The sequence below is a fragment of the Vulpes lagopus genome, chromosome 2 (assembly GCF_018345385.1).
Source record: "Vulpes lagopus strain Blue_001 chromosome 2, ASM1834538v1, whole genome shotgun sequence".
Lineage (NCBI taxonomy): Eukaryota > Metazoa > Chordata > Mammalia > Carnivora > Canidae > Vulpes > Vulpes lagopus.
Window position 1 is genome coordinate 130,372,939 of NC_054825.1, and position 72,089 is coordinate 130,445,027.

Below are 72,089 nucleotides of genomic sequence, written 5' to 3' on the forward strand. Positions count from 1 at the left end.
TCTCCTACAGGCTTTTCTCAGGTCATATGTAAGCAGAGAGCATTCTTGTTTGGAGGAGTGTCTCAAAAAAATGCATGAACCACAATTGCAAAAATGCACACAATCACAATAGACAGAGAAATCGCTAGAATGAGAGATAGTCACCTAATATGGAGTCCCAAAAGCAGAACCTCTCTGTGTTTTTGAAAACTGAACTTTGGGGAACTGGAAGCAGAAACTGGCGATTCCGATAGTATTCAGAACTCTGATGCTGCTCAGATGAGGGCCACACACCAGGTAGAGAAGGGCAAGGGAATGCACGACATAGAATACAGGACCAGAACACAGGACAGAGTCATGGCTGGACACGTTGTTGTCCTCTTCTGGAGGACAGTCACCGTCCCTGAGATAGCATCCCCAGGAGTCACACAAGTATATAGTAAGCTGCTCCTCACTAGGTTTGAACTTGACTCCCTTTTAGTGGATCACTGTGGAGCTTTCTAGGGAGCTCTGATGTGATCCACACGAGCTGAGGGAATGTGTACAGGTGGCAAGCAGCCATACCCCTGGTGCTTTATGAACATGTTAATAAAGACAGTTAAGATTACTCTTGAGTATTTTATTCTTTGAGATATCACTGTAAATGGGATTGTTTTCTTAATTTATTTTTCAGACAGTTGGTTGTTAACGTATTAAAAGGCAACTGAGGGGAACCCCTGGGTGACTCAGCAGTTTAGCATCTGCCTTCAGCCCAGGGCATGATCCTGGAGACCTGGGATCGAGTTCCACGTCAGGCTCCCTGCATGGAGCCTGCTTCTCCCTCTGCCTGTGTCTCTGTCTCATTCTCTCTCTCTGTGTCTTTCCTGAATAAATAAATAAAATCTCAAAATATATTTATAAAAAAATAAATAAAAGGCAACTGATTTTATTTGTTGACTTTGTATTCCATAATTTTGTTAAATTCATTCATTAGTTCTAACAGGTTTTAGGTGGAGTCAGGAGTATTTTCTATATATGAGATTGTGTCATCTGCAAATGGAAACTATTTTACTTCTTCCTTTCTGATTTGAATGCCTTTTCTTTCTTTTCTTGCTTGGTTGCTCTGGCTAGGACTTCTTACACTTGTTGAATAGGAGTGGTGAGAGTGCTTTAGGTAGTATGAACATTTTAAGAGTATTAATTCTTCCAATCTATGAACATGGAAAGTACTATGATCCGAATATTTGTGTCTGCCCCAAATTTGTATGTTAAAATTCTAACCTCCAAGGTAATGGCATTAGGAGATAGGGTCTTGGGAAGTGATTGAGTCATGATGCAGACACAGTTCTCGTGAATGAGATTAATGCCTTTATAAAAGAGGCCCCAGAGAGCTAGATCACCCATCCCACAGTGAGGACACAGTGAGAAGCCAGCAGTATACAACCCAAAAGAGAGTCTTCACCAGAACTCAACTATGCTAGCAACTTGATCTTGGACTTCTAGCCTCCAGAACTATGAGAAATAAATTTCTGTTGTTTATCACCTGCCTGTCTGCAGTATTTTGTGATAGCAATCCAAATGGATGAAAGCACATTGTCTTTCCATTTATTAGTGTCTGCTTTAATTTCTTTTGTTTTATAGTTTTCAGTGCACATGTCTTTCACCTTCTTTACTTATTCCTCAATAGAAAAAGAGAGAGAAGACTCAAATACATAAAATTAGAAACAAAAAGGGAGACATTAACCTGACGTCCCAAGATACAAAGGATCATAAGATAATACTATGAACATCTACATGCCAACAAATTGGATCACATAGAAGAAATTGATAAATTTCTAAAAACATACAAGCTACCAAGACTGATAGTCATTGGCAACTTTAAAACAGGAAAGTGATGCGAACAGTACCAAGAAACCTGTTTTAAAAGATAGATGAGGCAGGGCACCTGAGTGACTCCGTCAATTAAGCATCTGACTCTTGGTTTCAGCTCAAGTCATGACTTTAGGATTCTGAGATTGAGCCCCACATCAGGCTCCACAATCAGCACAGAGTCTGCTTGTCCCTCTCCCTCTGCTCCTCCCCCCATTCACTCTCCATCTCTCTTTCTCTCTTGCTCGCTCTCAAAAAATAAATAAATAAAATATTTTTTTAAATGAATGCTTCTATACAACAAAGGAAACCATTAATAGACAAAAAGGGCAACCTACATACTGGGGGAAAATGTAAACCACCTATCTGATAAGGGGTTAATATCTAAAACCTAGAGAACAGTATGCTAAATGAAGTAAGCAAGTCACAGAAGAACAAATATTGCATGATTACACTCACATGAGGTATCTAAAATAGTCAAACTCATAAGAGCAGAGAATAGAACGGCAATTGCCAGGTGTGGAGGGGAGAAATTGAGGAATAGCTGGTCAGTAGGAATAAAGCTGCAGTTATGCAAGAGGAACAAATTCTAAAAATCTCCTGTACACTATAGCACCCTTAGTTAACAATACTGTAGTATGCACTTTAAAATATATTAAGAAGACAGATATCATGTTAAATGTTTTTACCACAAAAAAAAAAGGAAATTTTTGGAATTGGTGAGATACTTGGGTGTGTACCTATGTCCAAACCGATCAAAATGTATACAGTAAATATATGCAAAATTTGGGGATATCAATTATAATCAACTTATTATATATCAATAAAGTTTTTTTTAAAAAGACAGACCTATGACTTCCCAGGACCTCCTTCTGGGTTGACTATTCTAGAGAAAACCCAAGCTATGTGGACAGGCCACATGCAGGACCCCAGTCTACAGCACCAGCAGAGCTCATCTTTAGAGCCAGTCCAGGCCATTGCCCCGCCCAGTGCCTGACATGCCAGCAAAAAACCTTCAGAGAATTCTAGCCCCCAATCACAAATCTTCCCATCAAAATCAAGAGATAAGCCAGACTCATGGTCCTGATTGAATTCCTAACCACAGGATTCATCAGTGCAATGAAATCTTTCTTGTCTTTTTATGTAATTAAAGCATTATTTTATGCTACTAACTTAAAAAAAAAAAAAGCTAGCTTTATTGAGACGTGAAGTAAAATTTATATACCAAAAGACCCAGCTATTATAAATGTACCATTCAATGAGTTTTAGGTGTCACCACAGTCAATTTGAGGACAAACCCAACATCCCAACATTTCTGTTTTCATCTTTTCTAGTCAATATTAACTCTTATTGAGTAGATAATCCTTCCAGCTGGGAACTCATGAATATTACAATAAAATGTAATTATCTTCACTATCTATGCAATTGTCCTAGGCTCCTTGATGTTTCATAATCCAATCCACCTTGTTCTGTAACTGAATCAAGGTGGCCTCCAACCTAGTAACAATTCCCACCAATGACATCTTCTTCAGGGACCAAGAACTAAAAAAAGTATAAGAAATTCTGAAGGAGGGGTCACGTGGCTGGCTAAGTGGTTGAGCATCTGCCTTTGGCTCAGGTCATGATCCTGGGGTCCTGGGATCAAGTCCTGCATCAGGCTCCTTGCAGGGAGCCTGCTTCTCCCTCTGCCTGCATCTCTGCCTCTTTGTGTGTGTATGTCTCATGAATAAATAAATAAAATCTTAAAAAAAAAAAAAAAAAAGAAATTCTCAAGGAGGTGACACTAAAGCATCTGAGAGAGACCAATAAAAATATTGCCTAAAGTCAAAACAGTTTGGAAATGAGGGTTACATTAAGCAAAGAAAACAGCCTCTATCAACAATATTCTTTCTTTCTTGTTAAATAGCTCTGAATTACCAAGAGAAGACATGTCTTCTAGAGCTTTTGGAAAGAGCTCCAAGTACTGGGACAGGTACTTGTGTATGCTGTAGCCCGCACGTACATCTGGTGGTGAGGACAGATGAGATGTTCTCTGTTGCTGTTTCCTATCTTGGCTTCTAGTTTCCTTGCACACTTTTCAGCGTTCACCTCTCTTTCCCCCACTCCTTTTCTTTCTTTTTTTTTTTAAGATTTTATTTATTTATTCATGAGAGACACACAGAGAGAGAGAGAGAGATACACAAGCAGGCTTCATGCAGGGAGCCCGATATGAGACCCCATCCTGGGACTCCGAGATCATTCCCTGAGCTGAAGGCAGATGTTCAACCACTGAACCACCCACGTGCCCTCCCCCACTCCTTTTCTCACAGATTTTGTCTCCATGTTGTTTATTACCACATTCCTATAAATAAGGAACATTTCAATAGTGGCTCATTTGCCTAATCAATCCTTCCTCTCAGTCTTCTTGATATTTAGTTTGGCAAAGAATAAAAATATAAATTTCTTGAGATTCTAAAGAACTTTAAGTCTAGAATTCCCTGAAAATATGGAAGCAGAGTAGATTCCCACTGGAAACTGTGACTTTCATTTCTTTGTACAACCCTGAAACAGAGACACAAAGCAGCAGATCCATACGGCGGCCCCAGAGGATTCCTGGGGAAGATTTGTCATATTTCCTACTGAAAGGTGGCCCATGGGGTAGAAGCAAACTTGTCTGCTAACCATATTCTGTGGCTTTTTGTGCCTTGTGGACATGTGTGGAACTCTTCAATACTGTTCTAGAAATAAATTACCACCTTGACTTCATACTGTGAACCATAAATGAATCTTAGTCTATCAATTCATATAAACAGGGAATACTATATTTCAATTTCTTTCAAAGCTGACTAAATTAGCCTAAAGGGCGGTTCAATTTAGTCATTACTGGAGTGCCATCCTCCTCCGTTGGGGCACAATGTCCAAGGGGTTCATGTGATCTGGGGAGTAGGGAAAGAAAGTGTTCAAGTTGTCCATGGCTACATAACAAACTATCCTAAAAGATGGTAGTGTAAGACACAAAGAATTATATGTTCATTTATATGAAATTTATTTAATATTCCTTTATATGAAATGGAATTTCCATTTATATGAAATCTCTAGAAAAGGAGGAACTACGGAGTCAGAAAACAGATCTGAAGTTTTCTGGCGTTGGAGTTAGGAGTGAACATTGACTAGAAAAGATGAAAAAAGAAGTGTTTGGTTGTTGGGCTTATCCTAAAATTGACTGTGGTGACACCTAAAACTCATTGGATGGTACACTTTCAATAGGTGAATCTTTTAGCATATAAATTATATATCATATCTCAATAAAGTTAGCTTTTTTAAGTTAGTGGCATAAAATAATAATAATATAAAAAACCAAGAATGATTTCATTGCACTGGTGAATCCTGTGGTTAAGAATTCAGTCAGGACTGTGAGTGTGGCTTGCCTCTGCTCCAGACTGGCCGTGGATTCTTATGGGAAGACTTGAGTGGTTGGGGGCTCGAATCCTCTGAGGGCTTTTTTGTTGGCATGTTGGGCACTTGGGCTGGGCAGTGGGCTGGGCTGACTATAAAGATGAGCCCCGTCGGTGTGCCTACATGTGGCCTGTCTGTGTAACCTAGGTTTATTACATTAGAGCCACGGGATTCTGAGGTAGAGCCTCCTCCCCCAAAGACATCTCTGGAGAACTAGCTTTCCAGAAGCTGCAAGGTTTCTTTAGGTTCCGTATAAATCTCTAGGCCAGCCCAGATTCAAGGAGAGATGAATAAATCCCCTCTCTTTGACTCAAGTGGTGTCAGGGCCATATTGGAGAAAGGTATGTGGGATGGGTCATACTGCCCAGACCATCTTCAGAAAGTAGAATCTGCTGCAGAACCCTATTCTTCAGGACGCTCTGATCCCTTGGTCCTGCTGGTCTCACCATCCAGCCCTGGGGCCTCCTGGCAAGAGGTAGCAGAGATCAATTACAGAGAGAAATTCTAAAGTGGGGATCTTTGCCCTGCCTAACACGGCTACCAAGCCTTTTGCTTTCAGAGATCCCCGACCCTGAGATCGTGACCTGGGCTGAAAGCAAGAGTCAGACGCTCAATAGACTGAGCCCCCTGTGCGCCCCTGCTCTTGCTGCTCTGAACTCCTTGTCCCTCTTGCCCCCATGCCATGAGACACCCCAGGAAATATCTTCAGTGAACCTTATTTTTTTATAAAACACAAAAAGAGGTTGCTCGCAAGCAACAGTGTTTACCTAGATTCTGGAAACTGGTTCTAAAGCTGTAAGGGAGCCCGCGCCCACCATTTTCTTTAACTTGGGAAGGGTAAAAAACAGAACAAAACACATGTCAACTTTTCAATAAATCATCGTGACACAATTGCCAAATGTATACATGCACGTAAGGGTGTGTGCACACACATGAGAGGGGCAGAGGGAGGAAGGTGGGGGGCAGGGGCGGAATCTGTCAAAGCCTCTGAAATAACTTGCATACATTTTTCAAATAACAGAAACAAAGTCCTGCTTAAGGGCAGAATGTAATAAATAAGGAAGAGAGAAAAAGCTGGTTCCAGACAGAGACGAAAAATACAATTTTTGTCTTTTTTTGGGGGGGGGGATACTTAACGCCACATCTCACATTTGTGGGGGATAGGAACCTAATTTTTTTGTTCCATAAACACTTATCACAGAAGTCATTAGTGGCAGCCTAGAGACCATTTTTAAACAAAGTCGGTGGCTGATCTTTATATATATCAAGGAATTCTTTAAGTGGCAAGAAGAAAATCTGCTGTCTCCTTGGCAAAGTTCAAGGGGAGATGGTGAAACAAAATATTGAACACTTACTCTGTGGCAACAGTATGGTGGGAAGAGCTTTCCATTTGTTATGCAGTTGGATCTTCCCCATCACGTGAGGAATGTCTGATTTCATTCTAGTTTAGGAAGCTGGCACTAAAGTAGTTAAATAACCCGCAAGTCTGTCCATAACCAGCAGGCCTGAGCCACTGCAGACCCAGGTGTGGGCTTCGCCGGGGCTTCTCAAAACTCCAGGAGTGCATGCCAAGGCTCAGGGACGCCATGGCGCCTCGGCCTGATGATAAATTGAGACGCACTGGGTGGCGACATTCTGACATTTCCCCCCAGCTCTCTGGGACAAGCTGAGAATGTAGCTCATTTAGGAATTCTTCCCATTAACTCTGGCCTCTGCCACCCCAGCAAGTCCTTTGTTGAATGCCCTGCTAAGTCCTCCCTCCCCTCTGCTCCATGCTTATTCCTAAGATAGCACCAACCCTTCTAGTCTATCAACATTTTGAGTGTCCGGCTCTCACAATAGACTATAAGCTTTCTGAGGGGATAGACTGTGTTCCCTCTCTGCATTTATCCCAGTGCTTGGCACATAGTAAATGTTCCCATGCTTGTTGAGTCCCCCGTTTGGTTACTAAAGATCATTCAGCCACAATTAGCACCTGATCACCTTTCATGGATCTCACTAATTGGTATTGAATTCACAAAGCATAAAGAGCTTTCTTAATGAGAAAAGATGGATAGGGATGACTAAAATATAAAACTTCCATATGGCAAGAGACACATAAACAACATTTTCTTTTTAAAGATTTTTATTTATTTATTCATGAGATACACAGAGAGAGGGAGAGAGAGGCAGAGACACAGGCAGAGGGAGAAGCAGGCTACATACAGGGAGCCTGACGTGGGACTTGATCCCTAGACTCCAGGATCACGCCCTGGGCCGAAGGCAGACACTAAACCGCTGAGCCACCCGGAAATCCCCCATAAACAACATTTATAAGGGAAGTGGTCAACTAAGAGAAAATATCTGCAAGGAAAAAAAGTTTAAATCCTTAATACATAAAGAATTCCTATAAATTAATATTAAAAATGTATAGCACAATATGAGAAGGGAAATTATAAGTGGACAATTCACAGAAGAACAAATGCAAATGGATAAAATACAAAAAGATGTTTTTACATGACTAATAGCTAAAGAAATACAAAGTATAATGGCTGTCAACATAGCAAAAATGTTAAAGGTGGAGTTTACACAGTTGGAATACTAGAGAAAAGAAACAGCACAAGTGTCAGTGTAAATCACTATGACCTTCTGAACAATATTTGCCAATATTCTTCAAAACTTCAAATGGACATCTCATTAAATTCCATGATTCCACTTTTAGGAGCACTTACTAAGGAAATATGACTAGCTGGCATGTGTGCCTCAAGCTGTGCATACAAATACATTTCCTGCAATGTTATTTGTAATGGCAAAATTATAGCAAAGAACTAAATATTAATCACAGCCAGAAGATAAAAAAAAATTGTATAATACTCTAAACTATGAATCTACTCTATTTCATGAGATCATTCTAGATGTGCTAATCTATCTATGCCATTTAGTTGAAAAAAGTATATTGCCAAACAACACAATAGTCAATTGAATTTTTTGAAGATAAAAACGAGTATTTGTTTCTAGAGACTATCATAAGCACTCCAAAAAGTTCTAATTATCCCCTCAAGCCGTTAACAGTATTTATTCCTCGGACTGGAAATGGAGTGAGCAAGAAAAAGCTTTTCCTTCTAACTCTGTATTTGTCTGGACATTCAGTTAAATGTGTTACAAATTTGTGGAGTTCCCAGGTGGCTCAGTTGTTTAAGGGTCAGACTCTTGACTTCAGCTCAGGTAGTGGGTTCAAGCCCTGTGTCGGGCTCTACACTCAGCGTGGAGGCTGTTTGAGATTTTTCTCTCTCCCCCTTCCTTTCTCCCTCCCCCAGGTCACACAGGCATGCCCGTTCAATCTCCCTCTCCCTCTCTAAAATAAATGTTAAAATATTTAAATCAATCAATCAAATCAAATCAAATAAATGTGTTACAAATTTGTTATACTCAGTTTCTTTAAAAAAAAAAAAAGATTTTATTTATTTACTCATGAGAGACACACAGAGAGAGGCAGAGACACAGGCAGAGGGAGAAGTGGGCTCCATGCAGGGAGCCCGATGTGGGGACTTGATCCTGGAACTCCAGGATCACGCCCTGGGCCAAAGACAGGCACTAAACCGCTGAGCCACCCAGGGGTCCCTACTCATTAGTTTCTATTGCTTTTGTAATATGAAAGAAAAGCAAAGAAGTTTCTTTCTTTTTTTAAATCCTGTCATAGGGATCCCTGGGTGGTGCAGCGGTTTGGCGCCTTCCTTTGGCCCAGGGCGCGATCCTGGAGACCCGGGATCGAATCCCATGTCGGGCTCCCGGTGCATGGAGCCTGCTTCTCCTCCCTCTGCCTGTGTCTCTGCCTCTCTCTCTCTCTGTGACTATCATAAATAAAATAAAATTCTTTAAAAAAAAAAAATAAATAAATCCTGTCATATCTTTTCTTGGCTACATTGCTATTCTTTGTAGAGTTGGCCAGAATGTAAAGAAAGAATGAGAGAAAGAAAGACTGAAGCTGGGCTGAGGGAACCCTAGTTTGAGAATGATGCATGTCAACAACCCCCTCACTGACAGTCTCTTCTCCCCACTGAGACTAATGCAGGAAAGGGATCTTCGATCATTGCCATTTTATTGAGAGTGTCAGTGTTTGCTTACAAAATTCAATGATGTGGTCTCTTCCCTTGAGGAGCTTACAAAGTCTAGTGAGGAGAACAACAATGAACATATAAAAACAGATAACCCACAATGAGGGATAGTTTATGGAATAATGGCTGGCCTGAGAGGATGCATAAATGAGTCATCCAGGACAAGTCAAGGAAGTCTACAAAGGGGGATGTTTGTGAACTGAAACTTAGCCATTGAACAGAAATCTCTTTTTTCAGTTAATTACACGTGTAATTTTTAATGAAATCTTATATAATGAAAAATAAAATTTTTGTTTGCATAAAACCAGGAAAGAATTTGAGACAAAGGCAAATACACTAATTAAATAGGAAGTAAGAATGACAGATGATTTCTAAGCTCTCTTCCAGCTTCAAAAACATCTGTTTTGATCACTTAGAGTATTGATGGAGCCCCTGCAATGTGTTCAGCTCTGGACTAAGTGTGGAGCCATGAGGGAGGATACAACCATGTGCCGTGGTTTCAGCCCTTAACTTTATAACCATGGTAAGGAAACTGAACTAATGAACAGTTATGTGTACCCAATAGTATCCACCCTAGTAGGCCATTCAAAATAGCAATCTATTGACATTATGGAACTAGGTGCCAAAGTATATGGTGCAGACTCTGAAGATGATACAACCAAAAAACAAGACACTCTTCAGATTTGTAAACTGACATACAGGAAATAAGAATTTCACCATGTTTGGTAACACTTTCAGTGGATTATTCTTTAAAGTAGTAAAGTTATATGAGCTCTAAATTCCGGAAAAAATATACATAAATTAGCAAAATATGTGAGGATAGTTGACCCCTGAACAACATGGGTTTGAACTGCATGGATCCACTTATACCCAGTTTGTTTTTCAGTAAATAAGGTACAGTAGTGTAAATGTATTCTCTCTTCCTTATGACTTTCTTAATAACATTTTCTTTTCTCTGACCTACTTTATTGTAAGAATGTAGTGTATACAAATATATATCAAATATGTGTTCACTGGCTGTTTATGTTATCGGTGGGGCTATTAGCAGTTAAGTTCCTGCAGATTCAAAAGTTATACACAGATTTTTGACTGCACAAGGGGGGTTCATGCCCCTAGCCCCTAAATTGTTCAAGGGTCAATTGTATTTAATTATTTTTTTAAGGATCCTTTTATTTATTTGAGAGAGAGAGAGCAAGTAGGGAAAGGGGCAGAAGGAGAGGGAGAAAGAATCTCAGGCAGACTCCCAGCTGAGCAGCTGAGCGAGGAGCCCGAGACAGAGCTCAATCTCATGACCCTGAGATCATGACCTGAGCCAAAAGACACTCAACCAACTGAGCCATCTAGGCACCCCAACTCTATTTCATTATTACAGGCACTACAAAAATAGGTCAAAAAGGCCTCAGTGCCCACTGGAGAAGTCAGAAAAAGTATGACAAAGGAGGGTTTGAGTTGAGCCTAATAGGACACATGGATTTAGATCACAGAAGAGATTGGAAGATCAGAGGTAGGAAGAACACCATGAGGAGTTACAGGATTGTCCTTCATTCTGAATGACTTAATAATGATCCTACACTGTTCTTTATCACCTTTGCTACCTGTCTGTAAAATGCCTGGGCACAATCAAGTTCACTTTTAAAAATCATTGTGATGGCAGAGGAAGAAACAAACATTTGATACTTTACGAAGGCAGAAGTGTGTGGGGAGCCCATTAGGGGCACCAAGTGTTTCTAGACACTCTACATTCAAAGGTTCAGAACTTTTGCTTCTTGCCTCATTTGATCTGAGTTGTATACTATTGGTTTCTAGAAAGAGAAAAGTACTGGAAGAAGATGGCACTCCCAAAAGTCAGGGAGATTCTCAGTGGTGAGCTTACTATGCTCAGGGAAGTGTTGTATTGGAGATGAGAAGTGGAGAATGAGCAGTGGGGACATGAGCTGGGGGAGGTGGAGGGAAGGAAACAAAACCAGCTCTTTCTAAGTTTACGGCCAATTAACATTTGCCATACTTGAGACTCCAGTGTTTCGCAAGGGCTTCTCAATATTAAAGGCAGCTCTTTGAACAATACAGGCCTTTTTTTTCTGCAGTTCACAGCTGTCAGAGATCATTTAACTCCCTATATATTTCCAAAAAGTGAAGCCTTTAATGGGCAGCATAAACAGTGGGGCTGGAGCACACTGAAGCTTGACTCGGATGCAAGGTGTTAGGGCATCATTCGCATCTGTCAGGATGTGGAAAGGAGGCCTAAGTAAACAATTCTGAGCATTTAGAAAAAGAACAGAAGAAGAAAAAGAAGGAGAGAGGGGGTGGAGTGGGAGGAGGAAAGATGAGGAGCACAGCTAGAGAGAAATGAAAGGTAAGAAGACAAGTAATACAAGGACAAGAGAAAGAGAAGCTGAGAATGCATCGATTAAAACTTCCATTTCCTTCTTAAAATAATCCCTTCCCATTCAAATGCAAACGTAATCACAAAGGAACGTGTTAAGTCTCCTGTGGCAGACCTAAACAAATTTCCAAGTTACTAGGAATTCAACCAGAGCTGATTATCTTAACACAGTTTATATTTAATTTCCAATTTGTTTTCCCCTTTTACAACAGATCCAAGTATCACATGAAACATGCACTGATTTTTTTTCTGTTGCTTTGAGTAGTTTCAATGGCCTTACTGTTCTCAAGACCAATAAAACCAGTGTACGATGTTCCTCCCTTTGGGCTGGGATTCTGTATTAGAAAAAGAAGCCCAATCCAGTTATTAAGAAGAGACTATCGGGGGCGCCTGGGTGGCTCAGTTGGTTAAGCCTCTGACTCTTGATTTCAGCTCAGGCCATGATCTCAGAGTTGTGAGATGGAGCCCAGCATTGGGCTTTGCGCTTAGCAGGGAGTCTGCCCAAAAATATCTCCTTCTCCATCAGCCCCTCCACCTCTCCCTATCTCTCTCTATATGTAAAGTAATAAATAAATAGATCTTGTTAAAAAAAAAAAAAAAGAGAGAGAGAGAGAGAGAGAGAACGAGACTATGGAATTAAGAAAAAGGTTTACATTCTGATTGGCTAAGTGTCACCTGCAAGATTAAATATTGTTGAGCTTAGAAGTATTCGGGAAAATAAGAGAATCTTAAGAAATCTTCCTTTCAAATGAATTGAAGAAAGTAGTAAAACAGTCCTTATGATGTGATGGTAAGTGAAATCCCAAATGCATCCAGGAATCTTAAAATCTGAAACCTTTAAAATCTGAATTCCCGGGAAAGTGTCATTTATCTTAACTGATACCTATATTTGTAATAAAAGTATAAAAAGCTTAGCAAAATAAAAAGTTCCAAGGAAAACACTCTCACCTTCACCATCCAGAAATAAGCAATGCTAAAAAGTCTACAAGTATTGAGGTGCCTGGGTGGCTCAGTCAGATGAGCGTCTGACTCTTTAGATTTCAGATCAGGTTGTGATCTCAGGGTCATGAGATCGAACCCCAAGTCGGACTCAGGTGCTGGGCATGGAGCCTGCTTGAGATTCCCTCTCTCTCTGTCCCTCTGCCCCTCCCTCCCCTAAAAAAGTCTGCAAGTATTATTATAACAGGATGAAAAACATACAGATAAAAGAGTGAATAGTGTATGTTAATTCTATCTCAATAAATTTGGAAAACAAAAAAGAAAAGGAAAAAATAAAAATTGGATAAATAAACATATAGATAGGTATAAAGACAAATAATGATTTCATTAAAATGAAATCATGTAATGTGTTATTTTAACACATTTAATCTTGTTTGACACACACTTAACAAAGAAATAAGAAACTGAAGTAAAGGAAATATCAGAATTTTAGGTAGATATTTCTTTGCCATCTAAGATTAAGAAAGGAAATGGGAAGTCATTAGCAGCCTGGAGTCATCATTTATTGTTGACAATTTAAAATACATAATTTAGGAGCACCTGCATAGCACAGTGTGTTAAGCCTCTATCTCTTGATTTTGGCTCAGGTCATGATCTCAGGGTCATGAGATCAAGCCCAGCATTCAGCTACATGCTCAGTAGGGAGTCTGCTTTTCTCTTTCTCTCCTCCCTGCCCCTCCCCTCCAAAAATAAATAAAATCTGGGTGTCTTGGTGGCTCAGTCAGTTAAGCATCTGCCTTCAGCTCAGGTCACGATCCCAGGGTCCTGGGATGGAGCCCCACGTCGGGCTCCCTGTTCAGCAAGGAGTCTAATTCTCCCTCTACTCCTCTCCCCTGCTTGTGATCTCTCTCTCTCAAATAAATAAATAAAATATTTAATAAAATAAAATAAATAAAATAAACAGTTTGAATTGATTTCCCCCTCTAGAAAAGATGAAGTCATCTTTCACTTCCTCCTGCCTCCCCTATACCTTCCACATCATCAGGATCTGAAGCATTTATATAAACCATAAGTATCCCCATGTTTTTTCTTGGATCCGTATTCAAATGGATCCGATGCTTACCACTGGTCTTTCTACCAGCACCTCTCCATTCTTGAATTATTTGCTCTGAATCATCTCTTGTCCCATGTTATTTTTTCAATGAAGAAAAATATGTTTTTAAATACATCAGAAGTTTTTCAGCTTAATGCAAATCACAGAAATTGAGTACATGTAATTGTACACTTGGTGAGTTAGGGAAAACATAATCTGCTTAGGCACCTCAGACTTGAAAACACAGCAGGTCACTGGAAATTCAATTTGTGGAGGACGTGATATGCCTCCAAAGGGAAACCATGCAGAAAGCTCTGGGGCTGACAGAAGAGGCCTAGGAAGATGGGATTAAGGTTCCAAATGGGGGGAGGGGACTGTCAGCTACATCCAATCTCTTTGCAAGTGCCCAATTAGGCAGCAAATGCCTCTCCAAGTAAGAAGGATCTGAGAGTCTGCCTTGGTGCGGTAATTATTTAGAGGCAAGGAGGAGCACTTCTCAGCAGTGATTTGTCCCCTCTTCGTGCCATCTCCACTTGGGTATGTAAATTTCACCTAAACTCAGCTATCAAACATTGAACACACCATCTTCCCCTACATATTGGACTTCCTCATGTCTTCCCCAGTTGGGTGGGGCTCCCCACCCCCCACTTCCACCAATTCCACCAATTGTCCACCAAAGTCAGACACATTCTCCCCCTTCCTTCTGCTTCTTATATCCAATTCACTCCAGTCCTCCCCACTGTCACCACCCTACCCAGCATTATTTCATAGGAAGATAAGTTAAGGCTCTTCCACTTTCCATCCTCCAAAATATAGAAATGTACCTCTAATACAACATTCATATGATGAAATAGTCGAATGAAAATTTTTTTTGAAAGATTTTATTATTTGTCTGAGGGAGAGAGAGAAAGAGAGAGAAAGAAAGAAAGCATGCATGGGAGTGGGGAAGGAGGGGGCAGAGGGAGAGGGAGAAGCAGACTCCCTGCTGAGCAGGGAGCCAGAGATGGTCTTCGACCCCAGGACGCTGGGACTTGAGCTAAAGGCAGATGCTTAACCGACTGAACACTCAGGCACTCCTGAAATTTTTTAATTACTGTGAATACTTTACTCTGAAAAGGTAGATTTTTCAGTTTTCCATAAAAATGAAATCTTGTCAGCAGGAAACAGATTTAGAGTCTACACTGGGGGTCAAACTGCTTTGAAAGGGGACAGATAATAACTATTTTTGGCTTTGCAGGTCATACAGTTTCTATAGCAGGACTTGATCTTGCCATTGATAGCACAAAAGCAGCCATCGATGACATATATACAAATGGATGCAACTGTGTCCTGATAAAACTGTATTTATAAGAACAGAGTATGCATTTAAAGAAGAGTTAACACCCAATCTTCTCAAAGTCTTCCAAAAAAAAGAATAGGAGGCAACACCTTATAACTCATCCTCTGAGGCTAGTAAGGGTCTAATACCCAGAGTATATAAAGAACTCTTTCAACTCAATAACAAAAAGACAACTAAGTTTAAAAAATGGATAAAGGACTTAAATAGACCTTTCTCAAAAGAATATGTCCAAATGACCAATGAGCACATGAAAACATGCTCAACACCATTAGCCATTAGGGAAATGAAGATCAAAACCTCAATGACACCACCTCACACTCATGAGTATGGTTATAATATTTAAAAGGTGGAAGAGGGGAGAATGACTGCCAGTGAGGACATCTCTGGTAGGAATATTAAATGGTTCGTTCTCTGTGGAAACTGTCTAGAGGTTCCTCAAAAGCTTAAACATAGATTTACCATGACCCAGTAATTGCACTCCTAGGTATATATCCAAAAGAATTGGAAAGGGGAACTCAAACAAAGACAGGCACACACAAGTTCATAGCAGCACTATTCATGATAGCCAAAAAGTTGAAACAACTCAAATATCCATGACCAAAAGAATGGATAAGCAAATGGGGGCATACGCATACAATGAAATATAATTCAGTCAATGGAAAGGAATGAAGTAGCGATTCATGCTACAACATGGATGAACCTCAAAATCTTCATGCTACATGAAAGAAGCCATGCCCAAGACATCATATATCCTGTGATTCTACTAATATAAAATATTCAGAATACATAAATTCATAGGGACAGAAAGAGCATTGGTGATCACCAGGAGCTGGGAAAGAGGGGAACACTCACTGCTTAACAAGTAGGGAGTTTCCTTGTGATGAAAATGTTCTGGAACCAGATAGAGGTGGTGGCTGCATAACACTGAGACTATGTGAAAACCCACTGAACTGTTCACTTTAAAATGATCAATTTGATGTTAGAGGATTTTTTTTTTACCTCAATTAAAATAAAAATAAAAGGAGTAGGTGGATTTAGCCCATGCACCAGTTTGTTGAGCCCTGGCCTGGACTATGGGTGAGGAGTTCAGAGCTTGCTCTTAACACTGTCTTTCCAGGTGGCAATGAGACGATTCATTCTAACTGGATCCATAACAAAAGCACCTTGTCTTTCCACATTCAGTGGAATTATAATTTCAGGTGACTGCAGAGAGCTGATGGAGCCCATGATCACACACACACACACACACACACACACACACACAGAGAGAGAGAGAGAGAGAGAGAGTTCTGGAATCTTCATTTAGATGGGACATAAAAAATGAAACACACAGAGAGCTCAGTCCACAGACCGAGGTCTTAAGGAAGTGATTGTTTACATGAAAACAGAAGAAAATGTACATTTCAAGAATGCCATAGGCCTTTCTGGAAAGGGGACATAGAAACATTCTAGAACATCCATCAGCTGGGAAGAGCTGTGACTTGCCTTTCATCACCCCCAGGGGATTCTCACTATGCAGACTACATAGGCTGCAGTGGATGACCTGCTGGGAGCTTGGGGGCAGGGATGAGCCTCAGGCTACACTGGCCGTTCCCCACCTTCCTACCAAGGGATAGCCCCCACACCAGGTGCCCGAGGTGGAAACCCGGCAGACATTCCACATGCTCCCTCTCCTCCATTTCCCACACCCCCTGGGTCACCAGGTTCTGGAACCTTGAGTCTCCCCTGATATCAGCCCATCCTGCCACACCCCTTGCGACTATTGGAGGCAAGGACAATTATCTGTCACCCAGACTTGCAGCAGCCACCACCCTGGTCCTCCCTGCTCCCACTGTCTAGCTTCAGCATATTTCCTGAGATACAAATTCGAGATCTGCAATGCCATGGTCAAGAATTCAGGCTCCGGGCCGAATGCCTGGGCTCGAGTCCTCAGGGCACTCCCTACTGGCCTCTGACCATGGACAAGTTACTTCTTCTAAGTTGTGTTCCCCCAAGTTCCTAGATTGAAGACGTAACCCCAAGTACCATAGAATGGAGCTAGATTTGGAGATACAGCCTTTAAAGAGGAAATAACATTAAAAGGAGGTCATTAGGGCAGGCCCCCATCTCACCTGAACGGTGTCCTTGGAAGAAGAGGAAGTGTAGACGCAGGTGCTGAGAGAAGCCCATGTGAAGACACCAAGAGATGACAACCATCTACACACGGAGGAGAGAGGCTTCAGAAGACACCAACCCTGCTGACACCTTGATATGGGGTTTCTAGCCTCCAGGACGGTGAGAAAATTCATTCCCATTGTATAAGTCACCTGTCTGTGGCACTTGGTTAAGTCAGGTAGCAAACTACACACTTCTTTAAAGCCATGTTTCTTTGTATTGACAAAAAGGAAATGTAGTTATTGTGATTCAGGGTAATTCTCAAATTCTTGGCAGCTGTCGCAAAAAGGGAAACATATCCTTGAAAGAAAGTCTATCAGTCCAAACTGCCTGAGCCTGAATTTATAAAGTAACATAATACAAGTGTTTGGGGAGGTTCCCAGGCCTTCACCCCAGGTCAACTTAGTCAACCTTTTGTTTTGAGTGTGTGTGTGTGGGGGGGGAATGCCCAGTGTAACAGGTGATTCACGGAAAAAGCAGCCAACCAAATCTGTATTTGCCAAATACTACAATAATGACTAGAGTTTTAAAATGCCCATTTTAAAGCTATTTATTAAGGGGAAACCTTATATCTGGTTCATTATTGCCATTTGTCTTCTTTTCTCAGTGGTTTCATTGAGAAGGAATCAAAAGCAGTAAGGCAGGAATAGCACTTAGAGGCACTAGTGGAGGAAAGAGTGGAACACCCCTTTCCATACACTATTTATTCCTTTTTTATGTCAGAAATATTGTTTCAGAGGATGGTGTGTGCCAAGTCTGGTGTGTGCCAGCAGAGAAGCAAGAAAATGTTGGCCAGAGTTCTCTGAGCTGGGGTGTGGAGAGGGACACACCCCATCAGGAGCACCTCGATGGGCCTCCAAATGAAAGGCATTCATTGCTCTCAGGCACATTCTTGGCATTTCATGTGAGAAAAATGCCCAATGGACAAAATGTCAGGAACGCACTTGTAAATAACAAATTCCTTAGAGTTACCTAACATATTTCATCCTCTTTGACAAAAACGCTTGCAGTCACCTCCTTGAAGCCTACGCACACCAGGCAAACAGAACCCACTCTCCCCTCTTGCAATGATTTTGAAACATGCAGCTCTCCGCTGGAGACCTCCTCTTGAGTTCTGGCACCTGGGCATGCATCGCCCTGCTTTGTCAAGCTTCTATTGAGTGTGCAATGGGCAAGAGCCGGCAAGGCTCCCACTGAAATTGGGATCAGAATCATTCATTCCCTCCCTCCCTCATTCATTCATCATTCATTCAACAAATACCTGAAGAGTTGGTTCATGGTACAAGTCAGGACCTGTGCTAGTGATCCAAACACAAATCAGACACAATTTCCTCAAGGAAGATAAGGTCTATTGGAAAAGTCTGGTAGGATATGAATAATTATTATACAGGGCGATGGTTGGCATAATAAAATCAAAGATGAGGTGCTATTTCAGTAGAGGGCACAAGTGGGAAGAAAAATATCCCTCAAAGATCTGGTGTCCAAGCCAGATAGTTGCTCTGGAGATGGAAGTAAGTGAATTGTCAGATTTTATTCTTATACTCAGCCTAGAGGTAGAGAGCAGAGGCCTGAGTTCTGAAGAGAGGCCATGTGGGTATGGATCTTGGCTCTGCCTCCACCAGCTGTGTGACTTTGGGGTTAATTAGCTCCCTTGTGCCCCCGTTTCCCTGTGCCCACCAAGCATAAAATGGGGACAGTTAAATGAGTTAATATATATATAGAAAGTAGACACAACTATAAAATTATATAATGGAGCTATATACAAAAATAAATAAATATGGGGATCCCTGGGTGGTTCGGCTGTTTGGCACCTGCCTTTGGCCCAGGGCGTGACCCTGGAGTCCCAGGATCGAGTCCTGTGTCGGGCTCCCTGCATGGAGCCTGCTTCTCCCGCCTACTGTGTCTCTGTCTCTCTCTCTCTCTCTCTCTCTCTCTCTCTCTTTCTCTATCACAAATAAATAAATAAATAAATCTTTAAAAATAAATAAATAAATAAATAAATAAATAAATAAATAAATAAATAAATGGAGAACAGTGGCCAGCACAAAATAATCACTACGGCAGAGTTTGTAATATGTGGTGATTAATATGAGTTGTTTCAAATATCTTTGGGAAGCAGTTGTACATGTATGGTTTGGTAGTATTAATAAAATATAGTTGCTCTAGGGGCCCCTGGCTGGCTCAGTCAACATAGCATGCAACTCTTGATCTCGGGGTTGTAAGTTCAAGCCCTGCATTGGGTGTAGAGATTACTTAAAAATAAAACCTTTAAAAATAATAATAAAATATAGTTGTTTTTGAGGTACATGGGTGACTCAGTCAATTAAGGTCCAACTCTTGATTTCAGCTCAAATCATGATCACAGGGTCATGAGATCAAGCCCTGCTTCAGGCTCCCTGTTCAGCAGGAAGTCTACTTCTCTCTTCTCTCTTCCTCTTCCTCTGTCCCTCCCCTTGCTATTTCTATCTCTCTCTCTCTCTCTCTCAAATAAATAAATAAACCTTCAAAAAAACTTTAAATATATAACTGCTCTAGTAATAGATATAAATGTTCTTCCTGGTAAAGTACTGATCTGAACAAGTTTGATCCAAAACCTCATAGCATGCACAAAATCATACACACACCACACACACACACACACACACACACACACACACATACACACACTCACATGAGCTATATGTCTTTTGGAAGCAAAATTGTAATAGTATTCCAATCTTAAACATGAATTTCTTCTATTCTAAAGTCTGTGATTTGCATTGCTACAATATCTATATTTACCAGGCAGCTACCAACCCTTGAATTTCACTGTGTTTGAATAATCTGGGTCTCAAAGGGGAATTGTGGTTCAACAAGCCAAATAAAGAGAATAATTAGTCCCAATCTTAACAGTGTTGGAGGGGTAGCACCTAACGCTGAACATGTGCACAGACATCAGACTATGTTGGCAAAAAGCCATGGATCTTTACATCTGTTTCAAAAACCACTTCCCACAACTATCTGCCCAGCAACAAAAATATCAGAACTCTTTGTGGTGGGGTGGGAGCTTCTTTGCTGTTGAAGTGTTTGAGTTGTGATTCAGAATTCATTTCCTGGGTGAGGTGCTCTGTGGATCTGGTCTATGGAACCAGCAGTGGAAGCTCCAGGTTCTGCTTGCAAAAATGAGCAACCCAGAGGACAACGCAACAGCTAAACAAGGAACTGCCATGTTGCCTGGAGTCTCCTCTGCCTGGACGGGGACAGGTCATAACTGATGTGTGAGCTCAGGTGGAACACTGAACCTCAAGCCACAATAAGCACTTCCTGGTTAGCCTTGATTTGCAGACCCTTCATGTTTCCTGCCCTATCTGCCACTCACAGAATCCTAGGTGAGAAACAAAAGTAAGCCTATCAGATACTTTTTAAATGTCTGAGTTCATATTTTCAGTGAAAACACTGGAGCTTCTCAATGACCACTAAATCATCTCCTGCTCCACTCTTCCCCCCTTTCAAAATATTTTTAGACTCTTTGGAGCTTACACTTTTGCTTACATTGTTTTCATTATGACTATTGATCAAACAAGGGGTATTTTCTGAGCTCCAACTCTTTGTGATAGAAATTACAGCATAATTCAGAAGTAAAGCCACATAAAACTTAGCTTTTGTCAGCCTTAAAGTACTGCATGCTGGGGGCACCTGGGTGGCTCAGTTGGTTAAGCGTCCTACTCTTGATTTCTGCTCAGGTCATGATCTCAGGGTCGTGAGATTGTGCTGGGTATACAGCCTGCTTAATATTTCCTCTCTCCCTCTGCCCCTACCCCTCACCCCCACTGGAGTATACACATGCACTCTCACTTGCTGGCTTTAAAAAAAAAACATCCAAATACTGTACTTTTTCCAAAAAGTATAAGATGGGACAAACAGAAGAGTGCCCCATTCCACGAAGCAATCTTACCCAGCATGCACTGGGAGGAAAAATAAGGTTTGAAATGGGCTTTGAAGGATATATAACAAATGCATGAATAAGGGATGGACAATCTTGCCCCTATGATTTAGAGAGGGAGAAAGGGGCTAATAGAAATAGAAGAGCAGGGATCCCTGGGTGGCGCAGCGGTTTGGCGCCTGCCTTTGGCCCAGGGCGCGGATCCTGGAGACCCGGGATCGAATCCCACATCGGGCTCCCGGTGCATGGAGCCTGCTTCTCCCTCTGCCTGTGTTGTGTCTCTGCCTCTCTGTCTCTCTCTGTGACTATCATAAGTAAATAAAAAAATTTAAAAAAAAAGAAATAGAAGAGCAAGTAGCAAAGATCTGAGCTCGAGAATGAGCTTGACATGTATGGAGAAAGTAGAGAAATCAGGCTAGGGCCAAGAGCCTGTATAAAGGAAGGAACAGATAGAGCAAAGCCCACCACCCTCTCGGCAGCATCTGCGCTGTGTCCATGGTGACATACCTTCCCAGCAACACCTCATAAAACTCAACAAACCCAAGTGCTCTAATAATGGAAGCCCTTTTTCTACGTTCAATGGTTGGGAAGTTATTTTCTTAATTATAATCCTGTATCGCTGATCCTGCATACAGAAATTTTTAAAACAGGCATTTATACCCTGCTGTTTTCCAAAGTATATTTAAGATGGCTTGCAAAGATAACATAAAGTGCAAAGAAAGCACACGAAACGAATTAGATAAGAGAAATAACAAAGAGAAAACAAAGGTATGCATTGCGTGGAGCCAGAAATAAGCTTAGTACTAATTATATGTCACATGGGGCCATAAATTTGTCTTCTGCACAAGAAGAGAGAAACCTGATGGTTATGGGAAAGTGGTCATTTAATCCATCATAGTCACACATGTCGTTAAAGCCATTAGAAGCATTAGGAATCATTCATGTCCAACCCTGTCATTTCAAGATGTGGCAGGTGGGGCTCCGAAGCCTGAGTGGGATCACAGGGCTAGTTAGGGCAGAACAGAAGTCAGCTTTCAGAAGTGTGGAAATTACTCCAAGAGAGGAGATTAAGAATCAGAAATGAACCAATGAATAGAGGTCGCCTTCCAATGGATTTGGAACCTCCTTTAAGACCAGTCAGATTTCTTCTGTAAAAGCCGCCACTGAGACATGAATCAAGGAGTAGTGTAAGTTCCTAATTAGATTACTCTAATTGTTGCTACGCTCAAGTACAAAACCTGGAGGAATGTCTAAAATCCCCATAGTCTTTAGGAGATGATGTGTTTCTTGTATGTCATTTGGCATCAGCAATACACGCTATCTGCTGATTTCAGCATCCCCAGTGCACTCATGGGCACACTTATTTTCTGGTACTTTGGCACAGGTATTTTCTGTTTGAGCTTTTGTTCATGTCTAGGGAGGGTTGTAGCCACATGTCCACACCCTGGTGGAGAAATGTGTTTTCACTAAAACTATAATTTGCTACTTCAGGTCTCCCCCAACTCAGAGCAAAATGGTGACCCTGCAGGAAAGATCTCATTATGCAACTTTGTTGTTGTAATGAGACAAAAAAGAAGATTTAAGCCTTGTGAATTTAGTACTAAGAACAAGTGCAGCAGGCAGCAACGCAACTGTTATGTCTACCTGAAATAATAAGAAAGAAATGTAGCAGCACACCCATGGAATGTGCTTCAGCTGCTCCACCTTTCCTGATTCTCCTTGACCTTCCTCAGCCCCTGGGCTAGGTCCATGCTTTGCTCAAGATCACTCACATCATTTAAGTTGGAAGTGGTAGGAGACTAAGGGCTCTAGTCCATGCTCATGGTTTCTAGCTCCTGCTTATTTATGATCCTTACTTCTCTCCCCACCCAGTTTTCCATCCACCTTCTCCTCCATCTTCTCCAACAGAACTGCAGCTCCAACATCAGACACATTAAAAAAAAAAAAAAATCCAAACACTGTACTTTTTCCAAAAAGTATAAGATGGGCAGTGGTAGCCCAGTTCATCTGTCATACGCTCCCATAAGTCTCCAGCTCCCTCAATTGCATAGGGTCAAATCTCTCTGAAGAGTCTGTGGTGGTATTCATGTTTCTTTGCATAGGATAGCACTACCTTCAGTGGAACCAACAGCCTTCATTTTTCCAACATGTGGGAGTTTTCTGTTCTATCACAGTTTCTATCATTCTGTGATTTTTTTAAATTTTTTTTTAAAAAAGCATTGCAACATTATTAAGGTATATTTTGAAAAAAAATTATTTAATCCCTAAACCATAATTCTTTCTAACATGCCAAGTGTTTTGTTTTCCTTTCTGAAATTGTCCCCTTCTTTCATACCGGGAAGGAAAGAATAACCTTTACTACCAGTGTTGGAGATGCTACCAAGATGGACCTACACAAACAGAAAAAATTTTTACTAAAATAACCCTTATCTAGTGGCACCTGGATAGCCTAGTCAGTTAAGCATCCAACTATTGATTTCAGCTCAAGTGATGATCTTGGGGTCCTATGATCAAGCCCTGCCTTGGACTCCACACTCAGCAGGGAGTCTGCCTGAGGATCCTCTCTCCCTCCCACTCACTCTGTCTCTCTCAAATAAATAAATAGATTTTTAAAAAATAATATAAAAATAAAATAACCTTTATCTTCCAGTCACTTCTCTCAATATTTACCTTCCCACAATTTCTATCCTAGGAGCCCAAGCCCCTTTTCCCTTGTCTTGTAACTTTCCCACAAATTTCTTGCCCTTTGTTAAAATGATATATAAGGTCTAACTTCCTCTTTGGATCTTCTCCCTCTTTTCTTTGAGGCCTCTGTTTGCATTCATATAAACCCTTTCTTCCATTAATCTTTCTTTTATCAGTTTGATTCACCAGCTCCAGTCATTCAACCAAAAAAGGATAGAGGAAAAGCTTTTTTTCTTTCCCCTACCACTGCAATGGACTGAGACAGATCAATTATGCTAAAAACCCATACCTTCTTCACGATACCATAAATAGTAAACAGCAAACATTGATCACTTCTGGAGGATGCTAGGGAACCAACTCATTCTGAAAATTGGTAAATAAAGAAAAATGGATTAAAGCAATCATTCTAGCTTTCTTATTTAATTTAATCCAGCTTTGAGGACAACCAAATAGTTAACAAGGGAATTGTAGCCAATAAATGAATTAGAAAATCACCATTTGATCTCCCTTACTGATCATCAGAGTCTGCTGGGGAAAGGTGGAAGAGGAACCATATGACAGACGAATCAGGCTACCACTGCCCAAAGCCACGGATCAACGTGAACATCACAAAAAAAAAAGAAAGTCCATCAAAGAGTAGTTACCTTCTCAGTTAAGGTGCCAGAATGGACAGAGCCGCCTTATCATATATCCTAGCCATAAAACTGTACCTGAATCTATTCAAGCTCCATATTAAACTGACAGTTTACAGGAAATATGGGTGCTAGAAAAACATGAAAAATGAACAGGAAGGTACAGCCACCAAAAATCCAGAATGTGGGGGCTGGAATAGAACATTATGTCCCAGGTTCGATCCCAGGGGCTTCAGCCTTGGCTCTTCTGATACCTCCATCTTTCTTCTTAACCTGCCTTCAAACCGTGTTACTCTTCCTCTGCTCTCTGTTAAGTGTTGTTTCGCTTCCTTTCCGTGAATTGTCACAAATTTATTCTTGTCCTTATGGGCAACGTTTCCCTTTTTACAGCATTCATCACCCTTGTTAATTACATAAATGTCTCTGTTTAGTGTGTGTCTTCCTCACTCACTTCTAAAAGCGGCACGAAAGCCGGGAGCGTGACTCTTGTTGCCACCTGCTACCCTGACTTAAGTAAGCATACCACGCTCAGTGACCACATCCAGGAGCTGAAACCTCCACTGACTGAATGAATAAGTGAACAAATTCACCAGCCTTCCAGGCCACACCATTCTCTCTAGACTTCTTATCCCCTCTCAATTCATCCTACATCCCTACATACATGTGGTACTGACCACATGAGTGTTCCTTTAAAAGAAAAAAAAAACTGCAAAAATTACCATTAGCCTATTACTCAAATAACTTACTTTCATCTATTATATCAATCTGAACTTCTCTGCTTCTTTTGAGGAATCCTAAATCTCGAGTGCCATTCCTTGCCTGCCCAAAGACACTGCCTATCAGACCCTAACTTTTCCTCCACTTCATGATTTCCTGTTCCTGCCACCCCCACCCCTGCAGTCCTTTGCTAGAGCTGCCTCCACCCCCAAGCAAGGAACCCCACCTTCTTTCATCTGATTGTTTCAGACCCACCTATTTCCAACATCTTCTCTACAGTAGCCTCTCCAGAGTCCCCAGACCTCAGTCATTTTTCCAGGGGGTCAGCGGGAATTAAGTAAATTCAACCTTTTGGGTGTTCGCTTGATAAAACAAAACAGAATACAGAGGAAGTGAAGCAGCAGCTCTGAGCTACTGGGAAAGAGCCAAATCCCTGAGTACCAGCTCCCAGTTCAATGTTCTTCCACTCCACACATGGCTTCGTTTCCACAACCCTCTCTGTGGCGAGGCCAGGACTTACTCGAGGGTGGTCTGTGTCACTGTGCTCTCCAGAGCAGGGGACCCCAAAGTAGGGTGAGCATGCCCCAGAGGTACATGATGGCACATAGTAAGAAAATATTAGCACGGTTATTAGTTTTTTTCTCACTTCATCCTTTTAAATATTCTATTTCTATATGTGTCTTAGTGTACTTTATATGTTGGTATAATAATGGAACATGAATATACAGTATAAATATGTGTAATGCATATGCAGAGGTGCATGCTTTCATATATATAAAATGGTTTTAGCTGATAGATGCCGCCCCTCCCAACGCACACACGCATACAAATTAAGAGCATCTGCAGTAGGCTCCGGACCAATCCCTGAGCATTAGTAGCCCTGGAATATATATCTATCACCTATTGTTAACCAAGAAACTGTAGAGTCATTTTGAAGGAGGTCTCACTTCTCTGCTCTCTCCCCTGAGCTTTGAAATGTCTATTTATTAAAGCCATTCAGGCAGCCCCATGGCTTCAGGCAGTTTCAATCTGTTCAAATTCCTAAGGACACTTAAAGGCAATCGATTCATTTAGAGAAGTCTTTCTTGAGAATTGCGGAGAGGATAAGCAGGAGAGAAGGCTAAAGATCATGACCCCTGCGAGCTAGGGCACCTGGGCAATATTTTCCTATGAGCTCACTAATAGTGAGTTTATTTTGGTAACTTTCTGGAGATAAATCAAGTTCTAATTGAAAAGCAAGCATTTGTATATTGGGGAAGAGGAAAGATAAGAGATGTTGGAGTAAGCCACACGGTGGCATTATGATTGACAAGTGCTCGGTTACAACCAAAACTCACGTGCTTGGACTGCTCTGGATTTATAATTCAAACCCAAGATTTATAATTCCTCCCTAGGTCAAGAAATTACAACATCAAACCTTTGAAATAAAGGGTTCAAGTCAAGGATTGCTCATTATGGAAGCAGAGATGAATGAGAATGGTTTTTATTTCTGTTCCCTATGGAAGTATATTTGGCTTAAAACAACTTAGCAATTAGCTCTTTCTAGAGAGAAAAAGGAAAAGTTAAGTTGAAACACAGCTCATTGATGTGCTGGTCAGTCCTGCCTTTGAGTTTAGATTCCTGGTGATACTGACTATATACATCGTGTCCTACTTTTCATGGACAATCTACTTAGGAAAAATATTGTGTTCTTCTCCACTATTTTGCCACCTAGAGAATAAAACTTTGTGTCCTTAAACTTAAGGAAGAATTTTCAAAACTACATCAAATTTCTTTTCCATGAAACTTAAGAAATTGACAACATGATGAAAAAGAATGACAAAATGATAAAAAGTGACAAAACTTGAGAAATAAAACATGATGCTTCATCAGTTGTTAATTCTCGAAGCACTCCTGAAGAGGCAAGAGTTCTGATTATAGAATTAACCGAAGGCAATTAGTTGCATTCAGTACTTGATTCCTCTGATCTAATTCTATTCTGTCAATACAGTTGAATCAGTTGGAAGTAGAATGAATTATGTTTATAAAGCCCTATTCATGAAGGCACTGCTGGATAGCTACAGATGGCCTCACACCTGTTGACTAGACTCCCAAGTCCAGCACCATCCCCTGAACAGGAAATTATTATTAGTTTTCTCTGGTTTCCTTCCTGCAGTCAGAAATATGTCAAATGATGACATAATAGAGCGTGCAACAGCATTTGCTCATCTAGAATTACAATCCACGGGGCATGCATTCCCACAGGCTCAGTGCTGCCCATGATCTCACAAACATCTGCTGGTAAGTGGGGGACCAAGGACAGCCAAAATACCTCCCCCGGGGAAGATGAGTCATAGTCCTTTCTGTGAGACCCCTACATTTCAAGGCTGAGAAGAAAGAAGTAACAACAGTTTAACATCCGGTAACAGTCCTTACCCACCAATGATAGAAAGTTACTGGAATGACTTGACTATGTTGACAGTTTTCCCCTCAAAACAAAAAGGAAACAATCGTCAAGTCTAGAAATACATTTCAGACAAAAATCACCCCTGTATTTTATTGGTGAGTTGAGTCTCTGAGACCCAAAACACCTAAGTAAGAGCATTAAAAAGCCATGGATTATTAGGACATTTATTTGCCTCTATAAGAGAAGCATGCACCAGAGACAAATGCAAAAAAACCGGCATTGGAACCACCTTCCAGTTAAAGTAAGCAGACCCGTGGTTCAAAAGGATCTCTGCCTGGGGGCGCCTGGGTGGCTCCCCCTGATTTTGACCTGATTTTGGCCCAGGTCACAATCTCCTGGATCATAGGATTGAGCCCCAGCTCTGGCTCCATGCTCAGCGGGGAGTCGTCTGCTTGAGATTCTCTCCCTCTGCCCCTCCCCCCCCAGCACTCTCTCTCTAAAATAAATAAATAAATGAATCTTAAAAAAAAAGAAAGAAAAGAAAAGAAAAACCTTAACTACTGATATGATAGCCTACTGTTGACCAGAAGCTGTAGTGATAACATAAACAGTCGATTAACACATATTTGGGATTTAAAGGTATATACTGTATTTTTTATAACAAACTAAGCTAGAGAAAAGAAAATGTTATTAAGAAAATCCTGAGGAAGAGAAAATACATTTCTAGTACTGTGCTGTATGAATGGGAAAAAATCCACTTATAAGCGGACCCATGCTATTCAAACCCATATTGTTCAAGGGTCAACCGTATTTTCTTATAAAATATAAATGATGGGTCAGTAGAACTCTCTTCTTTTCTGAAAGCAGACTACTTGACAGGAAGCAAGGGACTTGAGGTTGGAAATTGAGGGAGAAGTCATTGAGAGCAAGAGTGAAAACAATGGTTAAGCATAGGACTCAGTGAGTCTTAATATGATCAAAGTGAAAAAAATGTCCTTGAAGAAGCCTAAGGCAGGGCAACTGTGAAAAGGAAAAGAATCCAAGAGAGACTTTCTGAAGACTCACTTGATCGATCTGGAGAAACTGGGTGTGATTCAGAATCTACATTCTGGATGTTTGGGCAAAGGTGTGGCCCTCGCTCTTTGCCTGGAGGCCAGGCATTCTCCCTGCAGGAAGATGCATCTTGCTTTAACCCTCGCAGCAAACAGCTCCCCTGTGGGTGACACTGAGACTGCAGGTGCAAGGACAAAATCCAAAAGCCTGGAGACAACAGCATCTGCCTATGAGCAAAATTACGTCCCCCCCATGCTCCCATGCTCGTCCCAGCCTGGTGCCTCTCAGAAGTCAGCTCTGTCTGCGCGGAGGTGTTGGGTCGGGATGCGGTGCCTGCGTAGTTGCTAAATCAGGCCAGTGGGATCAGAAGCTAAGTAAACTTCCTCCACAACAATAAAGACCTGCTCAACAAAGGATTATCCCCAAGTGGGAAAAAAAGGATGTCTTTGCTGTCACTCATCGCTCCCTTCAGGGAGCAACCACGTGAAAGCCAGCCTCATATGCTTACAAATAGAGCAGCTTTCCCAAATCTGATTATGAGCTCTTTAGGCTTTGAAAATTATGGCAGCTTATGAAAAGTAACCACAGAGTCCTCTGTGGGCGTGGAGTAAGGCCTGGGGCGAGCACCCTGGGAAGGGAGTGAAGTCTCACCGGGGCCCTCTAGACCTAGTTACCAGATAAAAATACTGAGCTTTCCATCAACATGGAGCTATTTGAAGCCTTGGCTTAAAAAACAACCGAATAGTAAATTCTCTCTGCTGCTTTGTTTTGCTTTGTTTTACTCATGTAGACACGTGTGGTTGATACAAAATAAGATCTCTCCTAACTTTACAAAGGTTGCAAATAGATATAGAATAGTACAGCCAAGGGGAACTTAGGTTTCTCCCTTCTAAATGTCCTAAAGAGAATGTGAAAGTGTGCGATTTTTTTTTCCCCAATCACAAATTGCCCCCAGAGAGCTAAGGAAGGCTGAACCTGCTGACAACAGTGTCTCTCTCTGGTCGGGAGGGGCTTTGCTAATCAATCCTGGTACTATTTCTTCTAAGCAAAAGTCCATGCATTCACCCACCCATCTGAGATGACAGAGAGGTGGAGACGAAGTTGGGAAGATTATCTGGGAACCTCTGAATGAACTCTGATGGGGAACCATAATATAGAGAAAGGAACCCTAGCTGAAGACAATGGTTGGCAAACTGTAGGATGCATCCGAATCCGGGAGGTGTTTATGCAAACACCAGTTGCTAAACCCCACTCCTGGAGTTCCTGAATGAGCAGGTCTGGGGTTTCCAAGAATTTGGATTTTCCACAAGGCTCCCAGAGAATGCAGATTTTGCTGGTCCAAGAATCACATTTAAGAACCACTGGACTGGAGTTTAAGGGCACTGTGGTAGGCTAGTGATGGCTTTGAGAGATGTCCATGTCCTAATCACTAGGATCTATGAATATTATCTTCTGTGGTAAAAGTTTTACAGATGTGATTAAATTAAAGATCTTGAGGTAATCCCTGGATTATCCAGAAGGACCTGTTATGGACTGAATGTCTGTGTCTCCCCAAAATTCATATGTTGAAACCCTAACCTCCAATGTGATGGTGGCAGGAGATGGAGTCTTTGGAGGCTTATTCAGTTTAGATGAGGCAATGAGGGTGGGAACTTTGTGGTGAGATTAGTGTCTTTATTAGAAGAGAAAGGGAACAGAGCTCATTCTCCCTCCTGAGAGGATCTAGCAAGGAGGGTGCCAGCTGCAAGCCAAAAGCAGAGCCCTCACCAGGAACCACCCCCCCCCGCCCCACCCATGCTGGTGCCTGGATCTCAGACTTCCCAGCTTCCAGAACTGTAAGAATTAAGTGTTTGTTGCTTATGCCCCTGATCTGTGGCATTTTGTTATAGCAGCTTGAGCACACTAAGAAAGGCCCTAAATAAGGGCACAAATGTCCTCATAAGAGAGTGGCAGAGGGAGATTAGGCACAAAGAGAAGGAGGCAATGTGACCACAGAGGCAGGGTTTGGAGTGATGTGACCACAAGCCAAGGAGTGCCGGCAGCCACTGGAGCTGGATGAGGCCAGGGACAGGTTCTCCTCTAGAGCTTCCAGGGGAGCACGGCCTGGCAGACACTTTGATTTCTACCTGGTAGAGCAGACTTTGCACTTCGGACCTTCAGAGCTGTGAGAAAATAAATGTGGAGGCTCCTGAGGGGTTCAGTTGGTTAAGTGTCTGTCTTTGGCTTGGGTCATGACTCCAGGGCCCTAGGATTGAGCCCTGTGTTGGGCTCCCTGCTCAGAGGAAACCCTGCTTCTCCCTCTCCTTCTGCTCCTCCCTCTGCTTGTGCTCTCTCACTCTCTCTGTCAAAGAAACAAAATCTTGAAAGAAAAGAAAAGAAAAGAAAGAAAGAAAGAAAGAAAAGAAAGAAAAGAAAAGAAAAGAAAAGAAAAGAGGAGAGGAGAGAAGAGAAAGAAGAGAAAGAAAAGTGTTTCAGGTTGCCCCAGGTTTCTGGCGACAAAGCAACTAGTGCACTGTCTTAAACCTGAGGTATAAATATACAGGCAGGGATCCCTGGGTGGCGCAGCAGTTTAGCGCTTGCCTTTGGCCCAGGGCGCGATCCTGGAGACCCGGGATCGAATCCCACGTTGGGCTCCCGGTGCATGGAGCCTGCTTCTCCCTCTGCCTGTGTCTCTGCCTCTCTCTCTCCGTCTCTCCTTGTGACTATCATAAATAAATAAATAAATAAATAAATAAATAAATAAATAAATAAATATACAGGCAGACAATGACTAGTCACATATAATGAAAGAACTCTGACCCACAGTCTCAGCAGCAATCAGCCCAGAATGCTCAGGACAATAACTTCTAGTTATTAGTTTGTCAATAACTTCTAGTTTCCTTAATTTTTGCCTCGGTTTCCAAATTAGGACCAAACAGAAAAAGCCAAATATGTTCGCCAAACCAAGCAATAACTTCTAGTTTCCTTAATTTTTGCCTCGGTTTCCAAATCAGGACCAAACAGAAAAAGCCAAATACGTTCGCCAAACCAAGCACATAGGATGCCCAGCTTCCAGGCAGCCTGCCCCTATATTCCCCATGCCAACAGCTTCCTGTCGGAGCATTCCCAAAGCCTTGTCTTTTTTCATAATGAAGCTTCCCCACTCACTTTCCTGCCTTTGTCTCTACAAAAGCAAGCAATAGTGGTTAGTTCCCTTGCTACAGCACACTCTGAAACTCTGAATAAGTGGCCTCATCTGTCCTCATCTGGGTGGTTTTTGTTTATTTCCACAAATCCTTTATCTTGATGGTAAGCTTCTACTCCTTTTTTTCCTACCACACCAAGTCTTACTTTGCTTATAGAAAATATTCAGTAATTATTTTTAAGATTGTAGTGAATCTAGTATAGTCTCTGTATTACAGATAAGGAAATACAACAATAAGGAAATAATCTCTGGAGAGATTAATCTATTTGCTACAAGTCATGTCCAAGGGCAAGATTAAAATCCAGATTTCTACGGGCACCTGCGTGGCTCAGTCAGTTAAGCATCTGCTTTTGGCTCAGGTCATGAAAACAGGGTCCTGGAATGGATCTGAGGGATTGGCTCAGTGTTTCCAGTCCCTCCCCAACCTGTTCCCTCCCCAGTTAGTGTTATGCATCTTTGTCATGACCTTGGAATTGGAGGAGTGTACTTTCCTGTCCCTTGACTTTGGGTTTGGCCGTGGCACTTTGGATAATTAGATGGTAGTGCTCCTGACTCAAGCAAGACCTGCAATGCGCTTTCATGGTTGGGCTTGCTCTCCTGCACGCCTCACTGTACTTATGAGAAGAACAAGCCTCAGTTACCCACTGGTCCAAGGAGGAGGAAAAATTCATGGAGCAGACCTGTACCCAACATGGAGTGTGGAGCCCAGACTAGTTCAGTCAGTCCTAGCTGACCTACAGGTGCATGAGCAAGTAGGGGTTCTTGTATTTTTTTAAAGATTATTTATTTACTTATTCATGAGAGACACAGGGAGATAGGCAGAGACATAGGCAAAGGGAGAAGTAGGCTCCATGCAGGAAGTCTGATGTGGGACTTCAGGATCACGCCCTGAGCCAAAGGCAGATGCCCAACTGCTGAGCCACCCAGGTGTCCCTAAAATAATTATTGATAGGTATATACCTTATTGCCATTTGTTAATTATTTTTAGTTGTTTTTGTAGTTCTTCTCTCTTCCTTTCTTCTTCTCTTGCTCTCTTCCCTTGTGGTTTGATGGACTTTAGTGTAGTGCTTAAATTTTTCTCTATTTTTTGTGTATCTATCATAGAAAGGTCTGGATGATGGAGACCTCTGGCCTGCTGCCAATAGCTACAGAAGCGAGCTTGGGAGGAGATCCATCAGGTCCGTCAAATCCTCCGCAAATATCAGCCCTGGCCAGTAGCTTGACCACAGCCTCACTAGGGACCCTGAGCCAGAACCACATGGACAAGCTGCTCCCAGATTCCTGCCCAGAGGAACCATGAGATGGTAAAGAAGTAAGGGGGTAACTTGTTACACAGCAGCAAATAACTAATACTCAAATCCTGAGACTTGCACCACAAGGTAGCATTTCCACCTCGGAGCACATGGGATTGTTTTGAGTAAGGAACATATATCAATTGAGTTCCACAAATATTGGTGTGTCAGAAGTTGTGGAAGGGCGAAGTTAAAATAAAGTCCTTGTTTTGAATGTGCTTAGTCACCACATATGGAAAAAAACCTGTTTCACCAGGGAAAAACACTGAAGACCGACCAAACCTTTGTTGCATGATAGCGATCGCCCAAACCCCCAGCATCCGTCTCATCAATAAATGTTTCCTCCGTTCCACCTGTAACAGAGTTTTCATTTCACCTTCATAATGCATTCTTCCCAAATCTATTCCTTGAATCTCATCAAGAGTTGGAAGGCTGCACGTTGACTGCCTATGACAATAGTGCCTAATAAGTAAAGTTTGCATGCTCACAGGTGAACATCGGATATGATCATCACCGGGCGGGTGTTTGGATTACTGGTGATTTCATCTTCTTCATTCTGAGTCCATTTTCAAATTTTCTGCAATTAATATGCATTATTATGGAAAGCAAAACAAAGAAAAGATAATGCTAAGGGGTGCTGGGTGGCTCAGTCAGTTATGTGTCTTTCTCTTGATTTCAGCTCATGTCTTGATCTCAGGCTGGTGAGTTTAGTCCCCATGTTGACTCTCATGTTGACTCCACACTGGAGCCTACTTAAAAAAAAAAAAAAAAAATTGAGGCACTTGGGTGGCTCAGTGGTTGAGCGTCTGCCTCTAGCTCAGGGCATGATCCCAGGGTCCTGGGATCAAGTCTTACATTGGGCTCCCTACATGGAGCCTGCATCTCTCTCTGCGCTTCTCACAGATAAGTAAATAAAATCTTAAAAAAAAAAAAAGAGGTTTCCAGGCCAAGGGAACAGCATAGGCAAAGCCTCAGAGGCCTGAGGAAATATTCAATGTAGGAGAAACTGAGGAGATGTGTTCCATGTGTGACTGAGCCAGAGGCAGAGGAGGGAAGATTTCCCTATGTGGGTGCAAAATGATGATAATGGACTGAGCCCAGGCCTTGAAGCATGATGGGGCCCAGACCACAGACCAACCATGTGGCATAAGACAAATTACTTAGCCTATCAGAGCCTCAGTTTCCCTATGTCTAAAATGAGATTTAAGATACCAACAATGGGCACCTCGGTGGCTCAGTGGCTGAGCATCTGCCTTCAGCTCAGGTCATGATCCCTGGGTCCTGGGATCGAGTCCTGCATTGGGCTCCCTGCAGGGAGCCTGCTTCTCCCTGTGTCTACGTCTCTGTCTCTCTCTCTGTCTCTCATGAATAAATAAATAAAATCTCTAAAAAATAAAAAATTAATAAGATACCAACAATGTGGTGTTATTTTGAAGATTATGAAATGAAATTCACTTAGATCACCAAGTTAAGTGTCTATCCCATTATGGAAGTTTGAAACACATATGCTTCCTTTCCTCTTTCATTAGTTAAATACTTAAAAACAATGGCAAACAACTATGCAGCATTTACTCTGCACCAGGCACTTTATAATTCATGGAAAATTAATGCCTCCAGAGTCTGCATGAAGTGCTCGATAGGTCTACAGAGAGCTCCTCTCCACCATGGTGGAGTGAACAGAGCTGAGAGATGAAAAAGTCAGAAAGGAGTTGGTTTTTATAGAAGTTAGCAAAAAGCTATAGATCAGAGAAGAAAGACAGAATCGCAGAGCACTAGGCCAGACTTGGAACAAAGGCCATCAGGCTGCATGGAGACCAGAGCTCTGTGGCCTCTGCCACCAGGACGTGCAGGGTCCAGCTCCAGCATCAGCCCTCGGCAGGCTGGTCCCTTAGCACTCTCTCCTTCCCCTCATGAGCAAAGGCAAAGCCTTTCCTGAGTGAGTGGCTGCCTTCTTTGCTCACACCACTCTTCCCTAAGGGATGGGCAAAACTATCTTGTAGTGTTGCTTACTCAGTCATTCATTCATTTGGCTGATATTTAACAAATGTGTAGAATGTGCCAACTGGAGGCTCAAAGTCTAACAAAAAATGAAAATAGACATGGGTCTTCCCCTCTGGGAGCTCACAATGCTTAGAAACCAGTGAGAGAGCAAGACACTAATCATTACAGAAATAAATGTATATGTTTTGAGGGGTTTTCTTGTGTTTCGTTTGTGTATGTGTGTGTGTGTGTGTGTTTATTTGCGATGCTGGCCGAAGTGTTCAGCAGGGTTTCCGACCCAGGGTATGGAGGAGCCTTGGAGGACCAGTGCAAATGCCCCCAACTATTTTACAAGCCAGCTCCTGTAGGTATGACCCCATCATATTTATCCTTGCCTCCCCTACACCCCCGCCAGTGGCATATAGTAGCAGCTCAATAAATGTCAGCTGCAATAAAGAAGTTACCAGACCAATGCAGATCAAAGTCCTACTCCCACCAGAGTTCATAAAAAGCTCCGGTTACATGCTTCTAAAGACATAACCTGTGATGTTTGCTTTCCCTCATTTTCCAGGAAGGCAATCTCGAGTTCCAAACATTTAAGAGAAGGCTCAGGGGAGAAAGTTTGTATAGCTAATGATCCAGCTTGGGATGGTTTATCTCAAAGCCAGGGGGAGGTTTTGCTGCCTTGGTGCTGTCAGCAGGGAACTGGTTCTGAAGATGTGGGAGATTACAGGAGCTTTTGAGACAAAGGAACATAAATCAAAAAGAATGAAAAGAAAACAAGATCCTTGATCCTCCCCCTGTTAATGTTCTTTTAAAAGTATTTTGCAAGTGAGTGGGATGGGGGAGGGTAAACAAAGTTAAAAAAAAAAAAAAAGGAATGGTTACAGGCAGCTTAGAGAGTCCGGGTTGGCCCCACTCTCCACTGTCTTTTTGCTTTTAACAACCCAAATGATTAACTAACAATTGGAAAAAGATGTCGAAGACATCAGCTGTTTCCTCCCACTCTTACCCGCTCTTGTTTCAATTCCTGTTTGGTTCAGAAACTCTGAGCTACAAATCTTCCTTAATGATGAAATGGTTTGGGCTCCACTTAATAAATCAAGATCAGGATGCAAGGCAGTGATGAGCCGGTGGAGCGGGATGGCTCTATTCCAAAAGCATAAAAGTGGATCTGAATTAGATTTAAGTAATAACACTTCACCAAAGCTGCCCAAGAGCTGTGGAAGTCCCATGCCCTCCATAAAGTAGGCACCAAGCCTGAACTTCTCACAGGAGCCCGGAATAGAAACCATCCTACTCCAGCCTCCTCAGGCTTCAGATCTTTTCTATGCTTTAACAGAACTTTAAACAGGAACATTAATTCCCACTCCTGACACTTCCATGGGTAGTCTACTCTCATACATAAGGAAACCACTTCCTCAAGAATTAAGGTTGACAGAAAATTCAAGAGGTCTAGTTAAATGTGAATTTCAAATAAACAACAATTATTTTTTCAGTATGAATATGGCCAAAATATCACATATTTGGGTGCTGTACTTTTACTTGCTAAATCTGGCAACCCTTCTAATTATCCAACTCAACAGGTCCTAAATATATAGGGTTGCCAGACAAGCTGCAGGTTGGTTAGTTAAATTTGCATTTTAGATAAGCAACTAATCATTTTTTAGTATATGTTTGTCCCATACTACACCACTTGGGACATACATATTGTAGAAAGAGAGAGAGAGAGAGACGGGGAAAAAAGAAAGAGGAAAGAGAAAGAAAGAAGAAAGAAAGAAAGAAAGAAAGAAAGAAAGAAAGAAAGAAAGAAAGAAGAAAGAAAGAAAGAAAGAAAGAAGAAAGAAAGAAAGAAAGAAAGAAAGAAAGAAAGAAAGAAAGAAAGAAAGAAAAGAAAAAAGAAAAAAAGAAAGAAAAAAGAAAAGAAAGAAAGAAAGAAAGAAAGAAAAAAAGAAAATAAAGAAAGAAAGAATCTAAAATGGAGTTTCTCATGCTAAGTCCTAAATCAGCAAACCAAGACTTAATACCTAACTTAGTTGCAATTTCAGCCTCTCCCAGGAATATAACTTTAACCAGTCAATGTGGAATCACCTAGTCACCTCTAGTAAGATAATTTGCAAGATATGCTCCCACTTTTTCCCAAAGGAAGGTGACCTGGCCTGAAACAATCCACTCTTCACTAGAATAATCTCCTTATCCCACCTTCTTCTGCCTATAAAAGTCTTCCATTTCGTACAGCTCCTCTGAGCTCCTTTCTATTTGCTAGATGGATGCTTCCCACTTTATGAATAGTTGAATAAAGCCAATTAGTAAATTTATTCAGTTGAATTTTGTTTTTTAACAATATAATGAAAAGATTTGTTGTGTCTCTGAAATTCAAATGTAACTGGGAATCCTGAATTATTTGCTACACTTGGCAACCCTATTCACATAACTTGTTCCCTCCAACAATTTCATGGAACTAAAGCTATGAGAAGATGAAAATGAGAGCATTCTCAGTTGGGAGGAAAAGTCCAGAAAAAGCAAGTCATTGAAGGATATGTGGACAAGGAGGTAGGGGTGAGTGAAGTCTTACCCTTATTCTTTAATTTCTATATTTCCAAAATCATGGGCTTCTAGATGTTCCTAATATTCTTTGTTTATTAAAATCTCTGTTGCATCTGAATTATCTCAACTTTTCTATCTCTAATGTTGTTTATTTGTTCTCTGGCACCCTCGATCCCACATGCACACCCACCTCTCTCTCTCCCATTTTCTCTCTCACGCACACATTCAGACGTACATATCAATCCTATCAGAAATAGACTTTTTAAAAGAACTGAGTTTCCATTGCAAAGAGTTTTCCTAGGTCATTGATTTATGCTTGTATCTTTATTATTTCCTTTTATTTCTTCCAATGTATTTTAGGTTATCTTTTGTTCAATTGGTTGGGTTTTTGTCTTTTTACCTTCTCAAGTAAAAACATTTTATGTACATGTTTTGGAATTACCATTAAGATTTCTTTTTTGTGGGATGCCTGGGTGGCTCAGCGGTTGAGTGCCCGCCTTTGGCCCAGGGCACAATCCTGGAGACCTGGGATCGAGTCCCACGTCGGGCTCCCTGCATGGAGCCTGCTTCTCCCTCTGCCTGTGTCTCTGCCTCTCTCTCTGTGTTTCTCATGAATAAATAAAATCTTTTTAAAAAAATCTTTTTTGTATTTTACCCATGTATTTGGAAGTGAATATTATACTTGATATATATTAGAACTTCTTTTCTTTTCCTTTGATTCCTTGTTATTTTTATAATTTGAGAGTGCTCTTTTGCAGTGATGTTTTTACTCTCTTGTTTCATAATTTTGCAGTATGAGCTTATTTTCAGCAGGAGTTTCTCATGTGTGTCTTTTGTGCCCCAGCTCATTCAGGTCGCTTGCAGTGGTTTTGAATTTGCTCTGCTGAGTCGCACAGCCCTCATCCATCCAGGTCCTCACCTGGGTTTTCTGTATTACCAAGGTGGTACCACAGTACCCACATGATGCTCCCAATGTGGGCTTGAGGTTCCGATATGTCACAGGCACTCTGTGCACATCTGCAAACTAAGGCCACACTGAAAGTGGCAAGCCTGGGTTAACACTGTGTATGACATATTAGAGCCAAGCAGAGTGGTTAGGAGGTTCTGTGTAGCAGAGGTTAGGGTGGGGAGGGGATCATTCCACATCCTTCCAGGATATTCACGAACAAGAGATGAAGAGTCCTGGCACAGAACAAGTGCTCAGTAAATATTAGATATTATTTTGGTCAGTATTATATTGTTATTATGGTTAATAATGTAAGTATTAATGAGGCACAAAATTGGCACACAGCAAGCACATAATAAATATTCACTCCTAAACAATTTATGACCATTTCAAAATTCTATTGGACTCATTAATTTATGTTTTTAATATGCATATCCACTATGCACAAGGCATTGGGGCTAAAGTGAGCACAGTAATCATGTGTAGTTTTTGGGAGAACGCCATGATAAATAGAAGATTATACCACATTAACACAGGGTGCCCATGTGCATGTGTCTGTGTGTATGTGCATGCGCGTGTGTGTGTGTACGTGTGTGTGTGTGTAGCAGAGAAGAGTGACACAGCATTCCTATGATGACAACTACCACCTGAGCTATTACTGTTGCACAGAAAAGTCCCAAGAACACATAAAATATAAATCATAAATGAGAGGGGCACCTGGGTGGGTCCATCGGTTAAGCAATCTGCCTTTGGCTCAGGTCATGATCCTAGGACCCTGGGATCCAACCCAGAGTAGGCTTCCTTCTCAGCCAGGAGTCTGCTTCTCCCTCTGCCTCTCCCACCCTCCTCCCCTTGGGCTATCTCTCTCTCTCAGATAAATATCTTAAACCATTTAAAAATATTGCAAATGAGAAAGGGCATCTTTTTTGAGAAGGCAGGGGAGCAAAGGAGGTGGTTAAAGGCACCAGAGAAGTTGAAGATAAAGGAAGAAATACATTAGATGGCCTCAGTCTCTCAGAATAGGAGACAAGCTCACTCTCTGTATCCATCAACTGGAAGGTTATAGAAGATGCACTTGGTTCAAAGCCAATAAGGAGCCTAGATTTTTGTCCAGGGGCTTTTGTGAGTGCTTCTTTGCCTGCGTTGGTAGTGTTACTCTTGATTACTGAGTTTCCACCATGCTTTGTTTCATACTCTGTGAGTATGCAGAGCTAAAATGCATCTTCCTTTTTAATCTACTCTGCTGCATGGAATCCATATGGAAACACCAGCAAGGATTCTATTATTATTATTATTATTATTATTATTGTTATTATTATTATTATTATTATTATTTCCAAAATTTTTATACTCTTAACTCTATTAGAAAATTGGGAGACATTATCACGAAGGGTGATCAAATATTTCCAATCTTGCTTAAGAAGTCTTTAGGAAGGATAACAATGATCATTCAAGACAATGCTGGCCAGTGGAAACACAATACAGCCCACATACATAATTTTAAATTTTTAGTAGCCATGTCAAAAAAAAAAAAGTAAGAAGAAGGTGAAATTAATGTTAATGATATATTTTACTATAGACCAAGATTTCCAAAATAGTATCATTAGTACAAGTATCAACTTGTAACTAAAATTATTAATGCAATATTTTATATTCTTTTTCTTATACAAAGGCTTCAAAACCATACATCTCAATTTAGATACTAAATTTTATCAGAGACACTTAATCTATATGTAGATTTCGTAAAATGTACAATTTAGAAAGCAGATTCACGGGGCGCCTGAGTGGCTCAGTGCTTAAGTAGTTAAGCATCTGCCTTTGGCCCAGATCATGATCCCAGAGTCCTTCCTGGGAGCGCAAGTCAGGCTCCCTGCTCAGGGAGGAGTCTACTTCTCCTCCCTCTGCCCCTCCACCCTGCTTGTGGTCTGTCTGTCATGCTCTCTCTCTCTCAAATAAATAAATAACATCTTTAAAAAAAAGAAAAAGGAGGGCAGGTCCGGTGGCACAGCGGTTTAGCGCCGCCTGTAGCCCGGGGTGTGATCCTGGAGACCCAGGATCGAGTCCCATGTCAGGCTCCCTGCCTGGAGTCCGCCTCTCTCTCTCTCTCTCTCTCTCTCTGAATGAATAAATAAATTTTTTTTAAAATCTCAAAAAAAAGGAGATTCACGTACCAAACTTGTTCTAAACATACTTAGAAGCTGCCCAATAACTGAATTGTGTATGATTTTTAAATTTCAACTTAAATAGAATGAAAAATCCAGCCTTCAGCTTGTACCAGCCACATTTCAGTATTGGACAAGGCAGATCAAAGATACAGATACAAATTTCCAGCTCCCCAGCTTTCGGCCCCTAAGGAACATAATCCATTTCTAGTGTTAGTACCATATCTCCTGTTCTTTTCATTAAAAAGAAAAAAACTGCCACTCAACCCACTCCATCTGTAGTAGGTAGGCTTAGCCCCATCTTCTGGAAGATGAAGTCTGAAAAGCAAAGGGGTTGACCACCAAAGTACTCCAAAGAAGAAAGCAAATTCATCACCTGAGCTCTACTGTTATTTTCTTAATGATTCCATTCACGTCTGTAAGTGCTAGAGAAGTAGGGCAGGAATTCCATCTGGGTATAATTTGGAGTGTTTTGGCCTATTTCCTATTGATTTGCACAGAGCATTGTGTGTCATAAGTATTCAACAAATGCATGGTGAATGCACAAATAAGTGACCGTTTGGGAGACATTCTCCAGTTAATTATGCTCATGGAAAAACTGAAGGAAATCTTTGAAGAAAATTTCTCTGACCTATTCTTAGGGTAATGTCTTTCACCTAGAGATACCTGATGACAGCCAGAGAAAGACAGAAGGTGGAGGAAGTTGTCACCAGATATCTCTGCTCAGATGAATGACTGGAATTCTCCTCCTCTGGCCCACCCCTTCTGCAGTGGTAGCACAGACTGGCACAGCCAGGACATGGGCCAAAGCGCTGCTACCAGGCTTCAAGTTTTGAGGGAATGAAATAAAGTGGAGTCTCCACGCCAACAGGGATATTTCAGACACAGAAGGGCCAACCTACACCAGAGATCACAGCACAGCCCTTTGGGAATTGCTGAAACTCAGCAACCTTAAGAAGGTTGGGAAGCTCTTACAAATAAATGGACAGGAACAAAATACAGACCATGCACACTCCAATAAGAAAAATATGAGAAAAACCACCTTTTTTTTAAAAAAAAAAAAGAAAGGAGGGGTACCCTCTGGTTCTTTTTTTTTTTTTTAAGATTTTTTATTTGTTTATTTATTAATGAGAGATACAGAGAGAAAGAAAGGGAGGCATAGACACAGGCAGAGGGAGAAGCAGGCTCCATGCAGGGAGCCCGACGTGGGACTCGATCCCGGGTCTCCAGGATCAGGCCCTGGGCGGAAGGGACTAAACCACTGAGCCACCCGGGCTGCCCCGGAAAACCACCTTTTAAAAAAATGCAAATCACTTAAAAATTGGACAAAGAACTCTCAGATTAGGTCCACTTCGAAAAGTTCATGTGCCAAGAGAAGAGAAGATGCACAAGTGACACCAGCATCCAGGAGTAATGTCAGCAGAGCAAAAGCCCAAAACAAGGTTGAGACTGAGGGAAACAAATGCTCAGAAATTACAAAAAGGGTATTTATTAGTTTCCTATTGCCAGTATACCAAACTGCCACAATCTTCATGGCTTAAGATAACACAAATTTATTATCTTACAGTTCTGGGAGGCAGAACTCCAAAATCAGCCTGCCTAGGCTAAAGGTAAGGTGTCAGAGGGCCTGTGTTCCTTCTGGAGGCACCACAGTATATTCCATTTTCTTGTCTTTTCCAGTTCCTTGAAGGGTCCTGCATTCCTTGGCTCCTGGTCCCACATGGCTCTGTCCTCTGCTTGCATGGTTGCATCTCCTTCTCTCTCTCTGATCATCTTCTCTCCTGGTCTCCCTGTTATAAGAACACTTGTGATGATATTGGGCCCACCCAGATCAGCCAAAATAATCTCCCCATCTCAGGATCCATTTTTTTTTATTTTATTTATTTACTCATGAGAGACACAGAGAGAGAGAAAGGCAGAGACACAGGCAGAGGAAGAAGCAGGCTCCATGCAGGGAGCCCAATGTGGGACTCAATCCCGGGACCCCAGGATCACAACCTGAGCCAAAGGCAGACACTCAACCACAGAGCCACCCAGATGTCTCAGCATCTCAGGATCCTTAACTTAGCATCTGCAAAGTCCTCTTTACCAAGGGACTCATGCGTGAACATCTTTGGGAACTATTATTCAGCCTAGCACAGGTGTACTTGACTATTTTCAGAGAAAAAATGAATATTTCTTGGAGGCAATGATGTGGTGCTGAGCAATAGCAAAGGGAAAGAGAAGCTCCTTGATTCCCTTATGGCTTACAGCTTCTCTGACAGGAAAATTGATCCCTAGGCTGATAAATTTGGGACTCATGCCCCTTCCCCAACCCCTATAAGCTAATATACCCTATTTCCTCTAAGTCTCCATGGCTTGTTGCACTTTCCTCTGTTAGAGCATTTAATGTTCTAATTATCCAGGATATATCAGTAAGCAAAACAATCAAGAGTTCTGATCCTCAAAAAATTATCATGCCGGTAATGACACACAATTAAAAGAAGGAGAAGACACACAATTAAAAACAAAAAAGGAAGGAAGGAAATTATATGGCATATTTGGAAGTGCTTAAATGTTATTAAAAAAACTAAGTTGGGTGGGGGCATCTGCCTTTGACTCAGGTCGCAATAGGGGGTCCTGGGATGGAGTCCCAAGTCAGCTCGCCGCAGGGAGTCTGCTTCTCCCTCTGCCTATGTCTCTGCCTCTCTCTCTCTCTCTCTTGAATAAATAAATAAAATCTTTTTTAAAAAATGAAAAAACTGAAGCTGGGGAGAGACTGGGGAATGTGGTATCAGGAGGTAATTGCAGTGCCAGGAGCTAGCTAATCCGTGATCAGGAAAGGCGTAGCTGGGAATATGGCCTTTGAGCAAGGCAGGGTGCAAAGCTTGGAAGGGTGAGAGAGGGAACTACACCTTTTCTTAGATTCGCTAAGAACAGAAACAGCAAATAAGGCAAAAGTTCAGCGGAGGAACAGCGCGGAGGGTTGGAGCAGATGGGAGCTAGCTGGGTTGCAGGAGAATCAGCAAGGGGACAGTTGCAGGAGCTGAGGACAGATCCTAAAAGGAGGGCCAGCCAAGGAAGGCCTTGTCAACATTGGGTTACACGGGACTGTGAGCTCCAGCGCGCCGGGGCCTTGTCTCATTCTCTTGCCGGGCCTGCCCCCTGCACCGCGTGGGCCTGCACGGTTGGCATGCTTTCCTCCCTGCGACTTGGCTGCGCGCTTCTCCTTCCCTTCTGCACCTAGGACAGAGGACTGCGACGTCCGTCACTACTTAGTGTGGAAACCAGCACCTCGTCCCCGGGCCAAGAAGCGGGCGTTGCAGGTGCCTGGGCGGGAACCCTGTGCGCTCCGCTCCGCGCTCCCCGCCCAGGCTCAGCCGCTGCCCGCCCTTCGCGCTCCGGTCCCGGTCCCGGCCGGTGCCGCCTCCGCCTCCCACCTCCGCCCGAGGGCCCCGCAAGGCCTCTGTCCTCTCATCACCTGCTGGGCGCCTGAGCCCGGCGACAGTCTGGAGAGCCTGGAAGTATGGGGGAGGCGGCCGGTGACCCGCGCGGGCGAGCGTGGGGGGGCGGGGAGCGCGGGGCTGCCCCGGGTGGTCCGGGTGGTCCGGGTGGTCCGCACGCTCTCGGGCAGGGGCAGCCGCCCCGGGCTGTCAAGCTGCCTTCAGCGCGACAGGCGATCCGCGGGCCCGCGCCGCGCTCCTTCCCAGGCCGCGGTAAATGGGTGCAAAGAGAAAGGCAACAGCCCAAGGTACCACCCCTCACCCTGCAGGTCCTCTAGTGACAGGTCGCCTCTATAGAAAGCCACCCGGCTGCCCCCAGGAGGGCGACTCACAGAGCCCCGCCGTCTGGGGCGCGGGGCGGCCGTGGGGGGTGCAGGGGATTGGCGGGGAGCCACTGCCACCAGCAGCAGGATGGGCCAGCCCTGCAGGCGCGGATGGAGGACGTGGGCCCCGGGGCGGGGGGTGGGGGGGGGAGGTGGACCGCCCGGGGAGTGCCCAGCTAGCCACCCACCAGGAGGTCGGCCGCCGCCCCCCTTCACCAGGCACATCCGGCACCGCCTGGGAGCGCAGCACAGGGGACCCGGGTCCACGCCCACGCGAGCCCACGCCTCCTACCCGCCCCCCCTGCTGCCCACCTGCACAGGCCACCTGACCTCCCCCCCCCCCCCCCCGTGCTGCCCACCCACACAGGTAACCCTGGGGATGGCCATGGTCACCAGGCCCCAGCACCCCACCCCCCATGCCCACAGCCACCGGTGCCTCTGTTCACACCCCTACAGACACACACATACCCCTACACATACACACAGCTACACACACCCCCTACATACGCGCACATTGACATACATCCCGTATATACACACACCCCTACACATACTCTACACATACACATACTACGACACACCCCTACACACACACCCTACACACACATACGCCCTGCACGCGCACACACACACACCCCTATACTGACACACAAACCCCCACGTACACACACACTCTTTCATACACACCTGTTATCCACAGAGGCCTTGGCCCCCAGGAGAGGGTTATCTCTTTTATTCAGTGTTTGATTGACAGTGAAGTAGCCAAGGACATGTGCAAAGCTTGAGAGGCCCGGGGACTGTGTGTGTGTGTGTGTGTGTGTGTGTGTGTCTATGTGAGAGGGAGGGAGGGAGGGAGGGAGCGCGCACAGCAGCAGGGCCGCACTGCTTCATAATGTCAGGACTTTAATAGGCTTCTTTTCTGTCCGCTGCCAACTGGCATGTGGTGCATTGTGCCGCGGCCGGCGCAGGGCAGGTGTTCGCGCTCGGCTTGAATCGTGGCCAGAGCGGCGCAGGGGTCGGGCCGGGGCAGGATGGGGCGCCGTGGAAGGAGCCTGCCCCTGTCGCCCCGGGCGCCTGGCCCTTCCGCCCGCCGCCAGAGGACCGGGGGCTGCACAATGCGGGCGCCCCGACAAGGAAACCCTGAGCTGGACTCAGAGGCCCCAGGTGGCCCGGCAGCTGCGTGTTCCCGGGCTCCCTGGACTTGGCAGAGCTCCTTGGACTTGGTCATTTAACAGTCCTGTCAACACAGGCGGGAAGGGACAATGACATTTCTAGTAGGCTTCCTGTTTGTTCAGAGAGGAAGCTGCTAATGCCTCACTTTAAAACGGTGTCTGGAGGTGACTGTGCCAACTGGCCCTCCGAGCACCTGACCCGCCTCCCCTCGCCGCTCTCCCGGAAGGGTAAACGGTGGAGTCTGGCTCAGGGCACGGCAGCGCCTGTACGGATCCCACTGCCAGGGCCCCTCGAGGAACCTCGTACCCTTCTGTTTTCCAGGGCACCATTCTTCGGCTCCAGTCTGGGCATAAAGGGGAGCAGCTGCCCTGCCAGTCGGGACTGGAGCCGGCCTGGCCAACATTCCCTGCAGAATCCCAGTCCTGGCCCCCACGGCGGGGCATCACAGGCAGGCCGTGGGGCCTTGCTGCTTCTCTCAAACCTAAAGCATGGAACTGCTGAGACTTGTGATCTGCTGCCTCACGGGAAGCCCTCACACCACACTACACCTTAAAGGGTTCACACATCGCCAGGGCCCTTTCTGGGGTTTGTTTTCTGGTCGGTTCTCCAGAGACTCTGGACGGAGAAAGTCACAAAGAGGTAAAAAGCACCCTTATCCTTTCAGGTTGCTCTCAAGAAAGGAGGAGACTGGTGACAGAAGCATAAACCATTACTGTTTTGCTGACATACTCTGTGGGGACGCTACGCCTGGAAATAACAGTGGATGGGGCCCAGGTTGATGTTTTTCCTGCTAACGCTTCCCATGTAGGGCCTTTTCAAACAAGTTTATCTAAGAGTTGTTTTCTTTTCTGAAAAGTTGAGAGAAGGTAAAATTTGTCACCAGAGTCACATGCTTTCTTCTGTGGGAGATGTGAAGTCAGTTCGCCATCTCCACTGTTGCCCACACAGCCTCATCCTCACCTCATTCCGTCCGGGTCATTGCAATGACTTCCTCAAAATCCACTTCCTTATATACAAGTAATGTTTCCCTCTTCTAAAATCTTCATTGGCAAACTCTCGGCCTAAGTCCCAATTTTGAGAGTGGCATTAAAAGCCCTTGACAAGATGGATCTCTCCAGGGTCTTTTTCTGTACCTTCCCTGCAGAAGGTACATGTGGTAGGTGTTAATGTGGGTCCACCAAGAAGTAGACATCATTATGGGATTAAAAATGCATAGATTTTATTAGGGCTAACATCTGGAAGAGAAAATGGTGGAGTAGCTGGAGAAAGCTGAAGGACTGGAAGTTTCACACACACACACACACACACACACACACACACACACACACAGTGAAGGAAATGTCAAGAATCAGATAGAATCTCAGAAAGTTACACCAAAGCCACCAGGAAGCGATGTCAGCTTACATTGAGGGAAATTTAACCAACCAAGGAGTTCCAAGGCTTCTAGGAATGGCCTGGTATTTGTATCCCTGCCTCACTCAGCCACTGGCTGAAAACAGCCTGTGGGAAATGCATTTGGCCTTGATGAAACCCAGTGTGGATTGGTTTGTGGACTGCTCAGAGAGCAGTAGCTGGGGTCCTTGGTCAGTCCCTGAAATTGGAGGTCTTCAAGGGGCATTCCTGTAGCTGCCCATAATATAAGTCAGCCAAAGAAGGTCACCTATAGTTCCAGAGCCAGCCATTCAATTCCATTCATCCAGGAATTTGTTCATGCTTTCCTCCTTGCCTGCCATGCTTTCTCTCCCATTCTACCACCAGATAAAATCCCACTCTTCCTCCAAGGCTCCATTCAAGTACCACCTCCTCCAAGAAGCCTTTTAGCTGCACTGATGATACTTTGTCTGCCCCTCCATGATAGCATCCCTTTGGATTAGAACTAGTTGTCTCACATCTCATCCCTGGCCTTGAGGGTGGGAACGGTTTCACTTCTCTTCATATGAAGTAGTCTGGCACCACAGCTCACATAGATTCACTCACTTATTCATTCAACAGGATTGATTGTTTATTATTATGTGCCAGACATTACACTAGGCCCTGTTGATCTGGCATCGTGCAAGACAGGGAAAGAGCTTACTTTCCAATCTGGGTGAGGGAACTAGCAGAATGACAGGGTTGAGAGCCAAGCAATGAGGAAGAGTTAACACTACAAGACTCACAGGAGAAAGGGGACAAGAGGGCAGAGGGCCGGGCCAAGGTATAAGATCTTGGGATGCTAAAGTTGGGGAGTTGAAGCTAAGAACCCTTCAAAAGTTAGAACCCTCAAAAGACTACAGCCCCAAGTTGCGAATTAGTAAACTTCAATGACCCTCATTGGTCCAGCAAAATTCCCAGAAAGCTTCTATCTATAAGGTTCTGGATGGGAAAAAAAAAAAAAATCTCTATGCCTGTGTCTTACACTCCTTTAAAATTTTTATTTTAACTCTGCACATTGTTTCTGAAATCCCAAGGCAAAGCCAAGAAATTAACAAAGAAATATAAAGCAAAAGCTCTTCTGAAACTAATTCTCCATTAATAATTACAAAGCACTTAAGAAAACAATCTGCTGTGAGTAAAAGTCAGTGGCTACAGCAGATGATTAATTCATCAAGGGCTTGAGATAATAGAAAAACAATGTAATAGAAACTATAAAGTATGTATATTTAAAGTACAAGAGTATTTTCTTAAGTATCAGAAATATAAGGAAAGAATTAGACTCCATGAAAAATGAGCCAGCAGACTTGAAAAAGAATGAATCAAAATTTCTACAAACGGAAAACATTTTCATTACAATTAAAAAGTTAATGGGCAGGTCGAACAGCACATCACCCAAGATAGATCTGAAAAAGTGATCATTAAAGCACAGAAATATAATGAGGTAGAAAATATGAAACAGATTAAGAAAGCACGGATGATATAATGAGATGGTCCAATGTATGTCTAGTTGGAATAGAAGCAATATTCAAGGAAGCAATGTCTGAGAATTTGCTCAAATAGATGAAAAACATGAAGGTTCAGATTTGATAAGTATGAAGCTCATGCAGAATAAATAAAAATAAATTTACATCTAGAATAGAAGATTGAAACTGCAAAACATGAATGTTAAAGAGAAATTCCTTAAAACAACCAGAGAGAAAAGAGAAATTACCTACGAAGGAACAAAATATACTTAACATAACCCAATAGTTATAGCGGAAACCATAAGACAGTGGAATATTGTGACAATCCTGACTGACAATATGTTCAACCTAAAATTCTCAGATGAAATTCTATACTTTATTCTGTAATCAACAGCACACAAACTGAAGATGTTTCAGGCAAACAATTGCTGACATAATTAGTAATTCACAGATCCCCGCTCAAAAAGATTCGAAGAGATGTACTTCAATGAGGAGGAAAGCTGAACCAAAGGAAGAATACAAATACAAGAGGTGAAGATCAACTAATTGGTTGTTTAAAATTTAGATATCTAGGGGTGCCTAGATGGTTCAGTCAGTTAAGTGCCCGACTCCTGATTTCAGCTCAGGTCATGATCTCAGGGATCATGTGGGCTCGAGCCCCGTGCATGGCTCCAACTTAAGCATGGGCCTTGCTTGAGATTTTCTCTCTCCCTCTCCCTCTGTGCACCACCTGTCTCACTGTATTCATGTGCACACACCATGCTTTCTCTTTATATATATAAAAAATTTTAGGGAAATCCAAATAAACACTGGCTGTGAAATTAATAGTAATAATAATAATAATGAATAATTTAGTATAGCTTTAACCCAAATGGATTGGAAGTACTAGACAAAAATCACATGCGAATCATGGGAGGATGTCAGGGTAAAGATCTTCACAGAATTGTTCAAAAAGAGGATGAACACAATAGATCTTGTCGAGATCTTGTATGATCTTGTTAGGTCAAAGATGCATATTAAAAATCTAAGGGTGCTAAATGCAATGTGATATTCTGGATTGGATCTTGGAGCAGAAAAAGGACGTGAGTAGAAAAATTGATAAAAACCCAAATAAAATCAAGAGTTTAATTAACAGTAATGCATCCTTCTTGCTTTGTTCTTCTAATTTTAACTACATGGCTTATAACATGCTAAAAGGGAAACTGGGTGAGGTATAAAGGTATTAAAAAAAACTCCCTATTCTATATTTGTAACTTCTATGTAAATCTAAAATTATTCCAGAATGCAAATTCTATCTAAAAAATACAAAAATTTTAAGTGCAAAGGTAACCACTAAAAACTAAAAAAGTATAACCTCCCATCAGAAGAAGGTAGAGAGAAATATAAAGAAAACTTGGCAAATAAAAATAGGAGGCAGACAAGAAGAAACAAGTATTTAAAAAGCATTATAGATAGAAAGCAAAAAAAATGAATTGGTAGAAATAAAATATCAGATTGGAGACTAAATAAGATAAAAGCAGAAATTAATAAATTACAAAACAAAAGATAAGCTAATTAATAACGTGAAGATTTAGCTCTTTAATCTAGAAAGAAAGAAGGAGGGAAGGTAGGGAGGAAGGGAAGGAATAAGGGAAGGGAAAGGAGGAAGGGAGAGAGAGAGAGAGAAAGAGGGAGGGAAAGAAGGAAGTCATTAGATAAACAAATATTTTTTTTAAAGAGGAGAAAACAAATAGACAAAATTCGAAAATAACCACAGATAGAGAAGAAATTTGGGAAGCTCTGAGGGCATCTACACAGCTCTACGCACATCAACTTCCTTTGAACACCTCGGTGATAGAATCCTTCCTTGGCCTTCCACCTTCTCTCTCTGCCCCCTCCTCCTTGTGTGCCCAGAAGGTTGACCTGAATGGACCATATCAAGCCCCCTGGCTTCTGGTCAGTTTTAGTTTCAACCAATGAAAAGGCACGAGAGGAGACTCTTTCCTCAGTTGCTTTCCTCCACCAAAGGACACAGCACGTTGGTTTTCCTTTTAGGTTTGGCAAAGGCAAATTGAAAAACCGAGAGGCGGGATCACCAAGAGTCTTTGCAGGATAACAGGGCATCCTCAGGTATTGGACAGACCTGTGGCCCAGTTAAATCCACTTCTGTGTATTCTGGCTGTGTGGTCTTGGTCTAGTGAGTCCCTTATATCTACCAAGTCGGGTTGCTATAAGAGGAAGAGGCACGCAAAGGAAGAGTGGTAATATGTGACCCATAGAGATAATATTTATAAAGGCTCAAGAGATACTTTGAGTAATCAGCACACAGGATAATTTGGAACTTCCATAGGAATTCTTTCTTACTACCTCAGGCATGTTGCTCTTATTCCCTATCCTTTCCCTTTCCTGAGGGATTCAACAATGGATAATGAAAAAGCCATCGAAAATTGATAAGACCATAAGTAAGAAAAAAATAGGAGCCAGATTCTCTGGAAATTTCACTGTCACCAAGGCCAACATGCACATATAGAAAGGCTATAAGCCATTGCTCCATTTGAACCCAGCAAGGAGAGCCTAGAGACTTGGTCCTCAATCTATGTACCCATGGTTACACTCAAAGACTGAATGAAAGAATGTTCAAGATTTGGAGGACCAGGATTGTTGCAAATTGATACTTTCATCACTTTGACACGGAGAATGAATGAACAGGTGAATGAATGAACACATGGGTGGATGAATGAATGAATGAATGAATGAGTCAGTAAGTGGTTGATACAGGATACTGGTCAAAGGTGCTCCAGCGTGCTTTCTAAACTAGGAACGATGGCCATCTGCAGGTAACTGATTATTGGTTCAGGACAAGGAACCAAGGAGTTCTAATCATCATTCCTCTTCATTCTCATTATTTTTTAACTTTTCCACATCATTTTTGTCATTTCTGGCAAAGTCCAGTGTTTCCAACATTCCCAGATTTGGTTGGTGAGCTACTCCCAAATGGAAATACAGAACACACAAAGACTCCTCTCTGTAGAATGAGAGTTCGAGTCTCCCATTCTCTTACACATTTTTTTTTTTTTGTCTGTTTAGCCTTTTAGGTGATTTCAGGCCTCACTAGACGCTTCACCAAGAAGAGGAAAAGTCAGTCATGTGGGAAAGCTGAGAGCAGCCAGCGTTGCAGCTTGTGTGCAGCTTTGGGGACAGGACGGTAGTGACCTTGTTCATCCCTTCCAGGTCCCACACCAGGAGCCGGCCTCATTCACAGCACCCAACACTGCAGGCAACACCCCGCACATTCGATCCTACCTTGTGCCCCCCGCAGGGCACCATGGAATCTTTCCTTGTCTAGCTCACAGGCCTTAAAGATCCCAGGACCCCAGAACCATCCAGCTCCAAGGGATGGAGCTCAAATCTCACTTTCTCCTCTGAAGTGAGCTTTCCTCATAAAACCAAATGAAGCCTCATAAAATAATTTCTTTCCATGACTCAAAAGAAGCATCGCCGTAACACACCCATAAATCTGGCAAGCTCCCCCTTTTAATCACGTCCCATGATATAAGAGGCAATTATTTCTTTAAACCACCTCGTGTCTCTCCAATGTGTTTACAATGTGAGTCACTTCATCCACTGTTATACGCAGTAATAAATTATTTGAGCAGAAAAAAAAAAAAGGAGGCTCCTCCTATCTCCTGGATGTTTCCCTCTGAAAAACTTGTTTCCACGGAGGCGCCTCCTCTGTATGATGTGAGTGTGATGGGGGGCACAGAGTCTAGATGTGGAGGGCATTTAATAATTTAAACTGTATTTGAAATACCTTCCTCTCTGCCAGACCCTGATTTTGATCCCTTTTCTCTTAATTATGCCAGTCTACAAGTTAGACAGAGAGCGAGAAATGACCTCAGGGATCCTGTCATCTTTTAGGTATAAAACAAAGGAGTTTTGCTTATTTGTGCATTTTCACTTTTTTTTCCTCTCCCATATTCTCCCCCCAGCATTTGGATCTGCTCAGGAGGGGCTTAATTTCTCACCAAGAAAAATTCTTTCCTACTTTACTATAGTCCTATATAGGTATATATACATACATATACATTTTAAATGATAAGTTTTTTTTTGGGGGGGGGGGATCCCTGGGTGGCACAGTGGTTTGGCGCCTGCCTTTGGCCCAGGGCACGATCCTGAAGACCCGGGATCGAATCCCACGTCGGGCTCCCGGTGCATGGAGCCTGCTTCTCTCTCTGCCTGTGTCTCTGCCGCGCTCTCTCTCTCTCTGTGTGTGACTATCATAAATAAATAAAAATTTAAAAAATAAAAATAAAAAAAATATGTTTTGAGGGGTATCTGGGTGGCTGAGCCAGTTAAGCATCTGACTCTTGATCTCAGCTCGGGTCTTGATCTCAGGATCGAGTTCAGAGCCTGTGTTGGGCTCCATGTTGGGTGTGGAGCCTACCTGAAAAATAAAAAGTGTGCTTTGCAAAAAGTGAGCTAAAAGAACTTACACCTTTTGAATGCTCAGTGCTGCTTTAACAATGAAATGTAAACCATCGAATACAATCTGGAAAGAGAAAGACCTGGCATGGCTGGGTCCATCCTCCTCCAGTCACACCTCCCTTTGTGCTCAGTGGACACTATTCGCGTCTGTGTTGACTTTATGAACTGTAACCCCCCCAGGGGAAGACTTATCCACATTCGGGAGCCTGAATTCTGTGTCACACACCTTCCCACCACTCATGCAGTGATCTTTTCTTCCCTCTGAGCATTGCTCTCAGGCTGGCCCCCCGTTCAGCTGTCCAGCTCTGTAACTCCCAAGTGTTTCAAAAAAGATACCCACTAATCCCATTATTAATATTAACATTAGTCCCATCAGCATTGTGGCATCTTCTGAAGGGTGGAAGATTCTGAAGGGTACTCTGCTGCATGGGAGCTGTGCTCGGGAGTGCTGGGTGCAGGAGAAGCAATCAGAGGTGTCCCCAGTAGGATGATTATCCTCCTAAGTTTATTTATTTTTTTCCTCCTAAATGTAGAAATGTGAGGGGAATGTTTCACATTTGGGAGAGGCATAGGTTTTGGAGTTAGCCAAATCAGGATGAGAATCCTGGCCTGGGGCTCCTGGGTGACTCAGTTGGTTAAGCATCTGCCTTTGGCTTGGGTCATGAGGCCAAGGTCCTGGGATTGAGCCCCATGTCAGGCTTCCTGCTCAGCGGGGGGCCTGCTTCTCCCTATGCCTCTGCCTGCCGCTCTCCACCCTCATGTGCTCTCTCTCTCTCTCTCTCTCTCTCTGTCAAATAAATAAATAAATCATCTTAAAAGAATCCTGGCTCTGACACTTATTAACTATCATCCTTCGCAAGTTACAAGCTTCTCTGAATATCAGTTTCCTCCTCTGTGAAAGGGAAATAATAAAACTAATCCCCTTAGGGGGTTAAAGGAACAACTCATATCTCACTTCCAAGGGTGAGTATATACTTCTGAGGGTCACACTGTCTTGTACATACCAGGTGTTCAATAACGAATATTCATTTCCCTCCCCTTTTCTGGACTTTGCACCCTTTTCCCATCAGCTACTTGATGAGCTAACTTCCAATTTGGACACTGTACTTTCTTTCACAGTATTATCTCTGAACAAAACATGTTTCCACCCTAACGTTAGAGTGTGTTTAAGGATTGGCATCATTAGGGGATCCCTGGATGGCTCAGTGGTTTAGCGCCTGCGTTTGGCTCAGGGCATGATCCTGGAGTCCTGGGATCGAGTCCCACATCAGGCTCCCTGCATGTCTCTCTCTCTCTCTCTCTCTCTCTCTCTCTCTCTCTCTGTGTGTGTGTGTGTGTGTCTCAGAAATAAATAAAATCTTAAAAAAAAAAAAAAAAGGATTGGCATCACTAACCCAAGGCCCCTTCCCAGGCGTTGGTTATAACAAAAGGCCCCGTCGTTTTTCCCTGTCAAAAAAAAAAAAAAAAATACCATCTGAATGTCAGTTCAGCCCACTGGGCACTTATTGACCATGGGATGGTGCCGGGCACTATGCTGGGTCCTGGGGAGGCGGAAATGCCTTGAAGACATTGTAATGAATGAAGCTCATGTTCTGAGATAACGTCAAGCACCCCCATTCCTTTCCCCACTGAATGAATCACAGCTGGTGTCCTCAGTACAGCCTTTGGAGAAATGTACAGTTTTCAGAAAATCTGCTGCCATAAAAGAAAAGAAAATCCTGTAGTGGGCTGTTGGCTGGCAAGTGATGGGAGCAGGTGGGGAGAAACTGCAATGGATCCAATTCGCTTTTAATTCCCACCGACGAACTAAGTCTCTCGACGTGTTTAGGAAGATAAAATATATCGTGTGCAGCTGGACAAAAGTTATTAGCATAGAAGTTTCCACCTTTTTTCCTCTCTTCCTCTTGCAGAACCAAGGGGGGGGGGAGGCAGTAACGTGCATCCTATTTAAGGGAGAAGAGCCAATGAGAGAAGAGGAGGAGGGAAGAAGGTAGTTACTTGGATTGCTTGTGAAAGTCTCCCATCCTGTGTGCTAACTTCTAAGGCAAGTGTGTCCAAATTTAATATATCTTTACATAGAATCATATAGTGAGAGGCTTTAAGAAATCTGACCGAACACGTGCTGAGGTTCGCCAGTTCCCAATAAGTTGGCAAAAGGATGAGAACTCGGGAGAATGCCAACATTAAAGGTTAAAAAGGAGCACGGGACTTCCTGTGCTGGTATCACCCATGGTGTGGGGCACAGGGCAATTGCTTGATTTCTCATTTGTTGAGGTGATGACACCACCCGACTTCTGAAGCAGACGAGAAGGAAGAAGAGCGAAAAAGTGGGTGCTGCCCATCTGGCGACGGGTGCACCCCGCAGAGCCTGCCACCATCAGACGCTGCCCTTGAAGGTGACTTTCCAGTCCCTTGGCCCGGAGCTCCTGCTCGCCTTGTGTTAGGGGGAAACACAGTAACCGTGTCTCACAATCCCCAGCTTCCTCTGCCCTATACGCCCTGGGATTTAGAGTCGAGAAGAGTCTGAGGAGCACACGTCATTTGCTAAAATTCTTCCAGGGGTTCACTAGGCCCTTTTCTTTCTTCACTAGGCCCTTTTCTTTCACTAGGTCTTCTGAGATTTTCACTGAAGCCGGAGCCCTCAAAGAGAAGTTTTGACCAAAACGAACCAGCTGATTCCGATGCATGATGGCCAAGGGAGTTGGCATCCTGAGGGAGCGCCACGGTTGGGCATGGAGACCATTCTAAATGCCAAGGTGCTCCATAATGTACCTTGGGTGTTTTCAGAATTTTTACCTGCAACTCTTTCTTGTAGTTTTCTTGACTTTTTCTCAAAGACTGCATCAAGCTTTGTTCTTCCTTGCTCCTTTTGTCGGGGGAGCGGGGGGAGTCTAAAGACTATAGACTATAATAGGACCATAGACTATAGACCAAAACAAGAGGGCTTGGTTTTTTGGCCTCTACAGACAGGGCAGGCAGCCTCGTGTTGTCTACATAAGGTAGGGCTGGGCTAGGGAAGCTCACGGCTCTGCACTTATACTGATGGTCAGCAAAGCACACTTTTCTTCTCCCTGTTTTTGATATATGTTGCCGTTGATATACTCCATGGGCCTGGTGTAATTACAGTTCTTGCTTTCCAGGTGCTTACCCTCCCTTACACAAACCTTGTCATCTATTCCCTTTGCTTTGGATTGAATGTGTCCTTGCAAAATCCATGTTTAAATCTAACCCCCAATGTGATGATATTAGGAGGTGTGGCCTTTGGGAGGTGATTAGGTCATGAGGGTGGAGCCCTCGAAAATGAGATTAGTGCCCTTAAAAAGAGGCATCAGTGAGCTCCCTAGCTTCTTCCACTATGCAAGGACACAGTGAGAACACACCGTCAATGAATCACGAAGTGATCCTCACCAAACACAGAAACTGCTGGCTCTTTGATCATGGACTCCCAGCCTGCAGAGTTGTAAGAAATAAATTTCTGTCATTTATAAATCACCCAGTCTGTGGTATTCTGTTAGAATATCCCAAATGGACTAAGACATACATATGCATTATCGTCACACGGGTGACACTGATGTGACGCAGGCAAAGGACACAGCAGGGGACAGCCCCAGGACCACAGAGCAGGGGCCATCCAGCAGCTTTGCTATTGGCAGGGGAAACTCCCAGATTTCAAGCTCCTAAGACACTGTTCTGTTGACAAAAACATCACTGGGGAGGGGTATGGACCACATGGGGTCATTGAAGAGGCTTGCCTTCCCCATTCTCAAAAGAGGGATTATATTCTCCTGGCTGAGACTGTGTTTACGTTGTTTTATTGGATGTTTCCAACATCTGACAATCAATAAAACTGACTTTACTATCAAGACAGAGGGTATTTGAGGGATGACTAAGGGTTTACATGACCAATTCATCAGCCAGTGTTTTTTATCTTCCAGTGACTCTTTATATAACTTAATATCTATAGAGACTTGAATAGAAAGGACAATAGATTGAGGATGCCCTTAATCTAGAAAATGATTGATCAATAGGTGGACATCAATAGGCCATAAGATGTCCAAAGGCCCTTGATCCCTAGGAGCCACTGATAACATTAAAAAGTACTCTCCTCAGTGCGAAGTGTGTCTCGTGCCTTGACTGGAATGTCCTAACAGTGCTGTTTATCATTATGGTGGCTTATAATGAACGGAAACCCATTTCAAAGCAAGTCTTCCTCTTGCACAATTTTTAAAAATTAATTTTGGGAATTCAGTGCCAGGTAAACAACTCGTCTCAAACATGTTTTCATCCTTCAAAAACTATTTCACAATTCTACGTTTTTCTAATGCTCCCTGTGAGAGGCAGGGAAGAGGAGAAAGACCTCAAAAGGAGAAAAACAACCATTTTTCACACTTATTTTTCCTGGACTTTCTCACCTCTCATACAAGGTAGGAGTCCTACTGCTGTCTCCCTCTCCTCCTCCTCATCCTGTCTCCTGTTCTCTTTAAGATCAGCTTCTGGCCTCAACACGCTGGCATATTCTCACAAACAGCAGAAGACCGTCAGAGCTTTCTGCTCAGACTGTCGTGTTTCCATAGACCACTGTCATGTGTCCAAAATGGCTTTGATGACGCCTGGGAAAACAACCCTGCCTCTGTCACACTTTCCACATCGGCTCACCTTTGCATAATCTAAGTGACTTACATGCAGCTCATCTATTCTGTAAGATTTTTTTTTTAAGATCTTATTTATTTGTTCATGAGAGACACAGAGAGGTAGAGACACAGGCAGAGGAAGCAGCAGGCTCCATGCAAGGAGCCCGATGTGGGACTCGATCCTGGGTCATACCCTGAGCCGAAGGCAGATGCTCAACCGCTGAGCCACCCAGGCGTCCCTCTTCTGTTAGGTTTATAAAGCCCCTTTTCCCTTCTTAAATAGAAAACTATGTCTGGTCAAAAAAAAAAAAAAAAGCAAATACAAAGAAGTTCAAGATCCATTTCTGTTAGACACCGCATGACATTTCAGTGGAAGCTAAACTCAGCCGAGTGGGTGCTTCTACCCTAACCTCCACCACCACCGGCGACTGAAACCGTGAGCACTGAGCCACAATGCGGCCATCAGATGAGCCGGGGACCCAGCTCTCCACCTGCAGGCAGTTGACACCCACTCACCCGTACACAAGTGATGAGCATGTCTGTGCACATACAGGGGGAAGGCAGAAGGTTTCCAAATGTTTTCGTTTATCCTACTTGAGCCTAAAATATCTAAAATTCGCTTTGTAGGACTACTTCATAGGTGCTGACTGCTAATAAATCAATTCTTTCTTTTCATTCCAGGATAGGAACTCTAGGTCAGTTACAGTGGACACCAGTATGATGATACACATATACACACGTACACACACATCTAGCTAATATTTGGAGCAACACCAAATATTTACATAATAAATAATTACCTGTCGGTGGCAAACCACATATTTTCCATGATGGGAAGTAATAGAGCGAATCTGACTTTCTGACTTTTGCTGACCCCCTGCGCAAAGGATTTCTTTTTCCTGAGCAAAGGCTTCATCCGTGACCTTGCTCTTGAAGATAAAGCGGTTTGCAGACAGCTAACACCAGAGAAGCAGCCCCTCATTTCCTGTGTGCCTGGGCCGCCAGGCTCTTCCTTGTGTGCCTCTTCCTTGGTGGAGTCACCTGTCAGGGGACACACGGCCTGGCCTCACCCAGATGAAGCAGGGCTGATGAATTGTGTGGTTGTCCCTGTTGTGTCCCGGGCCAGACCAGCTAAGCACATCTATGTACCGTAGAATAAATATAATTAACAGCACTTTGAGTCTGCAGCAGTGGCCTGGGCCCAGGCAAGGCTGAAGGCGCCTCACGCAGTGCTGACCTGATGTCCCAGGGCTGCCAGCTGCCAGTGACGACAGGGGTTTGACCCGCTGAGGCTGAGGCAGGGCCTCTTCTTTCTCTCCCACCGTCGCCTGATGTTTCGCTGGACTCACATGAGTGTTCCCACGTCCCCAGGAATGTGAAGAGGCCAGTGGAGGACCTGAGCCCTTCTAGTCTCCCTGCTTGTACCCTCCTCTTCTTCACTCTCTCTTGCATTTCTTCCTTTCCACAGTATTTGTGCATTTGTCCCACGGGCATGACAGTGACTACCAGCAAAATGGAAACAATTAGAGTCATGGATATCCAGTTTATATGAAAATATGTGAGCAGGGATCAGAAAGCATCTGATGTGTTATCTCGATTGTCCACCAATTGTTAGCTATGTGCTGGCCCAAGGCAGGTTACAAGGCTACTTATTTCATGAATATGTACGTACCAGAGTGAGACCGAATGATTTCTCCAGAAATCTATTCATTCATTCATATAAAGTGGCAGAGCCAAGTCACAAGCCCAAGACTGATTCCAAATCCAGTGTCTTTTTTATTAGGCAATGCTATATTTTTTTGTTACTTTTTAATTAAGGTGAAATTCATGTTAACATAAAATTTGCCATTTTAAAGTGCAAAATTCAGTGGGATTTAGTATATGCACAGTGTTAGGCAACCACTACATTTGTCAAGTTCCAAAACATTTTCATCACCCCAAACCACCAGTGGCAACAACCACTAGCCTGTTTTCTGTCTTGCCTGATTACTAATGCTGGGTATTTCATACAAATAGCATCAGATCATAAGTGAATTTTCTGGATGGCTTCTGTCACTTAGCATCATTTTTTGAGTTTCACCTGTGTCATAGAATGTATCTTCTTTTCTGATTCCTCTATATGTTTGAAATATTCCACTGTGTGTCTATACCACAACTTGTTTATCCATCCTTCCACTGATAGATGTGGATGCTTGGATCGTTTCCACCTCTTGGCTACTGTGAATAACGCTGCTGTGGGCATGCATGTACATGTGTGTGTTCAAGTCCCTATTTTCAATTCTTTGGGTGTATACCTAGAAGTGGAATGATTGCGTTGTATAATTCTATGTTTAGCTTTCTGGGGAACCACCAAATAGTTTTCCACAGTAGCTGAACCATTTTACATTCCCATCAGCAATGAATGGGAGGGTTCCAATTTCTCCACATCCTCTCCAACAACTTATTTTCTTTTCTTTAATTTTTTTTGTTGTTGTTGTTATACTTATCCTAGTGGGTGTGAAGTAGTATCTACTATGGTTTTGATGTGCATTTCCCTGGTGACTACTGATGTTGAGCATCTTCTTGTGTGCTTATTGGCTGTATATTCATAGCCATACATGCCTTCTTCGAAGAAGTCTATTCAAATCCTTTGCCTCTTTTAATTGGTTATTTGTCTTTTTCTCATTGAGTTGTAGGAGTTCTTCATATTCTGAATACCAGGCCCTTATCAAGTATACAGTTTGGAAATATTTTCTCCTATTCTCTAGTCTGTCTTTTCACTTTCTTGATAATTTCTTTGATGTGCAAGTTTTTATTTTGAAAAGTCCAATTATCGGGATCCCTGGGTGGTGCAGCGGTTTGGCGCCTGCCTTTGGCCCAGGGCGCGATCCTGGAGACCCGGGATCGAATCCCACGTCAGGCTCCGGTGCATGGAGCCTGCTTCTCCCTCTGCCTGTGTCTCTGCCTCAATCTCTCTCTCTCTCTCTCTCTCTCTCTCTCTGTGTATGACTATCATAAATAAATAAAAATTAAAAAAAAAAAAGTCCAATTATCCATTTTTTTTCTTTTGGTGTCAGCATACCTCTTTTTTACCAAAAGTACCTAGAGCATTACCAGACACTGAAGTCAATAAATGTTTGTCACATGGTTTCCTGTATCTAGTGGGCTAAAGAGAATGGTAACAGACTTCCTATCAAACTCAAATATTCTAGAACTCTAAGGCTGTTTGCAATCATATTTCGGATATATTATATCATGTCAATTTCCCAAAACCAACAGATTGTATCCCATTGCACTCTTAGAAAAGTTGTAAAATATACATTAGTCTTGGTATATGTCTTTTTTACATGTTTACACGGTATATGTGTTTACATGGTACACATAATGCTCTATGTATATACATGGTACACATTTTACATATTTAAGTGACATGTATTTTTAACAGGATATATGTTTTTTTTACATGTTTTACATGGCATACATGTTTTCCTTCCTAAGAAAAAAGTGGCAAGTTGCTGGTCTCTTGCTTAGGAATCTTCGAAGTCTTTTTTGTTGTTCTTGGCTACTTAACAACTCTGACCTTTCAGTACACTTTTCTCAGGCATAAATCATGAGGGGGAGGGAGGAACCTGAACATTTAATTGTGTTATAATTGCTCTTGGACTGCTATGCCACCTCCAGCTTGTTATTCCCAAGGAAATGATACCATTTCAATCTTTCTGTGTTGATTTATGGCTACGCTTTACAGGAAAGTAATTTATGTGGCTAATAAATCCAAGATGAATTTCCCAGGTACATAACAAAGAGGACTGTCAACATTTGCTTTGTCCTTTGTTATTCTCCAACCTCAAGAGGATGGCATGGACAACTACTACTGCCAAGAACAAGCTCTCCTCTTCGTGGCACTACCTCTTCCCACCTTCTCCAGCCTCTAGTTAAAGCTTCACAAGAGTTTCTAGCACAATTCTTATGCTAATCACAGTAACAGATATAGTGGCTTCTAATCTAATGCCCAGTTCAAAATGCTCACATTTATATCAGCTAGCTCTTTAAAAAATGATTTCTCAGCTATTTGTGCAAACTAATTCAAATAATATGCTGATCCATCTTCAGAGCAAGGAGACATACACATTGCAAAACTGCCAGGCCCTTTGTAAATAATAAGGAAAAAAACTAGTCAGTTGGATCTAGGGAAAATATACAAAATAGTTGTAATATAAAGCATTACACTTGAGATATGCAAAGCGGATATAGAGAAAGGTTTCACAAAATCCTTATTATTAGTTCTTCATGAAGTAGAGTCTCTCATATAAATACTGAATGTATTCTTAGACCTATACTAATCACATTTTAATGACAGCAGAGAGACTCTAATCTAAAACAACATATAAAACCTTAAAATATATAAGCAAAAAGAAAAAAAAAGAGAAGAAAAAAAAAACCCTTTGTACCTAAGCTTCCTCATCTAGGAAATGGGGTTAATGCTAATATCTACTGCAGAGTTGTTGAGGGGATTAAATAAGTGAATACGTGTAACACATTTTTTAAAAAATGACTAGCACATAATAAGTACTTCACAGAGTTTGGCTACTATTTTTTTTTAAGATTTATTTATTTCTTTTGGAGAGAAAGAGCATGAGCAGGGAGAGGGGGATAGGCAGAGGGAGAGAGAGGCCGAGAAGCAGACTCCCCACTGAATATGGAGCCCAATGCAGGGTTTGATGTAGGTTTTGGTCTCAGGACCCTGAAATTATAAAAACCAAGAGTTGGAGGCTTAATACACTGAACCACCCAGGCACTCCAGATTTTGGCAGCTATTTTTAACCTCTTACCCAGATGAGGGATAGAGTAGAAAAAATGGAGACAAAGGGGGGCCCTTTTGAACTACAGCTGGTTTTGCTTTCTTCTGCACCCATGTTTCTTTTTTTTAAGATTTTATTTATTTATTTGAGAGAGAGCATAAGCAGGGAGAAAGGACAGAGGGAGAGGGAAAAACAGACTCTGCCCTGAACAGGGAGCCCCATGCAGAGCTTGATCCCAGGACCCCGGGATCATGATCTGAGCTGAAGGCAGATGCTCAACCAACTGAGCTACCCAGGGGCCCCAGCACCCATGTTTCTTTTGGGTGTTTTTTGTTCCTTCTCTTAGAAAGGCTTCATTCGTGTGCACACATGCGCACACCAGCTCACACGTATGTGCACACCACAATAATGGAGTGAGCAACATGATTCTGACAACTGCATCTGATCAGCGTGGCCAAATACTGGAGATATTAGAATTTATAGCCAATTCAACCAGGGAAACCTAAGAAAACAATTTCCTTAAAATCGATGGCATGTGTGTATCTCATAATACTTCACCTTGTCTCCAGCCCAGCACTTACCCACATGGTGCTGACTTGCTTGTCATGTCTTTCTCCATACTCATCCTTGCTCTATTCAGGTGGAGACAGAAAATCTGTCTTATGCTTTCTGGTGTCTCAAACCCACACAACCATGCAAAATGGTTGAGCAAACCAGTGAAATAAGTAAGAAAGAACTGCTCCTGAAATAGGCCACTGTTACTGATGTGGTACAACCGCTGGCCTTGTTCACTGGGGAAATCCCTTTATGCCTGGCAGGTACTTTTCCCTAGCTTCCTGCAGAATCGAACTCAAGTTACTAAATCAGTAATGATATAGCAGTGGAGTATTGAAAAAATTACTTATTTTTAGTAGAATAAGAGAGTGAGAATGAGCTTTAAAAGTCATCTAAACTAGCCAGCTTATCCTATAAGAGGAAAAAATAAGGCCCAGAGAAGTTAAGTGCTTTGCTTAAGCCACACAGCTAGTTAGCCTCAGAGCTGGAAACAGAACCTATACTATCGCCACACATTTGACTGAACATCTTCAGTCCATTATGAGCTCTAATATACTTTATTTTTATAACTGGCTTTCCCATGACACTATTCCAATGTTTTTTCTCGTCTGTATAAATCCTCAAAGAACCAACTTGGCAAATTACATTTAACAATTTGGCATTTACACTGTGCATTCAATTAAGAAAAATTGAATGGTAACTCACAAGTGGGAAAGCATGCTGGCCAATTATGCTTTTGGAAAAAAAAAGCGGAAATAATAAAATCTGTTTCCATTTCAATGGAAGAATAGGAGCTGTGAAAATCCAGGCATCCTTGTGAATCTAATGAAATCAAAAAGAGAATGATAGCAGCAACAAAAATCTGAGACTTCAGGAAGTGTCTGGCCGACTTATCAATCAGAGGAAAGACTTGCCCCTTGGAGATAGGGGTGTCTGATATAACAATTAAAAATACAGGACACCCAAATAACCTTGAACTCCAGATAAAAGATATATAACTTTGAGTCCTAAATATTGTGCCTAGAACACACTTGTACCCAAAAATTATCCTTTACCTGGAATTTAGACTTAACTAAGCACCATGCATCTTATCTGACAATGTCATCTGAAGGGAAATTGGCACTTCACACAGCTGGTCTACCTATGGTCCTGTCTTGATTCTGTGCCTAGAGGGATGTTACTCTCCTGAGAGAGTTCCATGGAACAAACACATGGTCTCAGAAGGGAAAACCCCAGAGCCATTGGGGAAGAATCAGATACCTGCTTGTCAACCCCATCAGATCTCCCATCCCAGGCAGCCAGTGGAGTGAGAGATGATGACTCCTTCCGTCCCTCGACCTTCCCATTGTGGAAGCTAGCTCTGTAAAACATGTGTTTGCTCTATGCCACAGATGAGGACCCAAATGGACTACAAATGAAATCGCATTTTAACTGGAGTAGAACATCTTTATTTAAATCAACCCTTGAAATAAACACACACACAAATACACAAATACGAAGGCGCACAAACAGAATCCCACCCTCCCTTACTGCAAAAGGCCACTCTTACATTAAAACTGTGTTGCTTTTTCATCACAGTCTTTGAAACTGGGATTTATACATGTGATTAAGGTACATACATGTATATATCTTAATCACAGCCTGGCACAAAGGACCACAAGTATTTTTAACCGTTTTGAATGACAGAAATCTGCATTCCCTCCTCACAGCTCACTTCCACTGAGCATTCCAGCACCACCTGCTTCTGTTTAAGCAGAGCTGCCCAAATTCCCTCCCCACTCTCCCCCGGACTGAGTTCAATTTAATTATAGCCTTTGTTTTAACCCTCACTACTTGGTGATTAAGGCAACAACAAAAACCAAAAGAACCCCAAAAAGCTGGCATAAAGTTTTATTTCAAATATTTTGAGAAGTATCTCCATATAGTCTTTGTCCCTGTTACATTTCCAACTGGAACATTAAGACTCTCCAGGGAAAATAAGCCTGTTACGACCACTTAGAAATAAGTTAATATTGTGCCTTCCCTTTGGAAACTTGAAAGGACCCTCAAAGGTCTCTAGATACTTTGTCAGAGTCTGGCTCTTCTAGATTATGTATGAATTACATAAGAACCATCTAAGATCCCATGGCAAAGACAGTGGACATGGCCTTATGCATGCAGCTGGTTAATGCTCATGGGTTATTCATGAAGCACCACCATTCCAAATTGGGCTAAAGGAAACAACAGGACAAAGGACTCAGCAACCAGCTTGACTTGCTGGAAATCTGATCAAATGAAGTTAGTGTAGTCATCAGAACTAAAGCCCTCACCAGATCTGATTTCTGATGCATTTCAGCTGAATCTGAGCAGCAAATTAAAAGCAGCTGTTCTTGCTGACACGCGATGGTAGCAACCAAGGGAGATTCATTTCTTCCAGAGCTACAGGTCTTGGGTAGTAAAGAGCACCCAGTGACATGCCCTCAAAAATTCATGGATATGAGCTTGACCACAGGGCCCTTAATGGGTAGCAAGCTCATTTTTTAGAAGAGACAATGACTGGGAACAATGCCGTCAGTATATGCACATCTGAGGATGGATCCCAACAGGACCTCGAGGGTCTTCATCAAGGGAAATGGCAAAGCTCATTATCAAAGACAATATACAGCTTCTGGGTCATTGCCTTATTTCAGACCCAAGCTGGGTTTTAGTGTTCTTTTTCCATAAAACGGAGCTGGGATACACAGAAAGGGTGATGGCCTTTGTCAGAGGAAGGCGTGGATGTGGCACATACCCCTAAAAGCCATAAAGAATGCAGAGGTTTGGATCTATAATCAAAAAACAACCCTCAAACAGGGGTCCAGCATGGGTGGAAGCCCTGAATAGCTAACATAGACACTAATGGTTCTGCCTTCCTCTTACTAGGAGCTGGGTACAGGGTTATCCTGAAAGGCAGGAGAGAGAATAAGACAAGAACAAGAGAGAAAGAGGGGGATCCTCACTGCAAAGTGGGAAGGGGTGCAAAAATCACAACATGTTTGTCAAAGGGGTGTTCCTGGCACATGGATGGAGCACCATCTATGAATGACATAAAGATGTTCTCAGGGCAGTGGGGGAGCAGTCCAAGATGGTGGCAAAGCTGCCTTGTCCAACATCATACCCCTTCCTGGGGCCCAGATCCAATCTCTGATCCGTTCTAGCCCAAGTTGGGGCAATTCTGAAGGGTCACTCTAGCTCCAGAACTCCCATGGAGTCACCTGAGGCTGCCATGTGCCTGCGCTCTCCCCACTCCTGATTGCTCCCTTTGGCATTCCCCCTTCCCAAGGGCACTCCTTAATAAGCAGCCCCCTAAACCAAATTCCCTCACAGAATCTGCCTCCTGACCTGCGATGTCATCTGCATCTGAGACATCCTTGACAACTTTCTATGGAAAACTTGCTAAATCTCCAGCTAAACCATTGGATTATGCTTAGATAATTAATTTCTCGTGTCTGAAAACTAATCCATAGGAAACTTGGATCATCAATTTGTTGAGGCATTTGACTCAAGAATGTGTGTTTCTTGGATACAAGAATTATTAGCATTAGGACAAATTGTTATCAAATAAAAAGCAGCAGCACAGAAAGCCCAAGTGGGTACATTTGGTGGGGGGTGGGGGCGGAGGAGCTCTGCTTGTTGTTTTCCATTCTTTGTGTTTTCAGTTGTATGACTCACTGTGGCCATGGAGACCTGACTGATGGTGATCTTTCTCAGATTTTTAAAATTAAAAGCCAGGATGATGAATACTGTTCAAACACTGTCTGCCATAAATCACCCTTTATCTCCCCTAGGAAAGGGCAGAGAGAGAGAGAGGAACCTGTATTCTAAGAAAAGAGCAGAACATCTCCCTCCCATACTCTTGGAAGTATAAACCTGAGTACCAACCTCAGGGCCTCCCTGAGTGCTGAGAAGCTCAGCCCCTCATTTGCTTTGTTCCCTCATAGCAAGTTCCAGAGAGGCCTTCCTCCGCGGCTGACCACCAGCATAGTCACAGAAGGGGCAGAGCTCTATCTCTGAACTTGAACCTGCTCTCATCTGTTAGCTATTGGCCAACACATGGGCTGCTTTTGAAGCAACAAGGGGGACTCCTGGAGACCGTGGGCAGACAAGCCCAGAGCCCCTGAAATTAGAACACATCTAGAAATGGAGGTTCTCCCTGTGTTCAGGCCCTGAAGTTGGTGTCATTTGAAAACTGAGAGGCTAGGAGGGACCAAGACCTGGCACTGGTTTTGGAATATTCGAGCATCTCCGGGCTGAGCCCAGTCACCACCTGTCACTTCTGCAAAGCGGCCCTCAGGACACACAGTACTTCAGCATTTTGTTTTAGGGATCATGTTTCTTAGATGGCTTTTCAACAAAGGGGGTCTTCTAAGCCAGCACTCCCACAAGCACCACTGTCAACCTGAGATGACACAATGGAACAGTTGTGCACAAGTCAGAGCCCTCACTGCCAGGAGAGAGGGGGTGGAGGAGGACCATGAAAGAAGGTCATGGAACCCAGGAGGCGTAGCAGGAAATGCTAGATCAAATTTCTTTTCCACTCCAGCTGGAATGATGGTGTCCCCTAAGCATCTGAGAACCAGGCACAGTGACGCAAAGGGCAGTGAGGACAGAGTGACAGCGAAGAACATCTACAAGGAAGGATGCTGAGGAATAAGAGGGGCTTTGGCCCAGACACTTGCAAGTCAGATGCCAATTCCGGGGTCTCCCTGGAAGGAGGTCTTTCTAATTGAGAAAAGCCCTCTCTCTCCGCTTCCCCACTTTCTGATCTGTAAGGATTACTCAAACTTATTTGTTTAAAACAGATCCTGCTCCTAGAGTTTCTGATTTGATGAGTATGGAACTAGAGCCAATATCATCTAGTTTATTGATATAATGATTCTTAAAACAAGCCCTAGGTGACTCAGAAGCATGGACCACAATGTGAGAAATAAAGCTCAGATCTACAGGGAGATGTTTCCCTTCGTAGTTTTGACATATGCTTCCCTGCCAGGAAGCCAGTTTGGATTATTTGCATAAAGGACTATCATAAACTCTGGAAAAGTCAGTAGGATTTGAACAAACACGGTTGCGCTAAAGGGAGTAGAATGGGAAGTAACTGTTATTAAGCTCTAACTGCCTGTTAGAAACTATGTCAGCAGTTTCTCTTACTGGTAGTTTATTTCATTTTATAAGACCCTGGGAGTTAAGAAGCCTCTCAGGTTTATAAATGGAGAAACTGAGGTAATTTGCCCGAATCACTACGCTAAGAGAGCAAGGATTTAAACCCAAGTACATCTGGCTCTGAAAGTCAACTTGCCTGAGCACAAGAATTTCCCATGGTATTTGTTCCAAATCTGATTCTCAGTCCACTGCCCTGGAATCTGTACCTGCCGCAGTTACCCCTAGAAGTTTCTTTTTGTGAGAATCGGAGAAAGACTGTTGCTGTCCCCTCCCAAGGAGACGGGTTTGTGGATCCATTCAGTGGACGTAGGTGGCTCAAAAGATCCACAGTCTCACCCTTTGCCATTGGGGCAAAAGTGTTGCTTTTGAAAACACCTAACAATTTCCTTCAAAACCGGTCATGAAAAATAAATGTGTATTGCTCTTCAGATGTTTTCCTTCACTACGTTGTTTCTTTTCTTAGAGAAAAACACTGGATTGGGATGAAGGGATTTCTATGTAATAACATTTGAGGGTGGGCAACATTTTTTGCATGACTCCCGGTAATAAAAAACAGCAAGTGGTTGAAGAAATAGCCACAGAATTAGAACAGCCGCTGCGCTCCATAGGGAGATTAATTAACTGACTTGGGGGATCAGATTTCCACACTCCAAAGTCCCAACATTCTCTGGTTGTTCACAAACTATCGAGTGCATCAGAATCACGTGCAAAGGGGTGCCCAGGCTCCCCCGTGCAGGTGCTCCGGCTCCACCTGCTAGAGATTCCAGGGTGAGTGGCCTCGTGGTGGGGCTCAAGAATCTGCATTCTGAAAGAGCACCTGGAGTTACTCTAATGGAAATGCCTAGAAATCACAAAACTGACAATACATCAAGACTGTCTTCGGTTACATTTAGAAGTAGAGAATGGATAGATGGGTGGATGGATGGCTAATAGATGAATATCAACCAACACAAACAGACCATAAGATTTAGTGGTAACACTGCTGTTTTATTCTTACTCAATAGTCATACCACAGATTAATAGAAATAATTTAATTGTTTATTCAGGAATAGTGTTGAGTGTAGAAAAGCTAGGACTGCATCCATCCAAACCTTGTAGTAAGTGCACTGCACCGTTAAGGTAGCGATGTCTTTCCCATCTGTTCCTTATGCAATGGCATTCCAAGAAACTGTCCTGAGATAGTAAACTGAAGCAAATCCTATTTTACTATCAATGTCCATGGTAAACTTGGGCTGTGCTCTGAGAGGAATGATAGTATCCTTGGAAAATAATCAAATAAAAGAAGATAATTCAATAAAATTTTATAATTTGAAACTTCCAGCATTTGGATGAAACAATAATATTTATCAATTGAACCATAACCTTGCTTTGTGTTATTACACAATTCAAGTGAAAGTAGGGCCATTTCCTTGGTAAAATGTATGATGAAACAGATATCACAAATCAAATTGGGAATGAAGGGAGTATTTAATTAGTTTTGCAACAATTGCTTAGCAATTTTTGGGGGGGGAGACCAATTTGGCTTGTTTTCTCACACCATATACCAAAATAAATTCTAAATGGATAAGTTTTTTTAAACTAGACAAAATGAAAATAAAAAGGATTTGTTTGAAGTAGGTATTCTAATTGTTCCCCTAAAAGACAAGCTTCTTGAAAGCGGGGAATTATTTGTGAACAGTGAATAATTTTGTCCACAGTGTATCCACAGTGCCTACAACGTATCTAGCATCATGTTGGTATCCAATAAATAATTATCTGAAGAGCACTTACGTGGCTCAGTCAGTTAGAGTGCCCATCTCTTGGTTTCAGCTCAGGTCATGACCTCAGGGTTGTAGGGTCAGCCTAGCATTGGGCTCTGTGCTCTGCACGGAGTCTGCTTGAGATTCTCTCTCTCTTTCTCCCTCTGCCCCTGTCCTCTTTCACTCTCTCTCATATAAATAAATAAATAAATCTTTTTAAAAAATTTCCTAAGAAAATTATTATCTGAATGAATTAATTAAATTTCTAGAGGAGAGAAGGACTTTTATAATTTTCAAACAATAGAAAAATAAGCACAATAGAAAACAATACAAAAAATTCTTTTGTTCAACAGATTTGACAGAATGGAAACCTATAACAGCCAGAAGACAAATCAGTGGCATATTTGTAGTAGGTATATAGGAAAGATAATGTCTTAATAACATATGCTATTTAAAAATTCACCCACAAAAAAGTATAGATTTATCAATAAAATATTGTCCCACACTCCCTCACTCACTGCTGGTAGGAGGGTAACTGGTATGAAATTTCTGGAAGACAATCTGATAATATGTACAAAGTACATTATAAATGTGAATACTGTTCATTCTAGTCATTCAGCCTCCGGAGATTCATCCAAAAATAAGTAGGTCTGCAAATATGTACAAGCAATGACCTAAGAATGTACAACACAATATGGTTTTTAATAGCTAAAAGCATCAGCGACAACCAAATGTTCAGTGAGGACACCAGGGCCAGAACTGAGAAGCTATCAGTGTAAGTCAAATAATTCGGAGTAAACACAGCATGTTTGCACTACATGTAAATGCACTTAATGTCCCGGGATCGTGTAATTCAAAAGGGCTGAAATGATAAACTATATGTTACGTATGTTTTACCACAATAAAAAAGCATCATGCTTGATTAAATCTAATTTTCAGGGATCCCTGGGTGGCACAGCTGTTTGGCGCCTGCCTTTGGTCCAGGAGACCCGGGATCGAATCCCACATCTGGCTCCCGGTGCATGGAGCCTGCTTCTCCCTCTGCCTGTGTCTCTGCCTCTCTCTCTCTCTCTCTCTCTCTCTCTCTCTCTCTGTGACTATCATAAATAAATAAATTAATAAATTAATTAAAAATTAAAAAAATAAATCTAATTTTCATAAATGTTAAGAAGAATATTGCTATAAAACAATGATAATGTTATTACTGTCATTAAGGAAAATATTTATGCTCTGAGTGGTAGAATTATGAGTGATTTTCACTTCTCTATCCTTTGATGGAAGTCTGAATTTTTATAGGGTGCTGGTATAATTTTTAATTATGTCATTTATTATTGGCAAAGATGATAAAGCAACTTATATTTTGAAAATAGGTATGTCAGTCTGTTTGACATATGTCTACTGAAAACAGAGAAAAATTATAGGTAATTCATAAAATATAAATTCTAAGGAAGTTCACCAGTAATCTGATCTATGTGTACAAAATTAAATAAATAGTCATTTTTGAGGCACTTGGGTGACTCAGTTGGTTAAGCATCCAATCTTGATTTTGGCTCAGATGATGATCTCAGAGTCATGAGATGGATGCCATGCGGGGGTCCATGCTGGGCATGGAGCCTTCTTGGGAGTCTCCCTCTCCCTCTGCCCCTCCCCGCTCATGCTCTTTCTCTCTAAAAATTAAAAAAATAAAATAAATAAATGTCATTTTCAACAGCCCGTTAGGTACTTTTTAAAAGACATACCCAGTGCTGGTAACCTATGCCTTGAATTACTGGTGCCTCTACTGTCGTGCATTTGAAAAAGAATTGTCACTCATAACATCTATCTGGTGCTACCCATTTCCTTTACAGGATCAAGCCCTAGGCTATTGACTAGGACTGACTTCTACCTCAACCCAGCATCCCGTGGCATCTTTGTTCCTGAAACATCTAGAAGCACTTCTCCCTCTGCCTCTCCTACCTCTCATCCCAGCCCCAGTTTTCCTCACTTTCGCTTCATACTTCCTTTTTCTATTTCCTTCACCTCATTCCTCTACCTGGATGAACCATGTCCCGCATCACCCCTTTTGCTACCCATGAAGCAAGGCCACATTGGCACATTCCAGGGGAGAGGTCACGGTT